Source organism: Gouania willdenowi, chromosome 1 (genome assembly GCF_900634775.1).
Source record: "Gouania willdenowi chromosome 1, fGouWil2.1, whole genome shotgun sequence".
Lineage (NCBI taxonomy): Eukaryota > Metazoa > Chordata > Actinopteri > Blenniiformes > Gobiesocidae > Gouania > Gouania willdenowi.
The window spans coordinates 40187978-40260066 of NC_041044.1; the positions used below are offsets into that span (position 1 = coordinate 40187978).

Below are 72089 nucleotides of genomic sequence, written 5' to 3' on the forward strand. Positions count from 1 at the left end.
TCACTGTTTTGGTTCTGTGTTCCATTGTCAAACAAACTGACAACAGCGCAGTGCAAGTTTGATAATTGGACCGTGTTGCCCTCTGTGCTTGAGAGTATTCTGATTTTATAAGATTACATTCAGTGAATGTTCATTGTTCCCATATTTCCTGTATGATTTTAGCTCACAAGAGGCAAATGAAACAAAAAGAAAAACTTCAGGATAGTGTTCTGTAAAACCCGGTAAAGAAATGTGCAAAACAGTGACCACAACGCTGTTCCGTTTTAATCAGGTTGCATGTGCTGAATTCATTTATATGCATCTAATCCTCTCAATTATGTGTGCGTTATGGTTATGGTAGGTCCAACCAGATTACATATTCATTCAAGGCTAGAATGTCATTTCAACAAATGGCCCACAAACGTCTGTCAAAAAAAAAAAAAAAAAAAAAAAAAAAAAAAATCTGAAATTTTTACCAATTGTTCCGTAATTATTCAATAGCGGATGGAATAATTTTTTTAAAAAAAAAAGTATTTTTCCAGATTTCAAGAGACTGTCACCCAAGAACCAATGCAAATATGTGACTAATTAGCAGTGTTGGGAACGTTACTTTACAAAAGTAATTAGTTATAGTTACTCACTACTTGTTCCAAAAAGTAACTTAGTCAGTAACTGAATTACTCTATAATAAAAGTAACTCATTACCAAGGAAAGTAACTATTTGCGTTAAAAAAAAAAAAAGTTGCTATATGTCAAATCAGATTTTTTAGATGCGTGTGTCGTGAGGTGCTTCATTAAATTTGAGTTGCTTACAACGGAAGTCGACAAAGTCTTCACTCCTGCATATAACGTACACTTCATACGCACGTTCTTAACTTTGACCACAATTAATTTAAAGTAGTGTTTGTATCGCCACCTTAAAAATGACAACTTTTCATCGGACTGCTCCACGCTCACCATCACTGCTGCTTCATCCAATCTGCAGCGTGTGTGTGTGTGTGTTGGCACATGTGTACAAACACTGGCTCTGATTGGCTACCATGAAACATGACACCGCCTTAGCCAATCATAATCGCTCACCTTGTTTTGAACCCACCTCCTCACTACAGCTGAGTAAGAAGCCGGGGATGAATTCGGATCAGTTTATTCAATCAATACATGTAACGCACCGCATTTAACGTTCAGTAACGATAACGGCGTTGTAATGGCGTAAAAAGTAATTCGTTAAATTACCCCGTTACTGAATAAAATAAAAACGCTGATACATAACAACATTATTCCAAACACTGCTAATTAGTAATTTGATATGTACATAACTCAAAGCTGATCAAATTACAGGGTGCTGAGGCATATGCTAAGTTGTTTACTGAAGGCCCAAACATGTTCCAGACCCCCAACAAACTTTTTTCCAATTTTAAGGGGCTGGCATGTCCACCAGATAGGATGTAAAGCAGATATTTTTGTATATTCTACAAGAGTAGGTGGAACTGTATTACTACACCAAATTTCAGTTTCCTATATGATGTAGTTCCTGAGATATTGGAAGCTGTAAATGGACAAAAAAAATTACACGACACACCCCCCTCACTGAAATTGTTCATATCTCAAAAAGTATTCATCCAATCAAATTAAAATGTACAGTGTTTGGACCAAAATGTGTGGGATGTCCTGAAAATTTTTTAGTATGACATGGAATGACACTGAATGAAAATATAAACAACAGTTTTGTTTTTCTCCCATTTTTCAGGAGCTGAACTCAAAAATCTAAAATATTTTCTAGAAACACAAAAGACCTATTTCTCACAAATATTGTTGACAAAACTGTGTTAGTGAGCACTTCTCCCTTGCAGAGATCATCCATCCTACCTCCCAAGTGTGGCATATCAAGATGCTGATTAGACAGCATGATTATTGCACGGGTGTGCCTCAGGCTGGCCACAATAAAAGGCCACTCAAAAAATCACACAGCACAATGCCACAGATGTCACAGGTTCTGAGGGAGCATGAAAATGGCATGCTGACTGTAGGAATGTCCACCACAGCTGTTGTCTGTGAATTAAATGTTCATGTCTCTACCATAAGCCATCTCCAAAGGCATTTCAGAGAATTTGGCAGTACATCACACCAGCCCAGGACCTCCACATCCAGCATGTCCACCTCCATAATAGTCTGAGACCAGCCACCTGGACAGCTGCTGCAACAATTGGTTTGCAAAACCAAATAATTTCTGCACAAACTGTCAGAAACCATCTCAGGGAAGCTCTTCTGCATGCTCGTCGTCCTCATCGGGGTCTCAACCTGACTGCAGTTTGTCGCCGTAACCGACTTCAGTGGGAAAATGCTCACATTGGATGGCGTCTGGCACTTTGGAGAGTTGTTCTCATCACGGATGAATTCCAGTTTTCACTGTTCAGGGCAGATGGCAGACAGCGTGTGTGGTGTTGCTGATGTCAACGTTGTGAATGGAGTGGTCCATGGTGGTGGTGGGGTTACGGTATGGACAGGTGTGTGTTATGGACAACAAACACAGGTGCATTTTATAGAGAGATCATGAGGTCCATTGTTGTGCCATTCATCCATGACCATCACCTCATGTTACAGCATGTTACAAGGATCTGTACACAACTCCTGGAAGCTGAAAACATCCCAGTTCTTTTATGGCCAGCACACTCACTGGACATGTCACCTATTGAGCATGTTTGGGATGTTCTGGATCGGCCTATACGACAGCGTGTTCCAGTTCCTGCCAATATCCAGGAACTTCACACCTCCATTGAAGAGGAGTGGACCAACAGCTCACAATCAACAGCCTGATCAACTCCTATGCCAAGGAGATGTGTTGCACTGTGTGAGGCAAATGGCACACCTGTGCAATAATCATGCTGTCTAATCAGCATGTTGATATGCCACACCTGTGAGGTGGGATGGATTATGTCTGCAAAGGAGAAGTGCTCACCAACACAGATTTAAACACATTTGTGAGAAATAGGTCTTTTGTGTTTATAGAAAATGTTTTAAATCTTTGAGTTCAGCACATGAAAAATGGGGGAAAAAAACAAATGTGTTGCATTTATGTTTTTGTTCAGTGTATTTTGGGTTTCTGGTCATTAGATCAACTGCAACATGTGTTTCTATGTTCTGTCAAGTTTGGGCATGTTTTAGGAAATCAGGCATTAGATGTTTTATTAAATGTAGATTGATATAAAAGACGAAATCCTCAACTATTTTTAAAGACAGCTTTAAGGAAGCTTCTAATTGACAATGAAAAAACTACTTATAAAGTCCGTGAGAACTGTTATTATAGAGTACAAGATTTCCTCCAATATTTGGCCTTTAGGGAACTGGAAACACTCCCAGCATCAGAGTGGAAGACAGAGAGACGTGCTGTGGTTCTTCTAGGTCTATTATACCCTTTAAATGATTTAAAACTGGATTCTAGGGTATCTTTGCCTTGATGGATACTGCAAAGTACCGCTTCACTCTGTTGGCTGTCATGGTCTTTCCTTGTCAGTGGATGTTGTTGTTGTAGCAGACTTCAGACAAAGATCATGGCCTGTGGTTTATTGGCTCTAAAGCTTCTATTTTTATTTAATCAACTGGTTGACAGAGTGCAATGGGTATGTATAAAGTCAACGTAAAAATAGAATCTTTCTGAAACTAAAAAAACGAAGCAGGTGATGTCAGTAAAAGAAAAGCTCTTTTTTAGGTTCTGAGTGTTTTTACTCAAAGGAGAGAAGAGGGTGTTCTCCTGGTGGCGAGGATGAAACCCAGCAGTGAATTATTTAAAGGGACCATCTAGTTTACTTACAAGTTTAGAAACCGTTGATTCGTTTAGAGGACAAAGTTTTGTAAAGGATGCAGTCATCGCACTCAAACTGTGTCAAACATCAACTATCAAAGGATAGCCAGTCATTGGATCAGCAGAAGAGATCCTGGGTTCCATTTACAGTGTGGAGTTTGCATGTTCTCCCCTTGCTTGCCTGGATTTTACCTTGGTACTCTAGTTTCCCCCACAATCATATTACATTGGGAAAAAATAAATCCCCAGTTTTTTGACGGTACAATATACGATAAAGTCTTCGGACAATGGTAAAATATTTGCACGTGCCACGATTGGGTTTTAATTTGATTTAGCAATGTAGGACAACTAGTACAGTTCCCCATCAGAAGTATGTATTCATGTAGTGGGAGCATAAGTAGAGTTGTCAATTACGGCCAAACGAGTATGTGTTTGAAGGTTGGATGTACAAAGAGGTGTACATACTCTGTAGTGTTATAAAGGGGTATATTTGCAGGTGCAAAGTAAAATAAAGTGTGCGATTTCCCTGGTTTAATCCTATGGAACATATGCATGATGAATTGATAAATAAAGTTTTCGAAAATGTTATAATGAAAATGATCGAAAATATCAGCGTTTATAATGCCATGTTCGTGGAGAAATGTGCACGTTTCGCTGTTCGCTTTGAGCACAGCCTCTGGCATTGCCCAGCAATAACTTCCAGGAACTATGAGTCTATTTCAAACTTCCATTGTCGCAACTTTCTCTCTAAACGGCTCTGTGTGCGCGTGCGGAATGTACATCCAGGGTGCGCATTAGGTTATAAACATGTCGGATTTGGGAAAGCTGATGAAACAGAGACAAAATGGAAAAGGGTAACGTGACGCAGAAATGAATAATTGGGGAAATTTGGCGATGGAAAATTCTAGCCTTGATTGGTTCTACCAATCGTAGCAACGCTCACTTAGATATTCTTACTATTTTGTGTATTCTGTCTGACAACATACTTCATAAGTTTAGGGACTAAATTCAGCAATGGCATGGCAAAGCAGGATATTTTTCAAGTTTTATTTTTATATACAGTATGTGAATAACCAATACAGTATTATACCATGTTCACATCTCCCTCACTGTATTTTATTAGTGCGTACACTACTTTTTTTTTTTATTATTACACGATCCAGGCGTGAGTTAATGACTGCTGTGCACTTTTGCGGGACCTAATTAGATTAACTTTATCTTGCACTGTTGCACATTGAGCTGACTTTAAAAGCCACCACTGATTGTGTTTGCATGTGTGAGTCTGTTTGTGTAACAGCAGATGTAAAGCTTCATGTTTGAATCTTTATGGAAAAGGTGGTCTGTGTGTGCGCGTGATTGTATATTGAAGAAACAATGACCTAAATTAGGATTAGTGGGTGGGATTTCAACGCCTCATTAATTTCTTAAGACTAGAGCATCAAAGATCCACCGACAGCTTCTGGGTCACCAACAATTTTTAGAGAAATAACTAAGGGTCTAGGGATGAGCGATAGACTAAAAAAAAACTACCCTGATCATTTCTAATATTTATCAAGATAACAATAAAAATTACGATAAAAACAAGTCCCAACTTAAAGTATAAACAGATTTCTTACAAACACATTAATTTGAATAAAGCAACATTAGACACATTAAAAATGCATGTTAGTCACTCTTTTAGTGTTATTGTATGCAATTCATTTATTTCCTCAGTTAAAATGAAATTGTTTTCTAAAATCAAAAAAGCACATAAAGTTGGGACGGAAAACGTTAGTTTAATGCTAACATTTGAATCGCAGAAAGTTTTTTAAACAGCAGAGGGCGCTATATATTTATCCTCTTGTTTAAAAGTGTTGGCGGCGAGCGGAATCTGCTACTACTTTCTTTCTGGCCGCCTTCTACTCTTAAACATGTTCATAAATGTATCCTTACCCCTTTAGCACCGAAAGTATATCTGTAATATTACGTGAATATCTGTAAAGGTCACGTTTTTCTATTAGCTCTGTCTGCTAGCGCATAGCATCTCTTCTTCACTGCATGGATATCTGCATGCCAACCGACCATTGGATTACCAGCGCCCTCTGCTGGTCCAAACAAATATCTGACGTAAATACAGTGCAGACTGGATTTTTTTTTTTTTTAAGTCCAATTGTTAAGGCACAAAATACATTTTCAGTTGCACTTTTAAAAATAAAAATATCTATTATGTAGTTTTGCAGTGTTTACTATAGAACCAGAATTTAAATTAATAGGCTTCTTCTTCATTTGTATTATTCCTTTATTTCATTCAAGATTTATTTTTAGTTCAATTGCATTGTTTTGAATAGTTTAATAGTTCAAGGGATTCTTTTGACAATAAAATATAAAAGAAAAATAGTGCAATATTTTCTTTCTTTTCCCCAAAAAAATAAAGGAATATTTTTCAGTCATCATTTGTCTACAGTCCCATTTTGTAAAATAAATCGTGAGAGAATCATATCATGAACCCAGTATCGTGAATCGAATCGGGAGTTGAGTGAATCGTTACAGCCCTAGTAATTCATGTACAACTATCAAAAACAAGTGGTATGTTTATCAAACTGTCAAATTACGTTTTTCAAAAAAGTTTAACTTTTGCTTCTACAACAGATTCTAATAAGTTCTTCAATTATTTAAGAAAATAAAAAAATTAAAAAAAAAAAGGGAACCACATACGACTATAAAAGTGCTCAGTATGTTTTCTGAAAATAAAGTACAATAAACTTCCATACTAAAATGCATTGAGGAGTGAGATAGTTTAGTGCAATTAAATGTGTTTTTTTTTTTTGTTAAATAAATTGATTTGGACATTTTCTGGATCGATATGATAATCGCGCAGTGAAATATTGTGATATAACGCTTAATCGATTTTTTCTTACACCCTTAGTCCCGACACGATATTGGTATCGAGTACCGGTCCCATATCAGCAAAAAGACAAGTATCGAATATATCTGCCTGCATCTACAATCCCTGATATAAGCACTCTGATACATAAATTGTTTTTATTGTGGTTATTTTTCAGGGTCTAATTGATTTTTTTTTTATTCATTTTAATTCAATTGTAGAATATTCTTAAATTTAAGGTAAATACGTGTGTAACCCATTGGTTAGTAGTAAATGGGTCAGTATTTCTCATCACTACTGTTGCTGACTAATGTTGAGTAATATTTAATCAAGTGTTTTCTAACATTCCACACTAGAAAATATGAGTAATAAAAGTATGTATAATTAGTGCTGATATTGTATCGAAGTGATATCCATCAATATATAAGGCTGCAATATTGATATCGTATCAGAAGTGGGGAAAAGTGGTTTCGAGACATCTCTGTGTGTGTGTGTGTGTGGTGTCAAACTGTGGAACACCTGCAGGGGATGAACACAAGCAATGCAGAAGTTTTCATATATTTAAATCCATGTACAAACAATTTTCTTAACGTATAGAGCTGAGGAGGACCGATAAAATCTAACATGGTTTATTGTCAAAGATTGTGTATGTATATAATATATAATTGATATATGTAAATTTGAAAATGTCAGGAACATAAGTTTTGAAAACTGAATGAAAAATGTGGGGTGGGAGATAATAAGTGCTACTTCATCCCACTCCCTATCCAGCAGTGTATTTATTTATGTTATCTACAATATGTTCATACATATGTCATTAGCCATGTAGGCAAATACAAAAATGTATGTACACATACTACTAAAGCTTTTTCTAGACTGTATGAAGTTTTCAAAACAACTGTTGATAAAACAAACTTATATTTGGTGGTTTTAGGAGGAGTTACTGACAGATGACAAGTTGTAAAAGCGCACAGCTGAGTTTGTCTTACTTTATGTCTTTTCATTTTCTTCCAAAACCACACCCCCTTTTATCTACAACTGATGGACACGTTACTAAATTACATCATCACAGAGTTAACACAGAAAAAAAATGATCAATTAATAACAATAAAGTGACAACTGATATTTTACCATTAAATGACAGTATTTTAATTGAATAAGTAAAAACTTACTTGTGAGAGAGAGGACAAAGAGCATCACTGCAGTGTTGGCGTTCATCTCCTTTAAATGGGTTTTATTTTAATCCTCCAAAAAGGAACGAATGCGCCTTGTTGGGACAGATTTACACAGCAACAACAAATGAATCGTTGTTTACTGTAATAAATAGGAGCAGATAGAACGTTTATTTGCAAAAGGAGGCATGATGATGATGATGATGATGATGGAGCTGCAGCCACACTTTGGATGTGCGCTGCTGTGCGTCGCGGCTGCAGATTATATATTTTTTTTTAAAAAAAAAAGAAAAGAAAAAACAGCCTCAGCTTCAGTGTGAGCAGCCGTGGGTGTCGTGCTAAAAGAAAAGCCAGATTCCCTCAGTAAAAGTGGATCATCTTCGTTCACCTCACATTCACCCCTCCTCTCCTCCGGCGGAGCAACAAAGTTACCAAACTGTCCCAGATGCGGCTCCGGGCGGCGCGTAAAAGCGCAAAGGATCGGATGCGCAGCTCCAAAGTCCACCAAAGAAACAGAAACTGTATCACACGCACAGGTGCTCAGTGCATGAAGAGCAAATACGATTAATGTGCGTGCGTGCGTGTGTCTGCTGCGTGGTCCCCAAGCCTCAGAAACAATCACGTCACAACCGAATTCATGCCCAACCGCCAATTTGCTATAAATGGACACTTTTTCAGCGCAGGCACGTCATTAACCTCATTTTTACGGCACTTTGGGGCAGGGCTATTCAACTACACTGTGCTGTGGGCCATAATGTCAGAACGCTATGGTTCGTGGGCCGGACATTCCTGCTACAGTTGCTCTCGTAGTGAACTGACACAAAGCACCATCACATCTTCAATATTTTTATTGAACTCTTTAAATTCTATAAACAGCACCAGATTGATTTTTTGTACACATAAAACACAAACGGCTTCAAGTTGAATTAAATAATAATGACAGCACCCGCTGGTTAAAACCAGTAAACTGAAAACGTCTGTGGCTAAAACATTCTCGCTGTTGTCATATCTGACAGAGGAATTCTTTTACCGTTTCTGCATCGGTAAATGCATCGCTTGTTCGGCCATTTTTCCTCTGATTTAATTGTACGGAATGGTCACATGACTTCCGGTAACTTCAAAGGCCACCTACGACTAACACTCGGGGTTGTCCGTATGGCTACATACTGATAGCCACTTTGAAAAATGAAACTATTAAGGCTACATATACCTAAGGTTACGGAAGCTGATTGGGGCCAATTTCGGGCAAATCGAGAAAAAAAAGTCGAAACGTTGTGATTAAAGTTGAAAAGACAAAATTAAAGTTGAAATTTCAAAAATGCAATATTGTGATAAAAGTCGAAGGTTTTAATAAAGAAATCTATGGAAGCTGGCGTGGGCCAAATCACCATATGTCAACAAACATCAGATCGTGGTTGTCTACAAAATCTCCAATGAATGCATTAAACTATACTTTAAAGTTGGGTTTAATAACAGATTATTTCTGTTTTAGCTCATAAACACAGCGTTGGAATCTCTTTGAGGACTTTGAAGAGATATCGGCCTTGAGGAGTGTTGTAGTTGCAGGAATTGATTAAAGTGAACATAACCGTTGTTGAGTAAAAAAGAAACTATAGGCTACATACCCAGAGTAGATCAGCAGTAAGAAAGAGGAAAAGTAACAAGTGGCTACAGTCATAGTCAACTATAGGCTCAATCATTAAGAACTGATTAGTAACCAATAACGTAGGACGATAGAGTTCACAATGCGATATGAAAATAACTGATTATATTTGACTAACTAGTCTGGACGAGCTTACAATACAGTAGAAATATCAGAAAAAAAAAAAAAAAAAAAAAACTGGTGAGGAGATTGTGTGCGATACTGCTTGTACCCTGATGATACATCTTGTAATATTTTAATATTGTGATATCTTGTTGCACGATATATTGTTCCACCTTTATTAATTAAAAGTTGGGCTGTCATTTTAATGCAATTAAATACGGGAAAAAATAACGCACTAAAAAAAAAAAATATTTACGCCGTTAATCGCTTCTTTTTTTTTTTTTGCACCATAAACAGCGCGGAACCATTCTCATTCTCACGTTCCCGGTATACCCATAATACTGATGCACCAGCTACAACAGTAGAATCTGAGGAGAAGTCTGCATGCTTGTTAATTTTAGTTAAAAAAAAAAAAAAAACAACAACACACTATGGAAAACTAAAGCCCAGTTGTGTGCAAATTGTGCAAGAAAGAGTTGGATCAGCGGAGCTCGTCCTTCTCCAGTGGAATTTTTCTACCTAAATGCTAACTATGTAGCAGCAAGCATGGACAGCGGTCCTTTGAATTCTACACAAGACCGAGTGGCCAGTCCACACTCGTTCTATTTGATCAGGACTTATCCTTCAACTCTCACATAAAACAAACTTCAAGAACTGCCTTCTTTCATCTCCGTAACATTGCTAAAATCAGATCTATCCTGTCTCAGGGCGACGCCGAAAAACTAGTCCATGCTTTTGTTACCTCTAGACTGGATTATTGTAATTCTCTTTTAGCAGGCTGCCCGAACAAGTCGCTTAAGACACTTCAGCTGGTTCAAAATGCTGCAGCACGTGTACTGACTAAAACTAGGAGAAGAGATCACATTACTCCTGTATTAGCCTCTCTGCATTGGCTTCCCATAAAATATAGAATAGAATTCAAGATTCTTCTTCTCACTTATAAAGCCCTAAATGGACAGGCACCAGCCTATCTCAAGGAGCTTGTAGTGCCATACAATCCCCCCAGAACACTACGCTCTCAAAATGCTGGACTACTCGTTGTTCCATTCATCTCTAAAAGTAGTATAGGAGGAAGAGCTTTCAGTTATCAGGCCCCACTTCTCTGGAACCATCTACCAACCACGGTTCGGGGGGCAGACACCCTCTCTACCTTTAAGGTTAGGCTCAAAACATTCCTCTTTGATAAAGCTTTTAGTTAGGAACCAGCTCATAGCTCATAATTAAGATGCAATAGGCATAGACTGCCGGGGGGGGGGGGGGGGGTCTGGCATGCTCGGTTGGAGAGAGGTTGGAGAGGGCGTTAAGAGAGAGGTCATTTAGGTTAGAGAGGGACCGGAGAGGGTCCCATTCCTCTTTCAAACACTCCCTCTATGTCTGCTTCTTCCCTTGTGTGTTTGCTCCTGTACTCCTTCTGGCTTTTGTCTTGCAGGTCCGTGGGATCTTCAGTGTGGAGTTACAGAGACTCAGCGGCTCTGTCTCCACCCTTTTCTCTGCACACACCCAACACAGCATAATGTGGATGGCTGTTCATCATAGGAATGGGATCCACACAAGGTTCCTGCTGCTTAACAGAAGGTTTTCCTTGCTGCCATGATGAATTCATGTTGGGTGTGGGATACATATGTATGTGTATATACGTATATATGCATATGTGTGTATCCATAAAATGAAGAGTCCGTCCTTAAGACTGCTCTACTGTAAAGTGCCTTGAGATACCATTGGTTATGATTTGGCGCTATACAAATAAAGATTGAGATTGATTGATTGACAAGATGACAGGGTTCAGAGCCAAAATGAATAAATCCATTAATGACAAATTATCAAAGTTAGTGGATAAATGATTGCAGTGATAGTCGACTACTCTCGGTGGTAGAGGATGTGGGCGGGGCTACTACTACTAGAAGTGATTACAGCACTTCATTTTGTGATGAACAATGTTATTTTTGATGTGCTAATTTACAGCACTGTGGTGGATGGGTCCATTTTATTTATTTCACATTAACTGAAGGAGAGAAAAAGCAACAAGTTTGGTGTTCAATAATTGTATTGACCATGTGTTCTTACTGTTTATGACTTGTAGCTATGCTAGCATAGCAACAAGTCTGTTAAAAACAACAAATGACTTTATAAAACCACTTTGTTACGTATACATCAATCTGATTTGCCACAATAATGTAAATGAAATGAAAATACCTTAAGTTGAGGGCGTTTCTCAGCAATTTTTAGGTGTGATTAAAAAAAGAGATTCATTAGATTAATTCATCACAGAGCATAATTAATTAATCACAAGTTTAATCTATTGACAGCACTAATTAAGTGTTAATTCTAGATCTGAACATGTAACATTTCACTGAATAACATCACTCACGTTGGATTTGTACCCTGTAAATATTGATTACAGTAAAAGTGGGACGATATGTCGCAATTTAATAAAACGACCCATGATGTCTAGGTGGTACGAGCTGTATGGCAGGGAGAGATAACTTGTCTATCTTAAATCTGGGCTGTGTAGACTGTTCTAGTTTGACGTATTCACAGGTAGGAATATTGTTTTAAAGAATGTCGTGATGACAACATGATTTGGTTTTAATGTTAGACTGACATGAATCGTCAGTTACTGCATTTTATTTGCAGGGTGGCACTTTTTGCATTTAAACTGAAAAAAAAAAAAATGTCACCAGAGTAAGTGTGTAACTAATCAAATCTATGCATGGTTATTTTTCAAACTGCATTCTTTTTCTTTTTTTTTTATCTACAAATTGTATCATAAACTGTCTACTGTCCCACCCCTAATGTAGTAAGTTTATTATAAATCATGTATGCTTTGAATCTTACAATGTGCTGCTAGAAATGCAAATTAGGTTCTAAATTGAATGATGCAAGGCATTATTTTGGATGATGTTTGGCAGAAACCAGCCAAATCAATACAGTTTTTTTCTCCATGTTATTCACTCTCAAAATGGCAACACTTTGCTATGAAATATTAGACTTTGTATCTTTGAAAGATTATTATTTTTGTTGTTTTATTTTGCCTGTAATCATCTGTGAGTTCACCCTGCGACAGACACGGTGACATTTCTAGGCTGTGCCTTAAAACCAGAGTAAACTGGGATACACTCCCCCATGACTGCAAACAGGATTATCTGCTATAGAAGGCAGACAGATATGCTGATGTAATTTGCTTGCAGCTAAATGGGATTTAAATCTGATATGAATGGCATGGAACAGATAGTTGCTGATTAATGTCCATCATTGTCCATTAGTTTAAAATATAAATAAAATGCAAGAAGCATAGAGTCCGCCTTTTGTTTCTCATTTTATTTACAACGCTGGAAAGTGGAGCCACTCAGGGTCGGACCACCAGGTTTTTGCCCTCGATCCAAATCACCGAGTCAACCCATAAAAACATGAAATATTGATATTCTCACCGAATGGTCTCTGAGTCAGAGAAACTATCGGGAAACGTCACGAGCATCAGTCTGTTTTACTGCAAAAAACAGACATTTTTATGTTGAAAACCAATGTTTGCGTAGAATGGAGACGACATGTAAGATTTGTTTGATTAAAATAAACACACATTCTGTTTGGATTCTGATGTGTTTTCTGTTCTTTTTCTATGTAAAGCACTCTTATGGAGGTGGGTGAGCTTTGATACTGGTGTGCATGATGTGGGTTCAGCTCACACACTGGGAATAATGGAGCATGAGACCAGCAGTAAGAGGGGAGTCATGTCCCAGCCTCCTCTGCTGCACAAAGCAGTAATGTGTGGATGTGAACAGGCCACTGCACCTCATATCGGACACTTCTGCTCATGGCTCATGAATAAACTAATGCTAAATCAGTGGATTTACAGTAGAAATGTATTTATTCAGCAGTGGAGGATGAATAAACTATTTTAAAAAAATGCAACATTTGTTTTTGTTTCCAGGCATAACAAGTTTTATTGGTCACACTTTAAAGTTTTATACATAAGGCTGACATTACGCTGTCATTAAGTGTACTTCATTAAATAATGACGCATTTCGCTAAATTATGACACCTTTGGAGCAATGTTGTTAATTTTTTGGCCCCGTGCGGCAAGAGTTTATCTTCTTTCGGTAAACAAGAGAGGGTTACAGTATCTTTAACTTTTCCTGATTATTTAGAGCAACCAAAAACAGCACAAGTTGGCATTTTGACCAAAAAAAAAACCTGCTAAATGATCTAAAAATCAAGTTGAATGCTTGGCTTTTTAAATGGGAAACAATGGGATGTTTACAGGCAGCGGGGTCATGTGACATCGTCAATCACATGATGTCAAGAGGGTGGAACACAGGCTCTAAAATGGTAATAGAAAGAATGAATTTGGTGCACTAATGCATCTTTTTAGGCATAGATAATCTAATAAGAACATTTCAAAGATTTAAGGCCACATTTGTAAAAACAGCACTTGGAGGATCCTTTAAAGGTTGTTTAAGGGCAGGACGGACCACAGTGTGAGGTTGCATGTGTTATATAATAACACATTGGTGTTATTGGATGGGATGTAACGGAAACCGAATTCCCCCTCAGGGATTAATAAAGTATTCTGAATAGATGTGACTCCAGCTAAACAAAGAGATGAGAAATGACTCAGCAGAGATTTGTATAATAAATCCACCCATTATTCTCTTACACGGCCCAGTGGACGCTTCAATCTGCTGCCTCACCCTACAGCATCAGTCTCCCACTGACAGGTTCAGGGCTGATAGATAAAAGTGCAGAGATCCAGGCTGTGAAAGTTGTAACTTATAGATGTCACTGTATGTGTAGCTAGGCAACAATGTGCTTAATGAAACAACATATCAGGTGAGTCTGAAAGGTTGAAAATAATTAAGTTTTATATTCACGCCTGAATGAGTGTTTGTGCTAATGTTAGTAAATGAACATTGAGGGAAATGAGCCATTTGTACCTCCAACTGATTACTGTACGCAGCACATAAACAACTCTTCACACGTTTAAATGTATTAGAAGTGCAAACAGGAAAAGGTTAACTTATGAATGGTAGTTGTAGTAGTAGGGTGAAAAGATTGACGATACTGGGCTCATGATCATGATATCGGAGAAGATTTTTGGAAAAAGAAAAAAAAAAAGCAATTTTAATTCTTGATTTGTAATAATTGCAGAGAATCTCTGTGATGTTAATCCCGTGCGAATCGTCCATGTCAGTAATTTGTAAAGAAAAAAATTCCCGTAAATGACCTACTATACGTGTTTTGCTGAACTTCGAGGTCCTGTGACGATACTGATCCAATGCGAATAGGCATCTGATTTGGACGGAAATGGGCGGCATCTGATGCATGTTTACGCGTGGTTTTGTTTCCGGTGTCTGAGTTTACCTAGTATTGGAATCGATTATGAGCATGTATGCGCATGCACACACAACCATAACCCTATCCAATAAACATTCAAAACAAAACTTTATTATATTTTTTAGCAAAAAAATTGTTTTCCGGTTGTGCGCATGCTCGTCGATCTCAGTACGAGGTAAACTCAGACCGTGACACGGTGTGTGTAGCCTTCTATTTAATACAGCTAGCGCTAGCAGTAACACCGATCTGTGGTCAAAAGCCTGCAAAGTCGTTTTAACATCAACTCATACTGTTTCACGTTTTCAGATGTTCGTAAATTTCTTTCCTCCTATTTTAAGTGGAAAAAGTGCCACTCAGCAAATAGAATAGTAAAATTAAAACCAAATCATGGCAACATGAAATTTTTCAAAAAAATATTTCAATCTGTGCATGAAGTTTATTAATACAACATTTAACTAGAACAGTCTACGCAGTCCACATTTAAGATATGAACATGCTCTTTTTCCAACAATATTAGCACATCTTTACTTTCTGGCAGCGATTGAGACCTTTGGTCATTGACTTTGTCTCCTCCATCTCATAATATCGTGATTCTAGGGCTGTGCGATTTTGCCTAAAAACTAAACATCTGATTTTGTAAAAGAAAATTTGAGTCCATTTTTTTATTTTATGCACTTAAAAATGACTGCAGATGTCAGATATATTATCAAAAGTGCAACTTTATTGCTGTGATTGTCCTAAAGAGTTAAAATGCATAAAACAATCCCTCTGTCATTCAACAATGTCAAGCTTTAACTCAGGTTTAAGAAAAAGTGCAACAGCGACTCCACAGTAGCTTCAGTTTTCTAATGAAAGAAATCAGATAACTACATAATTTATAACATTACAATTAAAACAATTATAACTCTTCCCTTGGCATCAATTAAATCAATTTTACCACTTCACAGATTTGTCTAAATGTTGGACAGCACACTTTAAACGACCTTCAACATGCTTTAGCTTTAGCAACGGACTCCTTGGTGTTGAGCGTGCATACAGACCATGGCTTATTGTTTACTTTCAAACAATCGTACCTGCTAATTCCACACTTTTCTGAAGTTCTCCACAAGTGTTTCATGGCTCTTGGACAACTCTTGGTCGGCTTATGGTGAAATTATGTTCTTCCCACTTCCAGGCCCCAACAGAAGTGCTGAGTCACCGGAACATTCAGAAATCCTTGTATAACCAATGGCATTAGTATGTTCTGCAACAATAAGGTTGCAAAGGTCTTGAGAGTTCTTTACTTTCACCCATCATGAGATGTTTCTTGTGTGACACGTTAATAATGAGTGACCTTCTTATAGGGCGTCATATAGAACTGAAGCAGCTGATATGAATTATCACTGATTTCAGCTGGTGTCTTGGTTAATTACACACAACGTCATCTATGGTTTGGTTTCTTAGTATAAAAAAAACAGAAAATAATACAGAAAGATACAAAAAAGACTCCAAATGAAAAAAAAAAACAAAAAAAAAAAACAGACAAAATGAGAAAACAATTACACAAAATAACATCAAAAACTAAAAAGTACTCATGCAAAAACTGACAAAACAACAGAAAAGACACAAAATGAGGAAAAATACACATTATTTTATTTTGTGGCCCTCAGATCAGATAATCACATTTTTGTGGCCCTCACTGTGATCAAAGTTGTCCACCTCTGTTGTCCAGTGTCTTCACATTTCTACCAGTAGATGACACTAAAGTCCTTTGATTTCTTACTCAGGCATCAATGGGCAACAGGAAAAGTACATTAAAAATGTATTTCCTCTTTAAATTGCGCTTTTTAATGTTTAATATCTATTGATATTATTCAATTCAATTTTATTTGTATAGTGCCAATTACACAAAAGTCATCTCAAAGCGCTTTCAAAATATAAAATCCGTAATAAAAAGCTGTTTGTACGTATTTTACTGTCTATAAAACTATTAGTTACTCTATCTACTGATTTAATACATTACTTTCATTTTTATACAGTAACTGCATGTAAATACCACGTGTTTGCTATTAGATGTTATATTTTGCATTACAAACACCTATTCATAGATTTAAAAACTTATTAAAATAAATATAATTTCCAATTCCTTTACTTATTATTTTAGGAAAACATGCCAACAACATTGGTCAGTTGGTATCTAATCTTGTGAATTTTGCGGGGTTTAATCCAGTGTTTATCAACCCTGGGGGCCGTGACCCCATGTGGGGGAACCTGGAATTAAAACGGGGGTCACCTGAAATGGCAAGTTATAATCAAATAAAAAATACGGAATAGTAGCTTCCCACCACTAAGTGTGGAGTTACAGAATAATGCCATGTAAAGCACTTGGAGTCACCAAAATAAGGCGCGATATAAGCCCAATGCATTATCATTATTATTATTATTACAATCTCAAACAAGTATTCTATACTTGACACAAAAAAGGTTCGGAACCATCGATCCGTCCTCCTCCACCTGTGGTATAATCGACTTTCAAAACATTTGTCACAAATCCATGAAAGTGAATTAACTTGTTTTAGAAACAATCTGTTTGTACTTTGTCATTTTTACGCTGCCAGAAAAAATAAAATAATTCTTAAATGTGAATTCACCTTTTAAACTAATAAGCCTAGACACCTAACTTTAATCATTTGGCCAGTTTTAACACAGTTGATCCTCTCTCACATATTTAATAAACAGCATAACTTCACTGCCACCATGTGGACTGAGCTGAAAACACCAGAAATATTAAGAAATAAAAATGAAATAATTGATGGAAACAGAACGACAATGCATCTTAGAAGAGGATGTTATACATTTATTATTGAACTAGCTTTTGAAATCCAAAAGAAAGGTCAAAGGATTAAAAAACAACAAAAACCAACCCATTGCACTACTTAATAAAGTATTACTAGTTATAACTCTCATACAAAATGTACAAATGTTTGTTAAAAATTTCATCACCACCATTATCATTTCCATCATCATAACAGGCCTTCAAATCATTTTGGTTACAGATATAATACATAATGAAACTGCTATGGCATAATTTCTAAGATCATTTCATAACATTTGGAAGGGGAAAAAAATAAAATAAATGTAGAAACGTGTATGGAAAGGATGAAGAGAATCAAACATTAGTTCTGCTGGTTGTAGTATCACTCTGACATAAATAAAAGGACTGAGGTAATTGCTAGTGTACCAAGCAACAAATAAAACGTCCACAAACAGTCACAAAAAAAAACAAAAAACCATACGACCCCAATGTCAAAGACGAGAAAAGGAAATATTAGAAGAGATTTTTGAAGAGTTAACAAAAATAAGCGTCTCATATTACATCAGTGCATAAATTAGTTTCCATTTGCTGGAATAATGTGGGGGAAAAAAAAATCATCTAAGACACTGCAGGTGCCTGACCAAGTTGTGTTTGACCTGTGACACACGCACGCACACACACGCACAATTTCACATCCTGAAGGCAGATTTGTGTCCGTTATGAATTATAATTCAGTAACAACATCGCACAAGCGTTTCCCGAAACAAACTAATACGCGATTCGCTCGTCTGCGTAGTTCTCGATCATGTTGGAAGTTTTGTGCATTTCAATGGATTCACATTTGATTCTGGTGAAGAGGATGGAATCGATGCTTTAGTGGTTGGAACAGAAACAAAAAAGACAAAAGTGTGTGTATGCATGTCCTAAATGTTGGTATTAAAGTGCTGAAACATGCCAGTGAAACAACAGAGTTTAAATCTCCTAAAAGGAAAACGGGAAAACTAAACAAATAGTTGTGCTTTGAAGACACTTTTTTTTCTGGAAAATAAGGAGGAATAATATGTTATGGTTGCATTTATTCAGGCAACTTTTTTCAGTAAATTATCTTTGAAAATGACTTTGAAAAAATGTCAGGAGATCAAAGTAAATATCAAAGTAAACTTCAAAGTCAATTTCCTAAAAAAGTTGTTGAATGAATGAAACCGTGACATATTATTTTAAAAAAGACAAAAAAAACTTACTGGAATTATTCAAAAAGGAGGAAACTGAAGTTTTTAACATTTTGAATAAATTCACATCTGGAAAAAAACGTCTTTGTGACGTCACATTTCAATCGACATAGATTGATAAATATTTCCGAGCATCCAGTGACCAATCCAGCTTGAAGTGGCAGGAATACAAAAGGACACGTCATCAGAGCCACGTTTTAACCGCAGCAACACTTGAGACATATTGGAACAGAATTAACTCCAATTCTTTAATTACACTTCAGATGTGTTCCCTCTTAGTGTGTTTCAACCCACTCAAAATGTTGGGTTGCCAAAGAATGCAAAAAAACAACATACAAACGGAAGTTAAACAAAGGAGAGTTTTCTTCCCTTAATCAGATATAGAACATTAAACGTAGGATTTCAATCCTCCAACTACACATTGTTTTACTGTTTTTGCGTCAAAAGTTTAAAAAAAAAAAATTCAACGTGTGTGTGTGACACTGTTTCAAAGGCCATTCATACAAAACAGAACCAGTTCACAGATGATCCGTAGAGTCCACAGAACGTCTCCACGCTGTGATGTGCCTGTTCAGTGTGTGTCAGATAAGGGCTGTTAAAGAGCACTGGTCCCAGTAAAGGTAGCGGAATATTGGAGCAGAAGAGTGTGATGATGATGAAGCAGAAGAACATCACTGATTGGTTGGCTGAACTACAGCAGTCAGGCGTGGTGGGTTTGGTTATGAAGTCATTCAGAGTCTCGTTGGACCTCAGAAGCATCGGCTCGACAGATGGGACACGTTCGGTTTGCCTGGAGGGAAACAACGGCCAATCAGTGAAAGACCAGAACTAGGAGGAGTCGGGGTTGAAACTTTACTTTTCATTGGATTACAGATTTCTGTTATTTCTTAGCAGAAACGCCGTGACTGTGTTCAAAATGTCATCCTAACGTACTCCTCGTCCTACCCGACGTACTCCTCGTCCTAACGTACTCCTCGTCCTAACGCACTACTCGTCCTAACGCACTACTCGTCCTAACGCACTACTCGTCCTAACGCACTACTCATACCAATTCTGACATCAAAATGATTATGTTGTTTATTGAAATAGGATCCCCAATAGTCTTCACCCTGGTGAAGACTATTCTTCCTGGGGTCCGCACAAAAATCACTAGAAAATTACTAAATTCACAAGAAAATTAAGAAAATTGTAGCACAATGGAGGGTCTCCAAAAACCTGCTAAATATCGGCATGAAATGTGTTTTCTGCAAGTTTTGCGGATTGTTGTACTTATTGTGTATTTCTAAATGTCCAAACAGACGGAAGCAATATGGGGAAAACTCTATGATTAAGAAAAAGAAAAGTATTTCTTCTTCCCACTCCTGTTTGAGCAAACATATTATTGCAATTATTAGTGTACATGGGTCGTATATATTATTTTGAACATCTCTGATTGTTTTTCTCTGTTGGAGTTTCCTTGTACACAAAGAGTTTTGCTGTTCCTTTTGTGTTTTTTTTGTCACTGCTCAAAAAAAACCAAAAAACAAATAAATGAAATTAATCCTCACTCACCTTCAGCCACTTGTCGACACACTTGGTGTGAAACTCGTGGTTACAAGGCAAAACTCTCAGAAGCTGACGCGACTCAAAGTCACACATGCACACCACACACCTGGAAGACAAGAGGAATAATTCAGGAGCTGGTAACACACACGCACACACACAACACGCACACGCAAACACAAACACAAACAATCCTGTGTTAGTACTGACAGCGTTTGCTCCGACTGATGGTTGTTGGGGTTGAATCTGTACGATGGAAGCTGCTCTATGTCTGCTTTAGTCAACCCTCGGGGCTTTGCTTCTCCCAGACGCTCTGCCAGGTTCAGCAGAGCCTGTGGGCGTGGCAGACAGACATTTACATTCAGAGGGAAATCTAATGTAAAGGTTCACAGAATTTGCACAACAATGAAAAGTTTCTGTATTACCATCTTTGGAGTTAAACTGTGGAACAGACTGAGTACTGTATTTATAATAATTCAGGGAATAACTCTGTTTGAATTATTTGTGCTTCTTTTTAGAGGTATGTTGATAAATAATTAGCACAGTGTGCTCGCTTGTTATTTGGAGTAAAATAATTTGCGGGATGCAGTACATTATTTGAAAAGGAGGTATGCTTAATGTAAAAAATGGTTTCTGTGTGAGAATTATATTGCCTTGATTGTTTATTCACATTATAGTTTTCAAATTAGTTAGTAAATTTGGACTTTGTTAAGGTTTAAGTTAGAAAAACTAGAAAAAAAATACAAGGGTAGGATTAGTTAAGTTTATACTTCTTCCTACTACTTTTCAGTCATTTAAACTAAGATGTGGAAGAATTTGAATTTTAACTCAATAATAAAACTAATCAGTCTAAAAGGTGTAGGTTGAAGCAAAAGCTTATACACACTTATCCCATTATAAAAACAAAACAAGGCTCTCTAGATCAGCAATTCTCAACTGGTGGGTCGGGACCCTTAAGTGGGTCGTGGACCTGTACTGGGTGGGTCGCAGACAACTGGTCAAAAATAAATAAATAATTAATGTCTCTCATGTTGGACTTGCCTTTTATTTTGAAAAAATAATATCTTTTGACAGGCATGCTTTGAAATACATGTACAGTATATGCATATAGATCTAAATATATAGATTTGTGTTTAAAAAAGCATGATGTATGTATGTTTTCAACAGCTGTTTTTGAAAAACTAAATTTGGGTGGTTGAATTCTAAAATAGGAGACTAATATCACTATTTTTACAATACATTCAATACATATTCAACACAAAGTTTTATATACACAGTTTATATATGCACATCAAACATATATACATACGTACACACATGAATACATATAATATTAATAATATACGATTTAATATCTACAGCACAAATTTCATCAATTACATTTTAAATACATTATTCTATTATGTTTTTCAAGTATTAATATGTTTTATACCATGATATATTATTGCCGTCCAAGGTAAAATTGTTGCTCTTCTTTCTTATACTTAGTAATGATATAAGATTTAAAAAGCTTTTGAAACTGGTTTTAAGATGCAAGATACTGCTTTGTTGTTATTTCTTAAAGTTAATTTATTTGATTTTAAACTGTTTTTAAGTTGTAATTTACATGATCAAAATAAATTTTAAAAAATCAACTGTTACAGTGATTACTGTACTCAAAATGATGGAATGTGGTGATCCTACCTCATAGTTTTCCACCTCTCCATCATCTACATCCAGCTCTAGGCTGATGGCCGGGGCCACGTTTGGGGGAACAGGAAGCATCGACCTAGAGGAAACAGGGTTCAAAAGGACCTTATTAGCTTTTCAGAATAAAATAAAAATAAATTAGGGAAATAATATCTTACAAGAAGTAAGGCAGGAAGCTGGGGTGGTAGGGCGATGGAGGGACAGCCTGCTGGGGGCGGTACCGTCGGCTTGTGAATCGACGTGGCATAAAATGTGGGTACGGCTGTGAACAATTATGATAAACAAAAAGAAAAGTCAGTAACTACATGAAATATAATGTCATGGATTGACATTTAGAATAGTTGTTGATTAGACTCACGAGAGTAAAGAGCTCCTGGGACAGAGGGTCGTGGTGCGACAGGAACTGAAGCGGTGTGGAAGCGGAGAGGGGGTTCGGGGGTTGATGGTGATGATGATGATGATGATGATGGGCGTAGCTGAAGCCTCCACCCACAGACAGCTGCTCTCCAAGGAGCTCCACTTCATTCTCAATCCTCTGTAAGGGCTGACGTTAACCACAAATCACAACTTAGCATTAAAATATAGTTTAACTGTTGAGAACTAACAATTACAAAATTGAACACACTGATGTCTTTATTTATTGTGTAGTGATATTCTGTAGAACAAATGGTGCCATAAAACCCAGCCAGGGGTATACAGTATATTCACTTAGAAGATGTTTTTAGGTTTCTGAGAAAGGCCATCTTTACGAGAAAAAGATTCAAGCTAAATTGAATTTCTTGTATTTTAGGACATGTCAAAAACTACCATAACACCATTTTTTCCCCAAAAAAATTATGTCTTGGTGTTTTTCTAACTAGTATTGTGAAAAAATATGTGTTCTGTTCATTTTCTTCAATTTATTACTTAATCTAGATATAAATAATATCATGATTCCATTGTAAATTTGGCAAAATTTCTTTGAAGGAAAAGAACCAAAGACAAAAACATAATGCGTACCGATCGTGGTTGCTGTGTCTGGAAAGGCAGGAACTGTCCTGGTGTGGGGATGTGGGCCGGGTGGTGGGAGATGTGAGGTGGGGGTGGAAGCAAGAATTGTGGGTCACTGGACAGCAGCGAGGGGAACGCATAGGGCACGGGCAGATGTTGCATCGAACACGCCTGTAACATCTGGAAGGAGAAGGAAAAAGAAAAATCAGATTAAATGGATGTTATATCAAAGCCACAAGGTGGCAGCGACAACAAAGTAAAGACTCACTTCCTCAAACAAGCTCAATCACACTTTGTTTTTTTTAAACACTTTCCTTGTACTCTCTTTTTTCTTTTGCTCGAGTCATGGTAAGAAGTGTACAGAACAAAGTGTACTTCTGAGCTAACGAGGTGGCCCACATAATCATAGCTAGAGGCTGTGGTTTGTATACGGCGCTCACCGGGTGGTAGTGCTGTCCAGTGCTGAAGACCACGCTGCAGGTGGGAACCTGTTGTGCTGAGGAGCAGGACGGGGGAAGATGTTGCCCGCTACACAAAGGCGCCGCTAGGCCATGAGAGGGGACCGGGGTCACAGTGTACGACACGGGTACGCTGCCCTGCTGTAGCTGGGGACCAATCACAGCACGGTTAATAAAGACCCTCACACACCATGGTTGGGCTCAATTACAATTGTTATCTCAAAATTTAATGAGTGAAAAAACACATTTGAAAGAATCCCATTGGAAATAAATGGAAATAAACTGTATTTAGTGCCTTTAGTGAATATATTTCTGTAGTTTTTATCATTTCTGGTGATCTCCCACCTGGTGTGGAACCAAGATTGACCTTTGTATTTTCAGTTTATTTTCTAATCAAGATCATTTCCATCATCATCATTATGATTATCATTTTTAATTATAAATAAACATAACACCCCATATTTTTTTATGTTTTTGTTGGTTAATGTTCCACTTTCTCTCCTTCAAGTACCCCCTGTAGTGCCATTGCGTACCCCCATTTGAGAAACACTGGCTTAATTGATAGTTTATTACAATTATGGGATAAATATAATTGTAATTGGAAAAAATATGTTGCTGTTTTGATAGTAATTGAATTGTAATTGAGTTCAGATAATTGACTTTGTAACTGGAATGAAAATTCTATAAAACAAACAGAAGGCTCACCAACTGTGATTAATTGTAATTGAAATGTAGTAATTGAGAAAAACAATAAATGTCGGGCATCGTAATTTAATTGTAATTGAACATGGATAATTAGAAACATACTTGAAAAATGTAATTGTAATTGACCCCAACCCTGGGTAAGACCAATGCTTTGTGTAAGGTTACATTCCCACATTATGAGGGTTTGAAAACTACTCATTTAGGGGATTTTCTTGCTTTTATTCTTTTTGGTTGCATTTAAAAAGTTATTGAATAATTAAATACGTAATTGTAATTGTCACACACACACGTGCAGACCAACCTGTTCATGTAGATCCATGACCATGGCGCCTTGCTGCTGCTGCGTCGTGTGGTGCTGTTGTTGTTGCTGATGATGATGATGATGATGAAGGTGGGAGGGGTGGTGATGGTGAGCAGCTGGGTGCAGTAGTCGTGACGACATGGTTGGGGGGTGAAAAGCCCGCAGATCTTCTGGAGCTGCCACTCGACCCCCCGCTGAGGGGGGCTGAGCGTAAGTGCTGGCTGTGTGCATTTGGTACGTCTGCTGTGTGTTGGCGTGGGGGGGGTGCTGGTAGTTCTCATCTTGGCGCTCCGACGTGGGGCCCTGGGTTGGGGCGTGATGAGGCAGGTGTCGGGACGGTCGGGTTAGCCTGCCCCGCTGACGCCTTGCTGGAGGGCTGTGAGGTCACAAACGGTCATTTTATTTTAATTAAAGACTTAAAAATATCAGCATCAGTATCAGCATCAAAGCAAGAGACAATGCTTCCAATTGTAGGGCAGAACTTAACTTTATTCATCTGTTTGTGGTGTAAAATTATAGAACAAACTTGATTATAATTTAAAGTCTTGTAAAAACTCAGTAATATTTAGAAAAAATAGGCCTGGGTGATATCTTGAAATTCAAGAAAAATCGAGTTTTCTATTTTGACGATACAGAAAATTACAATATCGCCTAAATCAATGTGTATATTTTTAAATGTTATTTTGTATTAAAATACTCATTTTTGTCTCAAGTAAACCCTTTGTTTGACTAAAAAGTTTTGTTTAGAAAACTATTTAAAAACAACTATAGAGTATAATGATGGAATTAATAAGTGATACATTTTGTAAATAAGTGGAAAGAAACAGTATTTAATGCAGTGGTTTCCAACCTTTTTTTGGATCGTGACCCCAATTTGATATCAAGAATTTCTGGCGACCCCAGAGAGATTTTTTTTCAAGAATTAGTTTTTGATCATGTTTTTACTGCATTTTAGTTGAAATAGATTTATATTTCACAAAGTGAAAGTACACAACTGCAGTTTAGGATTTTGTGTTGTTTTAATTTAAAAAAATATATAAATTAAAAAACTTCTCCCGATTCTAAGGTTGAAAAACACTGATTTAGTGGCTCCTGAATAGGTTAATTTCTATAGTTTTTATCATTCCAGTCATCTCACGCCTGGGTTGTGACCAAGAATGAAATTAATTAATTTTCCACTTTCTCAAGTATCCCCTGTACTGCAATCACGTACCCCCATTTGAGAAACACTGAATTAAAACGTATGTATTCAGTGTTTTGATGTTGATTCTGTCATGAAGTTTGTGACAAAGAATACAGAAAGAAAGAAAGCATTGAGACAAAGACTGTGGTTCACCTGCGTCTGTGACGGGCAGGTGTGAGGCACCTCTCCTGGTGGTGGTAGTGCGCATGGGGGTGGGGCTGTCGCCGACTCTGGGGTCCTGACTCCCAGGGCCGGATGGGAGGAGAGGGGGTGGATGGAGGTGGGGCGGCGGAGGTCAGCTGCTCCAGGGCGGACTGGCTGGATAGCCTCTGGCGCTTTGGACTTGGGCTTTCCTCACTCTGCAGAGGGAGGGGGGGTGCAGGACAGTCAGTGGAAGAGCAACACAGAGAGAGAGAGAGAGAGAGACTCTATTGTAGCTACTGACCCAGTGCGCTCGTATCAAATAAATCAATTAGCCCATGGATTACAGTCCCTCTGGCTGATGATCCGTACCACAGTGGGGACACTATGCTCCTTTGTGACTCATGGCATTTCCTGTGTGATCCAGCATGTGTGCTGGTTTTAAGTTTGTGAGCATGTGACTTTGCAACAGAGAGAGAGAGAGCACATTGCACCACTGCCAGCCAGAGGCCCTTAGGGTTCAGAGTCACTTCCTCTTGGAGTGAGGAAATGCAAACAAGACAAGCACTCACAGGCCCGTGTGTGCAATATGAGTCGGGTATGGTACACACCCTGAGACGGAAATCTCGACAAGTACTCTTCTGTTGAGTTAAAACAGAAATTGAACGATCCACTTAACGCCAACATATCTGAACACGTACTCATCCAGGTTCAGACTCACCCTGGATGTACCGTACTCACTCACAGACACCAACTTACTCATTCATGAGTCACTACTGACTCTCAACTGCCACTTGGTGAGGTAAGAATTCTGCACACCGATGTGTCAGTTCTTAGTCACCCTCTGTTACCGATATCTTTGCTGTATGGTGAAAAACCCCACACACAATCCTTACACACACACTCCCCAACAGTTGCTTTTCTGCCCATCCCAACCTCCCCTCTTTGTGGGAGAGACACGTTGTTAAAGTGTGATAAAAAAATGACTCAGCGACTGTGAGTTTTTAACACAGACACACACATGCTCAGCAACCTTGAGAGCAGTGCGATAGTTAACAGGAAACAGCTGGAGAGCAGACTGCAGAAACACAAACGCACTGAAAAAAAGCCCCCCCTCCACACACACACACACACACACACACACACACACACACACACACACACACACACACACACACACACACACACACACACACACACACACACACACACACACACACACACACACACACACACACACACACACACACACACACACACACACACACACACACACACACACACACACACACACACACACACACACACACACACACAGAGTTATGGAAACGCCTGTAGATATGCGCCAAATTCCCGTTCACACATGGGCAGCTGCCACTGTTTGAGCCTGTGAAGTACAATACCTTCTGAAGCTCTTTAGAAGCCCACTGAGCACAGAACAAACTGTATTCAGAGCCTGGATCCACAGGAACTAGTTACTTAAGCCTCACTTGTAGAACCAGAACTCCTTTAAGGTAAACAATACCATTTATAGTCTCCATGGACAATGTAGTGAAAGGGTTGGGAGGTATAAAGCACAAGAATGAATACAAATGAAGTCGATCTGGAATAATTTTCAGATAAAGAGTGAAAAGACACGCCACGACTTTACTTTGTTTACCATCAGTGTTCATTTTGTTGACTAAAGATTTTTGTCATAGCTTTTGTTGACTACATAACAAGACCAAGACTAATATTTTTTGTCAACTAATAAAAACTAAACCATAATTTCATCACGTAAGACAAAATCCTTTCAGAACTTGTGAGATCATGTGGTTTTATGCATTGATAACATCAAATCTGTTTGTGCATATTTACAAATATTATCAGGTTGATCAATATTAATTTTACATTTAAAAAAAATGCAAAAACTCTTCTGCTTTATATTTAGATTTAGTCAACTAAAATCAAAGGGTGCTTTCACACTGATGGATCCGATTGAGTTTAAAGCGTTTGCTCGGATAGTCCGCCTTGTTTGGTCGGTGTGAACAAACAAAGTCTAGAGCAGATCAAACAGGCAAATTCTAGAGTGATTATTTGTACAGGTCTTGGAGTGTTTCTAATCAAAGTCTAGAGTGATTAGGTAACCGCGCTCTGTGCAGATCAAACGCAAGAAGTATCGGAGATGATGTAAAACAAGTTGCATTATGGGTAATCAGGAGAACCGGCGAACAGAGCTTTAAAACTTGCTGCTGCTCCATTGTAGAGTGTTTCATAAGAACAAACAAGAAGGCAGAAGTTTGAGAGCTCTTATGCTGCGTTCACACCGGATACGTCACGAAATGTCCAGATTACATACAAAGTCAAAGGATATATGCAAAATCTTTCCTGTGCGGTCCAATCCGCACGTCAAGAGCGTTGGCCGTACGAGCGCGACCCCGATTTGACGCATATCCACACATCCGCAAGAGTTGAAAATATCGAACTCTTGCGACTGGTTTGCTTTCGTCATGCAAAACAGAGTCTTTTTGATGACTGTTTTATTCTCTTTGGGTAAACGAGGGTTATATCAAGATCTTTAACTTTTCCTGGTTTTTAAGAGCAACCAAAAGCAGCACGAGTTGTCATTTTGACTGGAAAAGTTGCTAAATGATTTAAAAAGCAGGCTGAATGCTTCACTCAATGGGATGTTTACAGGCAAATGGGGGTGTGTGACATCTTAAATCACGTGATTTTAAGATGGCGGAATACAGGTTCTAAAACGGTTAAGTTAATAAAAACAAATATGGTGCCAAAATAATGTGTTTTGTTAGGCATAAATATTCTAATAAGGACGCTTTAAAGGTTTTGTAAAAACAGTGGACAATGTAATTTGGTTGACTAAACCTCAACTATAACTCTAATAGTCCGAATGACTAAATTTTGACCAAAACTAAAAACTAACATTTTAGTCAAGACTAAGAAAATCTAAATTTGTTGCCAAAATTAACACTTAAAATATATATATATATATATATATATATATATATATGTTGCTGAATCACCAAACATCTGATTGTCAGCGACAAGTTAACCAGGGTTCTAGAAATCAGCAGCTGAAACACTTTTACAATAAAAAACATTATGTAAATAATACAAAACATCTACTCAAGTTTACCTATTTCCTCCTCACAGAAATCAGCATAACAAAACCAGTTGCATGTACACTGAATATCCTGTAATAACTATGAATCATACTTGTGGGTGGGACAAATTGGCAGCGAGCATCTGTGCTCAGAGTTTGTGTTTGAACATTTAAACTGGATAAGTGTGAGGATTGGAGTGAGTTTAATAAAGGATCATTCTGACAGCTGAAAGACCGGCTCGGTGCATTCAGTCGGTTGTTCCAACTCTAGCTGCTTTTTAAGGATAAAGTTCTGGACAAACGGGAGTTATTGTAAAGTTTATTTATAGTGTCAGATCTACAAGGCTTTAAAATCTTTCTTGGCAAAGTTGGAAGCCCGAGTCAGACCTGGATTGGGGCTTGAATCCTGTTCCGGATTGAAACTCATAAATAATCCTATTCAGACAGAGACGGATTAATTTGTGTCAAAGTGAACAACTTTTATAATCTCAAGGGACTCCTATTTATCTGCACTGAACAAAAGAGAAAGGCCATATTTAAGACTTTAAATACTACCGAAGACACAAAAGAGCTTCATCTATTTCTATGTAATTTATGACCCGTGGAGATATGAGTGTAGAAGGATTTTCACAAACTGGGTATTGAATCTATAAAGCCAATAAGTAAGGCACTTTGGATCGACTCTGTTCCCATTACAGTCTAGTATGTAGAGCACCCCCCACCCCCCTTCCTCTCAATCACATTAAGACTCTCTATACCAGCCTCACCCAACTCTAACCCAAAACCCTAGGGACATCTACTGTGCCCATTTTCATATCTAAAAACCAGCTACTCCCCCACCTCCTCAGCAACACCCCCCCCCCCCCCAACTCATTCCTTCCATCAGATAAACTAAACCCAGCTACAGCCCCCGATTCTTCCTGATCTCTCATTTTTGCTTTGTACATCTCGCGTTGTCCGAGACCATCACTTGAAAACTGAGAGGGGGAGTTGGTTTATTTGAAAGGACACCACACTCACAGTTGGTCGGAGCGCATGCTGACTTTTGCCCATTTGTATTAAAGTTTGATGGGCCTGTCTGCCTACATTAGAGGGAGGGGGGCCCGAGCCAGACAAAGGAGTGTGAGCATCCTCAAGCAACATACGGTACTCTCTGAGGCATTCTATCTATCTGTGTGTGTGTGTGTGTTCACAATAATTCAATACAAAGAGTAAAATATGAGGTGGAATTTATTTATTTTTTTAAATTACTAATGCAACTTTTATGTGATTAATTTAATAGTAAGTAAATCTGGTCTCCTTTGTAAAATGTAGCTAAGTATTGTCTCCTATTGTCAGAGGTGTGAGAAATCAAAATCAGAAAAAAACAAAAAAAAAAACGGCACAGATAATTTGACTTGGTAGTCAAAATAAATGGCTTTTACAACATTAAATAATCTTGTTTCATGTTTTTATTGAGCAATATTTTTATAGGGTTCCTACAGCTTTAGTCAAATTAAATGCAAGACTTTTTAAATGACATTTGAAATTAAATTTAAGACCAACTTCGCAGTAAACATAATTGGGGGGAAAAACACGCCACATCAATTACACAGAGTTAGGGTACATGTTTTCTAGTATCAAGTGCAGACTTGTGGCCTCCAAATTAAACAAACAAAAATACACAAAATGCCAGCAAAATACACCAAAAAAAAGACTAAAATTACCAAAATCACTCTAAAAACACAAGATGACAACAAAAACAGCCAGAAATCTACAAAACAACAAAAATACAATAAAATAGCTATTAAAAAAAAATCTTTGTTGAACAGGCAATTCTCGTTAAATTTACATTTTGCCATGTTTACATTTAAAAAAACAAATGTTACCATTTATTTTGAAATGTAAGACTAATTACAATCAATTGTCATACTTACTATGTGTTAAAATTTAAGACTTTTAAAACATTAATTTAAGACATTTTAATGACAATTAAGGCCTTATTTTTAGATTCATGATTGTAATGCCTTTTTAAGACTGTTTAAGGATCTGCAGGAAACCTGTATTAGTACTGTTAGTTTGTGGTAAATTAATGCAAAAAATATTGTAAAAAAAAAGAACTAGGAACATTTCCTGATTATTTTTTAATCAACTGTTAAATCTTTACATATAATGGCGGTGGGGGTGGGGTGGGAGGGGGGCAATGCGGACAAACAAACTGGTGAGTCCCGGAGAAAGCGTCAGCTGCTCTTTGGTTGAATTTCTTACCTACGCTGGGGGTTGAAAAGCACACACACACGTGCCTTCTTGTGTCCACAACCAGTGTGTGCTCAAACCGATATCGTGAAACAGAAGTACAGACACACCTAACCCAACCATGGTTTATTTCACTATGTCTACATTTGGGGGGGTGTGCTGAGCTCACATCCCAACAACCTACAACAGTAGCTCTGGCCAGCAGCTGCTTGGGCTTTGCTGTCAGTGCTGAGAACCAAAGCTAAGGCTGATCATGTGAGTATGTGCATGAGCACCATGAGCAGATATGGCCGTATACTTTATCAGATTCATTAACGCATGCTGACGAGCCCCCCACCCCTCCTATTTTCTTCCCATTAACAAGATTTCAAAGCCCATTTTGTTTCCTCGGCTGCTGTTCCTCCCTTTCTTTTTTCGCTTCTCACTCCAACCAAGTTCCACAGCTGGAGGTGAAATCATTAGCGATACCCCCTCCCTCTTTTTGGCCTTGCCACCCACCTTTACTTCACTCTCCCTTCAAACACTCTGCAACACCCTTGTCAACATCCTGCCACCCCCTTCTCCTCCTGCATTTTGCCCAAATGTGCCTGCCTTTTAACACAGGCCCACACTTGTGATTTTGTTCAATCATTTGCTCAAGTATTCTCGTACGCTACTGCTGAAATACTTCCATTTTACCTTGAAGAGAATGATAAACTGTAATTAAAAAATGAATATTGAAGGAAAAAATTAAAAGCAACATAAAGGAAGCACTGCTTTCCTTTCAAGTCAAAGACTTGCTTCAGCTACTCCAGAATTGACCAATTTCCCCTTTAATGATCGTAAATATGATTGTCTCAAGGCTATGAGTGTTAGCCTTGAGATAGAAAGATTAAGGTTACGAATTGCTGAAAACCTGATCTACGACAGACAGATGATAATTGGGGAGATTGTAAAAAAATGAACGGAAGTTCATCAATGCTTCATAGGGTAAATGGTAGACAAAGTCCCATCGACTCATCCATTTGTTCTAAAACATTCTCTGTCCCATGACTATTTTTTCCTCAGAACAAAAACAAAAGGAAAACATTTCAACACAATCAACCATTAGGAATTTACTTTGACAACAATGATGAACAGTCAGTTTATATCTATTAAAGAGCGTTCCAGCCACTTTAGACCTATACGTCCTGTATAAGCACGGAGAACAAGCAGAAATGTCCATCAAGTGCAAAATCTCCACTTTGTCAGATATCGGCAGTAATCTGAATCATTGATCCTGATATTAGGATCATTTGTACATTAAAGGCTTGGAGGGAATTTATATCCCCATCAATAACCATACAGTAGGTCCAAATGTATCAGCACCCCCATTTTTGCGCAATCCGGATCTGATCCAGATGAAAGTCGGTGGGGAAACCAACCTGAAATAGTAAATTTTTTTAAACCGATTCAAAATAGGTAAATTGATCCAGATCATGTTAATTTGTTATTTTGACGTAATCCAGCTAATAGACAAACAACCAACAATTTTGGCAGAGGAAGTTAAAGCCAACACATATAAGTCTAAAGGTTACAGTGCTATATCAATATCTTTAAATGGTGCTACGCTTGATATCACTGTTACAACAATAATAATAATAGGGCTTCTATAGCTTCAGTCAAATCAAATTTGAAACTTTTTAAGACTTTAACGCCGTTTCAAATAAAATTTAATACCAACTTTACAGTAAACAAAAATGGGAGAGAAAAAAATGCCACATTATTTACATAGAGTTTGGGTCAATTTTACCCAAATGCTTAATTCAACATAAAACATGACTTTTTGGTCAGTGAAAATCTTTCATTCTGAAAAACACTATATAAATCCAAGCACTCATTATAAGGATTTATCTAGTGTTTATTTCAAGGGGATGCAAAACACGTTACAGAAACCATTATTCATTCACAGCTGTCACATTGGTGGTGGTAAGCAACATTGTAGCCACAGCTGCCTTGGGGCATACACACAGAAGCGTGGTTGCCATTTCACTCATACGGCCCCTTGCCTTGCCAAGGACACAACGACAATTACTTGGATACAGCAGGATTCGAACCCCAAACCCTTCGCTTATTTCAAAGACCCACTCTAACACGGAAAACAGTCAAGATAAATTGGGCTACTTCAAAACCTCCCTAAATCTACAACTCCAGGGCTGAGTTCCAGCTCAGAAAAACACTGTAAGGTTATAAATACATGAACATTTTCCATGTTTTCTTACCTTATCACTCTCCTCCCCATACGTCTGCTCTGGTTGGCAGTGGAATGATCCACCAGAAGCCCCTGCAGAGATGACGGACAGGTCAGAACACTGAGGGGTTGCAGCTCGTCAATAGCTTTATACATCTCTGCTTCAGCAAACCAATAAACATACTGTATAGGTTTTGAAATGGTAATTACAAAAAAATATAAATCCTACAGTGAGGAGGCCGCCTTTCTAGCTGCATTGTAACAATAATGACTCATACGTGACAGAAGCAACAACAAATCAGTTTATGAATATGCTTTGTGCAAAGAGATAGGGCTATTATAGTCATGGTGCTGTTTATCAGAGTACAGTACATGAAATTCTCTCCTTGTTATTGTTCCAAAACAACTTGGATTTAACACAAAACAGCAAAAAAAAAACAACAATCACAACATGTTTGTGAGGATGGATGCTGACCGTGCGTATGGCTCTGAAGCGGCTGAAACACATACGGTGCGCCGTGCTCTCATATCACAGGCTGTGCACGTGGGTGCACACACGCACACACGCACACAGAGAGAGAGAGAGAGAGAGTAATAATCCTGGATTAGAGAAGCTTTCTGATGATACTGCTGCTTGCATCACAGCTAAGACTTTATTGTTTTCTTGTTTTTTTACACATCCCTTTCATCTTTTTATTACCCTTTGTTTTTCCCTTTGTTGTGGTCAGCCGTTTAGTTTGGAACGTCCTCATAACAGATGGTAGCAGTGATAAAGACAACAACAGTAAGCACACCCAAGAGCACTAGTCCAGACAGGGCTACCCTAATCGAAGGCGAGAGGAACCAAAATAGGAGGGAAAGATGCCCTGAACGGAACATTTTTCAGATACTGAGACTGTTAGTTAGATTAGTTTAAAAGCTTTAACTGACAACACGTGAAATAAGCCAACAGATGCATTGACACTGGACAGTAGAGCAAGCAAATAAAATACATATATAAAAAATATATTAAAAAGATTTGCATGTTACGATTACGATATATCCCCCATACTAAACAATACGATATATATGATGATATATTGCAATATCAGTAGTTAAAAATGTAACTTTTACAAGTACTCAATAGTATGAAATACAGTTTATTTATTTTTTTGCAAGAACAAGTAAATGGTTACTAACTGTAATCCAAGTATCAATATCAAAAACAAGTTGTGAATGTTTATTAAACTGTCAAATTACATTTTTCAAAAAAGTTTAACTTTTGCTTCTACAATAAATTATGATTCTGTTAAGTTCTTAAATTCTTTTAAAAAAATTATATAAATATATATAAAAGTAATCACATAAATCTATAAAGGTGCCCAGTATGTTTTCTGAAAATAAGCTAAAATTCGTTGAGGAGCGAGGTCGTTTAACAAGGTCTTTTTTTTTTTTAAATCGGGTTTTTTGTTGAAAAACATGAATGAAGACTATTTGTTTGCTCGATACAATAAATAATGTCATTTTTTTTTTTCTTACACCCTTAGTGAAAACCTGCTGAAAGGCTATTCCTGTCCCACTGCCTTTCTGTCTGGCTGTAGAGCGCTGCTCTGTGCAGCATTCACTTACTGATCATAAAACGTAGAAAAGATGCAGCTTCCTTCCTAAATAGGATCTGCTAAAGTGTCACAATTCAGTAAAATGACTCAGAGACGAGTCATTCAGAGTCCCACCGTAGAGGCAGCAGAGCAGGTTTGAAACGTGGAACATGAAGAAGTTTAAAACTCAAAGACACGTCACAGTTAAACAACCGGAACAAAACAAAGAGTCGTGCCTAACCCGAGCTTTATGTAATGTGTCTCGCATAAATTGCAGACAACTCATTGTTATCTTGGGGTGCAGCTTTAAAGCAGTGAAGAACTAGAACAGGTCTGTCTGCATTGGTGAACATGCACCATTGAGAGGATGTCACTGCTTATATAATTGTACCCAGTGTGCTGAGGCCATTTATCCAAAGAATAAATGTAATATATAAATAAATATTTAGGAAAAAGGAATTGGAGTATTTCAAAAAAACTTGATAACCATGCTGATCATTCAGGTCTCCATCAACATGATGAAGGTCATGCTAAATCATCATGAGCATGGTTAGCACTGGCTAGAGACAACATTTAGAACATTTTAAACTATTACACAATTACTATATAGACCAAAAAATACCTGAATGTGAGAGGGCATTAAAATATCACTTTGGCAAATGCAAACAGTCAGATTTATTTGGTTTAGGATCAAATTTAGGTCTAGGACATCATTTGTAGTCTAACTTTAGTCTTTTTAAGAAAATTGACAATTTACAACAGAATAACATAACTGTCATGTTGGTTAAAAAAAACTCCACTGTAAGCATACCTTTACTATGTAAAAAAAAAAAAAAATCAAACATTATGTTGCTCACTCACTTTTCATTAAGTTCTTGTTTATTTGTTTGTATATTTGAACAAATGACTCACAACCTATAAAAATAAAGTTATGTTACGATCATTAATTGGTTAAAAATGAAAACGATCAAAGCATTGAGAATAATTGTAATCCAGATCATCCGGCCGAAAGATTTTGTATTAATTCTTGCTGTCAGTACCACTGAAATTTCCGTTCTCGTCGTTGACGAAAGGTTTGTTTTAGTCGACAAAATTACCAGCGAGACAAATAATGAGGGGATCAATATATTTCTTCTAAAAGGAAACCTGCAAATGAATCCAAAGATGAAACATTACTTATCTTTTAAAGATGTTCTTTCTCCACTGTGCACTAAAATTAATCCCAAACACTATTGACTGACAGATCGCAGCCATCCGTTTGTCCCTGACATACAGTATTCTACACCCAATATCACAATCTAACACACATCTACAGAAACAGACAGCTCAGAGGTTAGTATTACATCTTCAACTTAACTAGACGGTTGTGTGTTTGATTCCACTAAGAGATGATTTTCACTATAGGCTCTATGGTTTCCTCTAGAGATGTCGGGATGCAACTTTTTTTACTTCCGATATGATACCAATATTGCAGCCTTGCATATCGGCCGATACCATTATTGATCTGATACGATACCAGCACAAACCATACATACTTATTTTGTAGTGTGTAAAGTTAGAAAAGGCTTGATCGAGTGATGTTACTCAAACAGAGAACAATGGTCAGCAACAGTAGGTGATTGTTAGAGTGTGAACCACAGTCACTTATGGATAAAAGTGCTGGAGCGGAACATTTTATTGGAGAGCTTATATCGGTGATTTTAAATGCAGTCCGATAAAATCAGATATTAATTTTCTGGCTGATATCGGACACATATCCGATTTCAATATCGGATCGGGACACATCTAGTTTCCTCCCATGGTACAAACATGTAGATTAGGTTAATTGGAGTCTAAATTAACCTTAAGAGGGAAAAAATGAGAATGCATTGTTCTCTCTCTCTGAGTGAGTGTGTGCGCGTGTGTGCGTGCGTGCGTGCACCCCGTCTGAGCTGCGCTCTGCATTAACCAAATGGATTTATGAATAAATGGAAATGAAAAAAAAAAAAAATCTACTCTCCAGTAGCTCAATAATAACTGAAAGAGTTCAGATGTCAATTATTAAATGCTGAACATTTGTATGACGTACAACATTTCCAAAATGAAACAATCACCATGTTTAAAGAAACAAAAGTATATTTTCACCACATTTAAAACCTAACTCTCTCTATTAGAGTTCTGTGCATTTATAATAAAGTTCCAGGCTCAAATAAAAGCATGATTCAATTTCAGATATTAAATATATATATTATTTTTTTAAGGGATAAAAATCTAATATTAAGGGATTGTTTTTTAGTGATTGTATTTTTTCTTTCCGCCAAATTCTAAGAAAATGTAAAATTTGCCAACATAGAGCAGACTTAACCAAATAAAATGAAATTCTTAATCCAAAGAAAATGTTCCAGCAATTGCTTCCATTTAGCTCTTCAATGCACACCCACTAAATACACAGACTGTATTTTCAAACTTTATCACACATTCTCAATGGACACAGCGGATCACCATTCAATTTACTTGTTTTCTCTGGCAAACCAGTAAGGATTGATGGTGGAGTGACCATGAAAGCAGAAGCTCTAACTCAGTGAACCCATGAAAGAGAATAGAAAACATGGAAAAAAGGATGAGAGCATAAAGAGGGAAAGTGAGATGGGAATAGATAGAGATCGGAGGAAAAACATGGGGAAGCCGAATGAGGGGAGAGAGTGCATCGGAGAGGGGGAGAGAGAGCCGGAGCAGGGTGGGGGTTGTAGCTTCCCCTCTTGACTGCTATTGATTTTCTGTAAGCCTCAGAGTGCATCAGCTATTTCTATCCATTTCCTTCACCTCTCTCTCTCTCTCTCCCACCCCCCTCTGCACTCAGCACAGACACCCTTCTTAAATCCTCCTCCTCTTCCTCCTCGCACTCTCCATCACTTCCTCACCATCCCTTCCTGCCACCAATCCATTTCCCTATCTGTCGCCTGTCTCACACCGTTCCCTTTGCTTTATCACACAGCCTCCACACCCTGTTTCATGCCCTATCGCACCATCTCTGTCCATGATCTCCATCACATGTGCTTCCCCCTTTAATAAACTCTCTTCCATACTATTGTTAAAACATAATCACACAGAGTAACATGGTTGAGTAGATAGAAAACACAGTGTTTGGATGGATTGGATGATGGTGAAGTGGCAGGCCTTCTTAATGAATCATCTGCTCTGCAGTTAACAATAGCAAAAAAAATTTAAAAATTAAAAACATACACCAATGACATCTTAAGACCAATGAACATATGCGCAACGCAAACACGCGCACCTCACATCAACCCGCCTCCTGAACACGTCGCAGCACGCTTCACACCCCGGTGCAAAGCAGTCAAGTATCAAGCTGATATCAGGGCTTAAAATAGGCGGACATGTAATGCTCGCCTTGCCATTACCTGCTTCACACAAGCCAGAACGTGAGAGAACGGAGGCGCGTGTACATCGAGAAGTTTGGATGATGTGATGGTGACACTATCCTCCCACACTTAAATTAAAAATTTTAATATTCTTGTTCTGCCAACAATCGTTTTGTTGTTCTTCCATCCAACACTGGGTGGGGGATCGAAATCAAAGCATAGGGGCCTTCTATGCTCAACTGTGCTGGCGAGTAGTAAAATATTATGCCAACATATGACCATTCACGTCAGATATTATAAACTCCCAAAGTTCCCTTATTATATAATCATTTCGACTAAAATGTTGTTTGACCATGCCACACAAAACAACATGTATTATTATTAAACTATCAAAAAAAATGTTATTACATGGACTCCAAATCGAAAAAAAGGACATTGCTTTGACTTGAAATAAAGATATTTATTTTTTTATATTTATTTTTTTTTAAATTCTGCCAAAAAGACTAAAAAAAACTTGGAAAATCCCAGAACATAACTTCATCCCCTCCGTGTTGGTGGCCAACACCTATAAACTGTACATGGGCATTGCCCATTGTTGCCAGCAACTCATAATTTGCAGGCCAATAACTTTTGAAATGTAATCAAAAAAGAAAGAACATCCCCTCAATTAGTAGTTTTCAAACCCTAATAACGTAGGGTTGTAACCTTACACAAAGCAATAGTCTTACCTTGCCATCAATCCGCACAGAAATGTTATTGGAACATTTCCACAAGAAGTTCTTGGACTACTTTTAGGCAACTTGCCATATGTCGGAGATTTTCAACTTTAATCTGACTGAGTCTTCCAAGAAAAGCAACTAAAAATCTCCTTTTTATTTAATTCAATTTTAAATTAAATCTTAACTTTTTTCTCCAGTTTGCTTTGCTTTATTAATGTTTAAACAAGTAGACATTAAAAACATATGGGACTAGGGTCAAATAGCGCTGCTCTATGCTATAGCACTACAATGGCCCGGAGTCAACAAACCTATTCCTACAATGTGATTTATAACCAAAATGTTGCTCCAGTGCTTTTACTTTTGTTAGACTTCTCCTTACTGCACAGAAACATTATTTTCTAACAGTGCATGGATGCATTTCTGTCAGTGCCAGTCCTGTTCACAGCTCACCTCGGCATCAAGTAAATACTATGGTGTACGTGCACATGCATACTAAGTCAGGAGAAAAGTTTATAAAGACAAAGAAACTGCACACAGTTCACGGCTTCTCCTTCTTTGTGCTTTGTCACTTCTCCCGTCTTCATAACTTTAACTTTCCATTTAAAACTGGATTGTGAATATCCAATATTGCTAAGGTGGCACTACCTGTAACATGCTGAGCGCTTCATATTTTTCCATGAGTGCTCACTGAATAACTTTGCTGACTGTCTAGACACATTTTACAACATTAACTATAAAAGTTCATCAATTTAACATTTTAGTGTTTAATAAGGGTGTAAGAAAAAAAATCGATTTGGCGATGCATCGCGATATTTCACTGAGCGATTATCGTACTGATCCAAAAAATGTCCAAATTCATATTTTAATCATGTTTTGTTAAAAAAAAAAAATTGTGCCAACATATTCATAGCACGTAAATGCCCGGTCTCTAGGTATCGGTAAACCATTTAAAACCTTGTAAACTACCTCACTCCTCAACGCATTTTAGCTTGGAAGTTATTTGCACTACAGATGTATGTGGTTCCGCTTTTTTAAGAACTTAACAGAATCAGAATCTGTTGTAGAAGCAAAAGTTAAACTTTTTTAGAAAAATGTAATTTGACAATTTGACAAACATATCATTTGTTTTTGATATTGGTACTTAAATTACAGATAGTTACCATTTACTTTGTCTCGCAAGCTTAAAAAAAATTAAATAAATTGTATTTCATACCATTTTGTACTTGCAAAAGTAATTTATTATTGATATCACGATATACTGTATATCATATTGTATCTTGACACGCAAATTGTGAATTGTATCATATCATCAGTTTCATGGCAATGCACACCCCTAGTGTTTCATAAACACCATTAATCAGTCTGATTTTGATGTCATTCATTTGAAAACCTTTCTATACCTTAAAGCATGAACATGTTTCAGATTTACCAATATATATATATATATATATATATATATATATATATACACTAAACCTGGAGAAAAACAGGCCATATTTTTAATAGTTTCATTCTCTATTCCCAAAACAACGCGATACCAACAGAAATAAGGAGCATAAATTCTCCCATTACACTGGGTGGAGATACATCAGTAAATTAGGAAAGAAGGAAGCAGAATACAATGAGGAAGCTCCCCAAACAATACTTCCTCAAATTAGTAATATTGTACCTTTTTTACAGATTTAGGTAATACCTGCCAAAACACTGACACAAAAATCCTACGAAAGAAACTTTTAAATTTTATCTACAAAGAATAAATTGCCAAATGGACAGAAGCCAATTCTTAGAGGGTGTGGTTAAAGGTGTTCCTGTAAAATCAGAGGCCCGAGAGAGTCTTAGATTTAATGCAAATATGCGGAAACGTGAGCTAAAGAACACACACTGTGTGAAACCTATCCTTTAAGCATTCATGGCTTTTTAAAAATAAGAATTGCTTTAATCACCATGAAGCACGTCATAAGGAAAACAACGACAATCAGCCAGGAATTCACGAATCACCATCAACATTAGCAGGGATCCACAGCCTGAATCAATTGTGGAAAACACTCGGTCGATCGATAAATAGGCTCAGAGCTGTGGAAGGACTTAAGGAAAATATCCTCCCTACTGCCTCTCCTTTGGCTCCCAGTTTTGTAAGAGCTGAGATTGACAATAACAGAGGAGATGCAAAAAGAAAGAGTCTGACAAAAGGTTTAGCCTCTTCCTCAAAAAATGTATGACCATTGCATTAAATCAAGATTAACTCATTAACTCAGATTTCATGACACAAACAAGAATATACGGTACCTTAAAGCTGCTGTAGACAATATTTTTTTGACAGATAAATAGTGTAGGTCTTATAGATAAATAAATCAAAGATAACTTACTGACAATTGAAAAAGTGCAACATCATATGCATTATGGTATTGTATATATAAAATAAAGATGCACTGAAATCAAAATTCTTGGCCAAAACCAAAAACCAATGTCGAAAAACCAAAACACCAAAAGTATCATTGCATTTATGGTTATAAGTGTGTACTAACTTCACTAAAACATTGCATTTGTATAAATTTGTATTAATGCTTCAAAGAATAAATACAAAAAAAAGGAAAATATTTATTTAGCACTGATATTTAAACAATGCACAATATAAAATAAAATTAAACAATAAAATGTTTAACCAGACCCCACTTATGTATACATTAATATAAAAATAATATAATATGGTACAGGTCTATAACTGACTACTAAAGAGTCAAATTAAATATGTTCTTTCATTAAAACACAAAGTGCATTTAAGTTATTGATGAAGAACAGCTTCTCTGCTTTATTCCAGTGCATCATTTCTTTAATAAGTAAACAACTGTGTCCATGCCCTGCACATTCCACTAAACCCTTGCTGTTTGTGTTTTTGTCCTCACCAGCTTCAGGTGCCCGACCTTCATAGACTGAACTTCCACTCAGCACTTCTTAAAGTCAAACCAACAACATCTTGTGAAATGGGCTATTTCCCTCTAAGTGCCATGTTTGTCTTCACACACTAACCTCTTTAAATGTTTTCAGTGACCTTTCACAATGCATCTTCTTTTCATCTTTGATATATTCTGTTAAACCTAATTAGACTCTTCACTATTTCACATATCCTTAACTGCTGACCAAATGTATCATTTGTTAGAAGTCACGGAGTAGTTGGAAGCCCCTGCTTTTTTGGCTTTTTCTGTCAAACCCAGTTAAAGAGTTTCTCTTCAAACTACAAGTGGTTGTCAGGGTGACAAGACAAAGCAAAGTATTAAATTAAAAAAAAAAGCAGCGCATGTTTCTAGTTCTGTGCAGATAGGAGGATAAAGAGGACAGCAGTAGAGAGTAGAGGGAGCAATAGTGTGGCAGCGATGTCTGCCTCTCGGCTGCTTTAGGCAATCCATTAAAACGATCCTTCCATTAGACAAATGTGCGGGAGGAGGCAAAAGAAAATGGACCAGAGGGGCACAAAAAGGGTTGACTTATCTAGAGGGGAGGGTTGAATGTGATTGAGAAAGAACACACAGAGATCAGGGTGGGATATGAACATCCACACAGGATGTTTTGTACACTTGACTAGTTTACCTACAAGGTAAGGTTTGCGTTTGTGAGTCGTGTTCAAGTTTGTTTTTTTCTGTTTAACCAAATCTTCACAAAATACACAGGTTTGGTTCTCTTTTGGTCCAATTCATAAACAATACAACAAATTGAAATACACATAAAAACGTAGGACTGAATCTGTTCGCAAACAGAAATAAAAAGAGCAAGTAACTGACTGAAGATTGCAGGATATCATTGGCCACGTTTACATGGGAGCTTTAATTCCTCTTTAATTCAGAATAAAAGTTAAATCCTCTTTAAACTGACCTTGTACACACTTAATTCAGAGAGCAAAATTAATTCTGAATTAAACCAAATTAAGTGGCTGTTTTATTCTGGATTAAATAATTCCCCGGTCTTGTAAACGTTTAATTCCACTTTAAGTTAATTCCGGTCATTCTGCGCATGCTCGACCAGTCGCGATTATGCGCGGTGATGACATAATCCAAGATGGCCACACCGGACTAGAGTTGAGACCATTTATTTAATAAGAGCCTTAGAAGACATGGATATAATGAAAAGAGTGGATGGACAGAAGCAGAAACATGCGGACATTCACACGGACTTAATACACACACAAATGGACACCGGGACAGGCTATATCGGACGAGTGATAGTAAAACCCGGAGACGGAGTAAATGTGTCCCCATACTGCTGCACAGGCTGTAATATCACCAAGTGTATCATTGTACCAGTTGTTAAAGCTACTATCTTTAGCAGGGAGCAAATATTTATTCCTGGTTATTGTTTTCCTGAGTTTTCCTGGCCTTTTTTTACCGGTGATTAATTCTTATCTCCTTCTGATGCGCGGACCAAAGTGAAACAGTATGTTATTATGCAGTTGCTGTATTCAAAACTACAATCAAAATAAAAGTGAAAAAAGGTCTTATGTGGTCTTCTATGTTGTAGCCAACAATTAAAGGTTTGTTGTGTGTACATCGCGTTCACCCCCTGTCCAATCAGAGCTCTTACCAACCCCTAGACGTAAAGCTGAATTCAATAAAGCCAAATAAACCTGTTTTTCATGTAAACATCTATTCCGAATTACTATTTCAATGTAAACACGTAGCAGAACACTTTGATTCCGAATAATTTAATCCGGAATAACTAATTCCGAATTAAAAAACATCATGTAACCATGTCTTTCATGCCCAATGAAGATGTCTCGCATGGGAAGAGTGGATGAAGCATCCCTCCCTTCCTCCCAATGAAGAAGGCACTTCCAGAATCAGAAGCTTCAATATTTATTAGGCATGAAGGAGGCTTGAGAAGAGGTGCACACAGAGGTCTGACTAACAAGCTGCGTCACTCTTTTTTATAAAGCCAATATTCAACTATCAGGAAAGAGTTTAATTAATAAACCCCTCGAAAAAAGATAAAATCATTTTGAGTTTAAAAAAAAACATTTTTCTGGATGGCTGATTTCTTATGTGCAGTGTGTCTGCAATTTAATTAGATTTAGTGGAATTTTACAATACAAGTACAATGGGTGAAAAAAGTTTCAGACTCTGAAATTCAGATTAGGGCGTGAAATATCACTTGAGGCTCCAAGAATAGCAAGAACACTACACAGATTGTTTAAGAAACCCTAAAATCAATTGGTTCCACAAAAAACGGCCTACAGCAAAATATCAGGGGTTAATTTTGGTACCACGGATCCTAATGATTTATGATCAACTCATTCCTACACATTAACAATACTAAAGTATTAAAAAAAAACTATTATTTGGGTGGTGTTTAGCTCAGTGGGTAGAGCACCCGCCCCATGTACAGAGGCTATAGTTCCTCACCTGCAGCGGGTCCAGGTTCGATTCCCGGCCTGGGACCCTTTCCTGCGTGTCATTCCCTGCTCTCTCTGACCCCTTTCCTGTCAAGCAACTGTCATATAAAGGCCACTAGAGCCAAAAAAATCCTTTAAAAAAAAAAAAAAAAAAACTATTATTTGCATTTGGCAGTGATGATCTGAAATGTTTCACCATCATCATTTAGAACAGCAAAGCTTTATGGGTTAAACTTCTGTCCACAAATGGGAACTTTCAGAGTTTCTGGCCAGTCTTGCCCAACTCAATAAAGCAGACTGATATTAATGAGCTTACATGAGTTATTTTGACAGACTGAACATAGATTACAATGGCTCAATACCCAATAACATGAGCTACTGATAATAGCTGCACGACAACGTGGAGTACTTATTTCATTTAGATTAGGGCTGGGATAAACGGTTATTTTTTAAACGATTAATCTAACGATTATTTTTTTTGATGCATCGATTAATCTGACGATTCATTTTTCCAGTTCGATTCGATTCAATTATTTCCCCAAAAATTGACTAACAGTAATTTATATATGTTGATTTTCATATCTAAAATGAAAAAAAAAAAAAACACATTCCCCTTTTTTGTCCAAACAGGTAATGCTCAGTTTGTGTATAGTTAGGCATGCAAACACCTTTAGCTCTAAGCCGTCTGTACAGTATTTAAATGTAATAGCTAGCTACTGAATCAGTTTGCTGATCAGGGTAGGAAAAGTACAGGTTTTATTTTACTGAAAATTATCTCCTATTATCTGAATACTTGATTAATATAACAGTAAAAAAAAATTCAAACCAAAAAAAAGGCTATCAACATTGTTACTTTGCAGGACATTAGTTTCCATTTGTTTGTGTGTGTGTTTGTGTGTGTGTGTGTGTGTGTGTGTGTGTGTGTGTGTGTGTGTGTGTGTGTGTGTGTGTGTGTGTGTGTGTGTGTGTGTGTGTGAGACACAGGTAACAAAGAATCTATTTAAATCGATGTAACAATCCAATTTTCAAAGTAAACCATTTTTTCTTATACAAATACAACTGGATTAATCTTCTGGACAATACTGCCCCAATTTCACACCCCCGAAGTGAGTGCATTTATTTCAATTGGGGAAAACCTTCCTACAGCCTTAAAAAGTGCAGTGAACAGATGGTGAAAGCCACGTTACCCCATTACCCATTAGTAAGGCTCCCCATTCTGAGCGAGATCTTGCAACTGTAAACAGAACTGAAGAATCCTCCTGGACGAGAGGTGAGACTTCTCACAGCAAGTCTTACTTTGACAGAGCTACTATAATTAACACGAGCAGGACAAATGAGAACCTTTACAGACAACTGTTAACCAGGCCACTATTGTCCTGGTAATAATGTAACACACTGTTTTGTTAAGTTAATGAGTGTTATTTCCTTTGCTCCACCGAACATGACAATGTGTGGTGGTGGTGTTGTTGTGTTCTCTCATATATTTGTAAGTGGGAAGAACAGCACAGTAATAAAATATAGCATATAAACATAGCCTTCGCATCAAATAATTTATATGCATGCAATACATTGGTAGCTCACAAACTCAAATTTAAATGTTTATGGAGGATTTTTTGTTCATTTTTCTCTCCAAGTTGCAAAAAAGGCAAGGAATTTGATTAGAGTATGTTCTCATTCAATTTGTTGTAAATGGCAAACATTACCCATACAGTCAGTCAAAGCAGGTGAATTTTTCATTGTATCGTTTAAATTTTTCTATTATTTTATTTTGATTCACTTCTCTGATTGACTGCCTAAGTGAAGGATGCTAATCTGCTGCTAACCTGAGATTGTCAAAATGTTAGAGGTGACAATTAAGTGTGTATAAATTTAGCTGTCTCTTTTACACTATGTACAACTACTGGTGTGAAATATGTAATGGAAATACCAGATTATAAAATTTGTCAGTTAGTTGCTAATTAAAACATATGGCAATGAAATATTTATGTCAACAGTTTTAACTAAAAATCTAACAACATAAATTATCGCTGCAACAATTTCTCGAGGTCCTCTAATACCTCGAGCAGCAAAGCAATCGATAATTTTTTCTTTGCCTTGTTTATCTACGAAAAATATATATATATATAGTTTTTTTTCTGTTTTGTTTTTTTTTAACATACCTGCACATGACACATGACATGTTTTGGCTGGAATTAATAACTGATCAGTCTTATTTTCTGTTGTATATTAAAATTGTAGCTTCAATTAAGCAAGAATGTATATTTTATCCATAATCAATGGAATAATTGATACTCTTCCCAAAATATTGGATAGCTGCACTACTAGAGTAAACAGTCACTTTGAGTTATGTTCCAACAATATTTGTGCATCTGAGTAAAAGTAGACATGGTTGACTAACACACAACAGTTGCACTCAACACCGCAGACAGATTGCTGTTGTTCATTACCTACTGTATGTGCTGCTGCACATCCACATTTAGAGCTCAGTGGCAAGCGCATAAAAACAGCCCCAACTAATTAAAATACATCAGATGTGTTCATGCATGCACAGTCATGTGAATGTGAACCCTTTGGCGATACCTCTGCTGTTTTTTCTCTTTTTAAAGGTTCCAAAACACTTCTCTCTATTCAAAAGTAGAGATGGAAAAAACTTCAAAGTAAAACAAATGTGCGGCTTTTTGTCTGCTCCACTTTAACCCACACACAGTGTAACACACACACACACTCATACATACACACGCACACACTCAGTGGGGATGACAAGTGGCAACGTTTACCTGCAGTTGGGATACAGCGCGTTTCAGGAACGGAGGACAGCCGCTGGATGCGGGGGGCGGTGGTGCCTCCTGGGGCTCTTTGCTGGTTCTCCGAGAGGCTGATGTGAGCTCCGAGCGGTGTGCACCCGGCACCGTGCTGCTGCTGCTGTGGGTGTAGATGTTGTTGCTGCTGCTGCTGCTGGTGATGGTTAGAAACCATAACTCCACTGCTGATTATTCCATTTCCATTCCCTATACCATAATGTTGGTAATATCCAGACCGAGAGCGAGATCGAGTCCTTGGGGGCTCCATGGCCATTTGGCTGTGGTGGTGGTGATAGTGGGGGTGGAATGGATGGAGCAGGAAAGAGGAGGACGCTGCTGGGGACTGCGGCGGAGAGCTGTTGGTGGATCCGGGCTGTACAAAGCCCCTTGCACCACTCGGGGTGTAACTAAAGCCCCCTGGTCCTCTGCCCCCCTCTGTGTCCCTGTACTCTGTGCGCTCTGCCGACTCCGCCGCCCCCGCCTCCTCAAATAAATCAGCCCCTTTGGGGACAGGCTCCGGGGTGGAGGGCAGCCGGGGGCAAACTCTGGGCTCCTGAATCGTTGGCTGTCCAGCGGCTGCGATTGGCATTTCCTTTTGGGACGGGAAGGGGGGGTAGCTTCCTTAGGTTCTTTTTTTTTTTCTTTTTCTTCTTTGCGTTTGTCCTGGTTTCCTCTACCAGTGGATTGTTTTTACGACTGTTTCAAAATGCAAAGTAAATAGGTTATTACAGTGTTAATATCAAAGTATCCACTTTACACAATTGCTGTACTGCTTTTATAATTTATAAGATTATTAGATAAAACTTTCCTTTAGTAAACCAACTTAATGTATAGATCCATACATGTTTTTTTTAAGTTTGTTTTAAAGATGTTTATCCTTTTGCCCAAAAAGAATTCACTTCTTTACACAAGTCTAGTCACTCTACCATTTAACACCTACATGAAACCTTCACAAAGTAAAATAAAACTTTAACTTTTGTTAAACCAACTTGCATAGACCCATATATGGTTGTTTTTTTAAAGATGTTTACCCTTTTGACCAAAAGGTTTTCACTTCTACATATAAGTCCAGTCGTTTTACCATTTATCATATTTGCATAAAACCTTGACAAAGTGAACTAAACCTTTAACTTTTGTAAAACAAACTTATTTTGGTAAACCAACTTCACTTCATATATAGATCCATACATTTATTTATTTTTTTAAGGTATTTTCCCCAAAAGATTTTCACTTCTTCACACAAGTCAAGTCACTTTACTATTCATTATACTTAAATGAAACCTTCACAAAGTGAAATTTCTCTCTATTTTAAACGTTTTCCGTCCTCTTGTGTGTTAAACTGGTTTGCCTCGGGGCTCACTTCACAACAACCAGCTATAGTTCCCTTTGCTTACGGTAAGCTAACACTACTGAGCACCCAACCCATGAGCAAAGACCACTTACGCTGTTGTTTCAAACCGAAAAACACGTGTTGTCCCTTCGATTACAAAAAAAATTAAAAAAAATTGTGGTTAAGTTTGGCTCGTACGAGTGGGTTTGAAGCGACTTTAAGCCTTATTTAAACTTGTTTAACCAGTCTGCGTAACGCCGCTCGCTAGCTTGACGAGCCCAAACCAACCCCTCCTCCTTCTTCTTCTCCTTCTTCTTCTCCTTCAGGGGGAAAAAAAAAGCCTCCCACGCTACGAATCTTTTTAAAACCTCTTCACTGAGAGTCAGAACATAAATATCCTTAATGGAAAAACTTATTTCGTGTGATTTCAGTCAGCCGAGAAGAGCCATTCGCACAACCAACGAAGAAGAACGCAGTTGAGCCAACTAAAAAGTGTGGAAATTACAAAGAAACCTCCTCCATTGGTGAGATTAACGAAAACAAATCAGTCAACCGTTGAATTCTGGGTTAGTACTCTACCTTAAAAGCTTTAACGTACCTTGAGAGAGCTATCCGAGTGTGTACTGCTGCTTGGGGTCTGTCGACGGTATTGTGAGTGTGTGTGAAGCTTAGCTCCGTGTCAGCGTGAAATGTGACAGACCATCAGCGATCCAGGCAGACCAGCCAGACCTCACTAATCAATCCCAGAAATCAACATATGTCTGTAGCCGCTTCTCACGCTCATTAATCTTCATCCACTTAGCTTAATCAAAAAACAAAAAAACAAAAGACAAGTAATAGATTTATCTTGACGTAACTTTTTCAATAATGTGTTTACATTGGCCCGGAAAAAAACCTTTCTAACTCGGGGATTGACTACTTTAGTTTGGGAAATCAGAACCCGTGGAGGCAGGCTAAAAGGGGGCTTTAAATTATTTATTTACAAATGCCAAGCCTCCCATTGCAGCTCTTTCATCTGAAGCCAAAACTTCACTTTCAAAACAAGCGCCACGTTTGAAAAAGTTCATCTTAAAATGACAAAAGAATAAAAGAAAATATGTAAAATAAATAATTAATTTAAATCCTGCTTTATTATTTCACATGTGTACGAATAAAGAAACAAAATACAGTTCCCCTACTTATTATTATTAACCTGTTGCAGCAAATATAAAGAACATAAATGTGCACAAGTCATTTTGGTCTTCAATCTAGATAAAAATGTAGGTTCAATTTGGTTGAATTTGGAAGAACTAAAATTCAGTGATCTCATCTCATAATGTGAACATGAATAAAACAGTTCCTGGGTGTAAAATTAATTGAGTTTAATGTTATTTTCATGATCAAGAAAGAAACAATTAAAACGAAAGCTTGTCTCATTTTAGTTTTTTGTGTTTTTTGTGTAAACAAACAAAGGCAAAACATCCGAAATATTTTATAAAAATGTAAACATGGTAAACATGTGTGATAAATATCCCACAACTAAAAAAATGTATGCGTAATGTATACTACAATATATCCCTACACTATAATCCAAAAATAAAATACAATCAACAATTTTAGTAATGTCTTTTAAAAATGAAAAGAAATGCACAGTGTTCTTCTCCATTTTTACTGATATTCTTCAAATTAGAAAAACACATTCCTTCAAAAGGGCCGTATTTAAACAAAATGTTAATAACATTGATAAAATGCTAAACACTATACATTTTTATCTGAAAAATAGTGTTAAATCTAAAATTTGAACATTAATTTTAAGAGGCAACATATTTCAATAATTTTCTGTTAAATAACTGTATTTTTCAGAATGAGAAAAAAAAAACATCGGAAGTAATTGCTGCAAATAATGTGTAAAATTGAAGCTTTTCAAGTGTGTGTAGGTGTGAGGGTGCAATGGTGTGAATGATGGCATGGGTGTATGAGAGAATCGGTTTGTGATTTCTGTCCATCCTCACCACACACACACACACACACACACACACACACACACACACACACACACACACACACACACACACACACACACACACACACACACACACACACACACACACAGATATCCTCAGCCTGTCTTGCCAAACACTATTCCCTTGGTCTTATCCTCTCATTTCACACACGCTCAAAGGCAACTCATCAACACACACATATCCAATATACAAACCACACACACACACACACAAACACACACACACACTCCCCTTCCCTACTTTGATGATATGCAAATATCCCTCCCTCCCTCTCTCTCATAAGCAGCAAGGTTCCACAGTACACACACAAACACACACACACACACACACACACATACATACAGAGACGCACTACACATGCACACGCATCACACACACAGGCTAATGCTCTGTGGCAGCGTCCACAGACAGGCGGGGAGGATCAATTTTTCACCCAGTGTGCTACCGATATTTATAAGATAAGGCCACAGAAGATAGATAGGAAAAGAAGGAAGAAGCTGAGAGGAGAAGAGGTATCAGGAGAGATGGAGATGAGGGTGTAATGAAGAAGAAGAAGAAGAAGAAGAAAGGATGACCAAAAGAAAAGGTGTGAGAGGAGAGATTGAGGCACATAGAGAAGAACCATGGAGCTCTTACGGGTATGAGGGAGGATGAGCATGGGTGAGAAAGTAAAGAGGGTGGGGAGGTCTCATGGGTGTGTGGGAGGGAGGGTGGAGGCAGGATGAGTAAGTGGGTTAGGGGTGGTAGAAAAAAGGGGGGATGGGGTGGAGAGAGGGCTCTGGGGGATGGGATTGGGAATGGATCGGGTGGTGAGGGGAACCGTGGATGGTGTGTGAGCACTAAAGATGGGGGGGGGTTATATTGCTGATGTGCTTTCTTATTGGTTTGTTCAAAAGCTGGGGGAGGGGCAGCCACAAACCATCCTCTCACCAGCTGTAGGGAACAGCAGAGAAACAAAGAGAGGGGCTGATATGTGTTTTAATGTTGACGTTGGGCTCTAATTGGATTCCTGCTCGAGTGGCGGAATGAATGGAAAACTTCACATGGAAATGAAGACAGTTGCAGATTAGACAGGCTTTGTTTGAATTGCAGAAATCGGTAAAACTCAAGGGGTTCTCCATTCCTATTTGACTCACCATGAGAAGTAAACTGCAAGTGCTTTTTCTTAAACGAGGGCTCCTACGTTAAAGTCGAGGTTTCGTTCATTCAGACAAGATTTTTTAAGAAATGTTCATCCCCCGACATGTTTCGATGATCAACTGCCAGTCTTTGTCAGAGGAGTTCTGTTGATCGCCTTTGATGGTTCCTTTGAAGTTTCACTTGACTTCCACGTAATAGTTCTAGCGAGATTCAATTTGTCTTCTTTTTGAACAGTATGTTAAATTAGGGTTTTGTTTAGTCAGACAAGGTTTTTCAGGACATTTTTGTCTCCCAACATGTTTCAACTGTTCAACTGCCAGTCTTTGTCAGAGGGCTCTAACACTCGATTTCCACTGGATGCGTAACGACTCCGTTCTGTCTCTGATGCATAATCTGCAGTTCGTCAATCCCCACGGCCTTCATCTGTGATGCATAACCTTTGCGGCAAGGACGTGAATTACGAGATCTCGCTAACTCATGGGTATTTGTGCAATATAGTAAGTTTTAGTCAGTACAAAGAGAAACATACGGGCAGTTTGCGTATGTTGACTCTAGTGGTCAACAGTTTTCATAACAGTATTCCCAAATTAATTTGTATTTTTTTTTATATATATAAAACAGTTTTCTGCTGCTTTGATTCTACCATATTACTGTTAGTTAGATCTTTTTTTTTTTTTTTTGTTTTTTTTACCTCAGGTGTGTAGTATAAGTGGTCCCAAACTTTTGAGGCTTTAGGTTGGTTCTTCTTCTTTTGCAATTCGTCTTCACAATGTAAATGGTGAAGCGACACTGCGCCCAGCAGTTCATAAATGGTACTGCAGCAAAAATGAAGCAGAAAGCGGACATTTTATCATGAATTTACTATATTAAACAACGCGTCCACACAAAATTTTATGTAGTCAACATTATCAACTATGTTGCTAATCCTTTTTGGATTATTGTATATGTTACACATATTGTAGTTGGTGCAAATCTCAAGATGGCCTATGAATTAAATTCTACTTTTTGTTTTGCCTCCCGCTGGCAAGAATCTCATCCTCCGCCTATGCATACAAACAGCTCATTTTATCCTTCTAGAGGAGCAGAAGGATATCAAAGTGGTCCTGTCCTGTAAATCTTTCGCTTTTGTGGATATTATTGTGATTCAAATATGGATAAGTGCAATGTTTATTTGTGAAATACGATCCACTGCCGCCCTGTCCAGGATGTAGCCCCACCTAGCGCATGAAGAAAGCTGGAGATAGGCACCAAGAGACCCCCTCCACCCTGAAAAAGAGCAAGCGGGTGGGAGAATGGATGGAAATATGACCCGCCTTGAATGCAGAGTATTTTAAAATAAACTGGATATTTTATTCTGTGTCTGCGCACTACTTCTTGTCCCGCACAGGCTTATCTTTGCTGAATTTATGCAGCTTTGCTCCGGCGTCCGGCAAAAATCGAATGTCTGCGGTGGCAATTGGCGCATTGACTTTAATGGAAACCTATCAGCTTCGTTGCTGGAAGGTTGAAAGAAGATTTGCAAAACAGTTGCGCGTCCATCCAATTGGGTATAACCCCCAATTTCCACTGGAAATGAACATTTCTGTTGAGTTCTACTTCCATGACTCATCATCTTTTTGGTATATATCTTCAGTGCCAGCATTGAATAATGTTTCTATATCATAATAACAACAACTGAGGAAGCCTTTTACTCTTCAAACAAAGGAGCCATTGCAAAATGTAGGCGAGTGAGGTAATCATAAACGAGTCCTTATGCATTCAAAGAAACGTTAAATAGAAAGATTTTCCCGCATTAGAGGAGGAATACCATTCCAACACACACAAGACGGCAGACTGGATGCCATGTGTTTGTGGAGCCCAGCTGAACCCTGCTTGCTAAACCAGTCCGCTGACGGTGACAGACTGTCAGGCTGGGAAATAGAGAGTGTGGTGTGTGTGTGTGTGTGTGTGTGTGTGTGTGTGTGTGTGTGTGTGTGTGTGTGTGTGTGTGTGTGTGTGTGCGTGTGCAAGCAAGTGTGGGTTTCTATGTATGTGTATGTAGAGAACAAGACAAGAAAGAAAGGAAAATGAGACAAAGAGGCAGGCTGACCATCAAAGACGACCACAGAAAGAAGTAAAAGAGAGGAGACGGGGTAGAGGGAAACACAGAAGAAGAAGGAGATGAGTGTATGCTGGAGTCGTGCAAGGAGAATGAGAGAAAGGGCGAGAGCTCAAGCTTTCTGTGGCTAAGCCAGACTGGAGCGGTGGGACTTGGCTGGCTGTGGCCCCTTTGGCTTCGCTATTAAAGCAAGGGAGGAAAAAAAAAAAAATCACAGTCAAAAAATGAGAAGGGCAACAAGCTATGCCAAGAATGCACAGGCAAGAAGCAACACATTGGGTTTGTTCCTTCTGCCTCATGCCTTTCTGTTTCCCAAGCAGAGCTTAACAATAGGTGGGACTAAGCCTGAGAACCAATAACTAAAACTGTTAGACATATGTTCCCCTGATGCAAGCTGATTATATTAAATTCATAATAATCACACCATTGAATCTAGAATATATATAATCATTTCTTGTGCTCCTATTTTTTTACCTTCCCACAACTGAAAAGTCAATGGATTTGCTTCTATAGTAATTTCTCAGTGTAAAGACTTATCAACCACGCAAACAGATTTATTAGCAACTTGGTTTTTATTTAGTGTCCTTCGATTAAATCTCATTGCAGGAGGCTGTTTATAGTCAATATTTTCATGATGATATGCTCTCTGTAACCATGTTATTACACAATTGTATTGATTTAAGAGCTTTAATGCAAAATACGAGCTACGTTATGTATAATCAGTTGCTATAGAGGATAGACTCATGCAAGCAAGACAAAGTCTACTTGGTTTTCCTATTGGTCATTGTTTAAATTCAAGATCTGGTAAACAAGAAAGAGAATTGTGATTAGGCATTAGCTATTCAGTTGTTTTTTCCTAAGAAAAAAAAAAAAACCTTGACTTCCTGAAAAACACTATCAAAAGCAAGAATTTTAACGTTACGTTATGCAGTCTGCTGTTCAGCTGAAAAGTATCACCATCAGCTTCCAGTTCTCACCGCCTTAGACCTTTAATTGGTCTCTGAACTGCCTTTCCTCTCCAACCCATGTATTTTTCAGGATACTGGGAAATTTCCTCTGAGATTTTGGTTCTCCTTGGCCTGAAGGTGACCCCCGATTCCTTTGGACTTATTGACTGCATATCTATATGGCAATCTTCCATGTATCCACATCACAGAGTGCTTCTAGTGAATGGCAATCTGGTGACTTGATGCTGTTTGAGTACAGTGTATTCATTGTCATGAAGCCATCTTCATTTTATTCAAGCTGTAGGACTTATTGGGTTAATGAAGAGGAAATGCCCTATTGTATAAGGTTTACAAATATACTGTTAACTCAATAATTTTAGGAATTGAATTTCTAACATGACAAAATGTGATTAATTAGTTTTATAAAAATGCATATGCAACAATTTAGGAGACGATCAGTGCCCCATCCTCTACGTCAGTGTTTCTCGATGGCACTACAGGTGGTACTTGAAAGAAAGAAAGTGTCAAATTAACAAACAAAAACATTTTTTATTTTTATTTTTAGTTAAAAATGATAATCATAATAATGATCATGAAATTATCTTGACAAGAACATGAACTGAAAAAACAAGGGTCAGGCTTGGTCCCGTAGCAGGTGTGAGATGACCAGAAATGATAAAAAATATGAAAATATATTCATTCAAGAGGCACTAGAATACTGTTTCATTCTACTTATTGACACTGGGATACTTTCAAATGTGTGTTAACACTTATTTATTCTATCATTATGCTCTATAGTTTTTTTTTTCTTCATAGAATTTTGAGCAAAATGTTGAAGTTGGACAAATGGGGTACTAAAAAGTTTAAGAACCATTGCTCTATGACATATGGACATGCCACTATATGATACAAAGAAACTCCAAAACTAGGATTTCAGCTGTTGTTGAAGTAGCTCAAAGTTCTGAGTGAGTTTCATTTAAGATTTTTGCTTTAGTGAAGCTGTCTACAACCTGCTTTTTTTCAGTGAATCTGCAACATTTGGTGATGCTGTACATCTGATATCATGACATCTCCGCCTTCTCTAGAATTTCTCTCACGTTGGTTAAACTAACTTCTTTTTTTAATGCAGGATTGATACATAATAATTGTTAACCTTTTAATACAATCTTCTAACCTTGATCTCCACGCTGCAAAATCATCTGGAAAGGCAACTAGAGAATGACTTTTCACAATCCTTTAGTTGTGAGGCTTCCCGTTCCAACAAGCAGGGAGGGACATGGCTTAAGGCTGAATACCTTGTGTGCTCAGAGATTATATTCTTCATATCTTGGTTTTCATTGCATTTAGTTGAGTTCAGGCTATTTACTGGACATTGTCCTCAAGACTTATTCCGTCAAACAGGCATGTTCAGCTGCAGGAACACTGGAATTTTCTTGATATTATTTTGGAGATGGTGGTGCATGGAAGTTCCAGCAGACCAGCTGTGTCTAAAACAGTTTTGACTGCTATGTATTGAAAAGAATTTGAACCGTCTTTCTGACCCACTTACAGAGATTCTTATCTGCCTTCAACAGACCATATCTGCCTAGTTCAGTCTGCAGATAACTCATTTGTGGTAAAGAGCAATTGAACAACTACTCAATGTTGTGACTGTTCATACTGCAGTTAGATCAGAACAATTGGGGCCTACTTTAATTTACCCAAGTCAGTGTAGGACTCCGACGAGTCAGACTTCCACACGTTTCAGTTTAGAGACAAACATTTTGCTACAATACATGTTTTTGCAAGATGGCTGTAACAAGATTAAATTCACAAATGCTCAGGGAGTCCATATAAATATCACTCAGAAAGGCCTGGTGTGATTTGAATCCAAGTCTTTGCTTTTTCGTAATTTATACATAAGGCTGACATTAGTGTCATTATCTGTCGTTAGCATGAATAAGATGTCATGAAGGCTGTCATTAGGTGTTGTTTGCTAAATTAGGACACCTTTTGCTAAATGATGACACCTTTGGACCTATGTTGGCATTTTTGGGGTTAGATGTATGGATCTAGTGGGATTAGGTAGGGTTAGGGTTAGGGTTAGGGTTAGGTAGGGTTAGGGGTTAGGTAGGGTTAGGGTTAGGGTTTAGTATAGGGGTTAGGGGTTAGGGTAACAAAAGGTTAGGGTTAGGGTAACGAACGACACTTAATGACAGCTTTTATGACACCTTATTCATGCTAATGACAGGTGTCATATCATAATAATGATAGCGTAATGTAAACCTTGATGTATAAAACTTCAAGTAAAGAGTTACCCAGAGCTCCAACAGAGTTCAACAGTCTTACAGTCCTCCTGAGGGGAGGGGAATAAAGTGTTGGTGCTCCAGGTGAGGTCATCACTTCGGTGGAAAACCAAGAACTTGAAGCAAGGGATCACTTCCTAAAGCCAACGACCCTCTCCTTGGTCCTCTTTGTGTTGATGCAAAGGTTATTCGCATTGCACCAATGTGTTCCACCTCCTTCTTGTAGAGGTGTCATTCACAAACTTCCCAATATGATTGCTAGGTAGGGTTAGGATTAGGGTTTGTGTTGCAGGGTAAACAGGAAGGGGTTCAGCACACAGCCCTGATGATGGGGATGGAGGAGACGTGGATCCTCACAGACTAAAGCCTGTCTGATCGAAAGTCCAGGTTACTTGTGGAGAGCTCAGTGTGGAGAGTTTGTTGATTAGTTCCTCTAGTGTGCATACTGATGTGAGTTCACAGTAACATCGATGGTTTCCTTGTTGAAAGACATGACTAGTCACTATTCTACATATCTTGGTTTTCATTGTATTTAGCTGAGTTCAGGCTATTTTACTGGACGTTGTCCTCAAGACTTCTTTCCTCAAACAGCTATGACTCGTCTCTCAAAACACTCCATGACTATCGGGGTGGGGGCCACTGGCCGATCGTCATTCAGGTTAGTCACTGTGGAGCTTTTGGGGACAGAGATGATGGTGGGGACAGCTGCTTGTGGGAGGGAGGTGTTAAAAATGTTCATCATCACCTCAGAGAGCAGGTGTGCACAGTCTCTCAGCACACGCCTGGGGGTGTTGTTAGTAAGTCTGCTGGTGGGGGAGGTCTGGGGGTTCTGAAAACAGCAAAGCGACCAATGTTTAGGCATTTACTTGTTTTGTGTAGTAATTTCCTTCGTGTAGTTCTTTGCAGTAGTTATTAATTAATCTAGATATGCCTTTTGCCACTTTGAGCTGTTTGGTCTTCAGATTTTCCACAATGACTGAATTAACATCTTGTGTGTTTGTCTTTGTGATTTTCAGCAATGTGTCTTTAAAGTATGCACAATCTTCATCTTTTGTTTTTGTCTTTATATTTTATTTACCCCTGACTTAAAAAATGCAGTCACTCTTAAGGCTTCCTAACCACAGAACTCACATTAAAAAAAAAAAAAAAAAAACTGTACCTGTATGACATCCAAAAGTCGTGAAAAAAAAATTATTTATGACTCCATCATAACCAAATTGGTAGTTGACAGATGGTCATGTAACAAAATTATCACTTCAATTTTGGCCATATTTGGGTGTTTTCATAGGAGTCTCAACATTAACACCGATCGACTGTGGAGGGACACGTCTATAGTGCCGCCATCTTGGAACAGTGCTGTTTGAGGCAGCAGTGAATGGATACGTGAGGAATAACATATGGTTAGCAGGTTGTTATAACTATAGTGATATAAACGTCGACAAGATGGACAGAACCACTAATGTTATGACTCTAGCGTTCCTAGCAACAGGCTGTTACACAGTAGAAAACTGTGAAATTACTACAGTAATTGATGGGCTGGAAAGAATACAGCATCTATTAGAGCTAATAATAGCCTTAATTAATAATGGAATTATTTTTTGTTTTAAACAATTTTTAATGTCTGGCTACATTGCTCACATGTTTAAGGTTTCCCAAAGACAGCAGTTTAAGGAGACAATGGGAACTGGCAGTGATCATTCTTCTGTAGATGAAATGCACTGTAGGGCCAATTGCCACCGTTCCAAGATGGCGGCCCTGTAGACGCACTGCTCTAGTGGGCTGCAGCAGTCGATGCGGCAACTACGTATATAATGTCTATGGCTTTGTCAACAACTTTTAATCCGTGATAACACCAGAAAGGTCACTTTGGAGGTGTTTTTGTCATCAGTAGTGAATGAGCTACTTTTTAAACTACTTTTCAAGGAAATGCAGGTACAGTTTTTGAAATATGATTTATGTGGTTAAGCAGCTTTAGGCTCTCATGAACCCACTGAATTAAATAGTCCACTAGCTTTTCTGTATAGAACAAAGAAAACAGCAGAATAATTCTTAACCAAACATGCATGGATACTAATCATGTAGTTGCCTAATAGTTGCCATGATACAATAATAATATCACTGCATTGAGGAATGAAGGGATTTATGGGCTTAACTAGATTAATAGTGAAAAACAAGGGCTTATTTTTCAGACTTTTCCATCCACGGATACTTAAAGTACAGGATTATAGAGTTTCGATCGCCTAATTCCAGGAAGGCCATCACAGCAGGGAATATTTGTGAAAAACACACCCTAGAAAATGATTGATATACATCACAGAACAGAAGCTATTAGGTTATCTAACTGTGCCAAAAAAAGAAAGAAAACACCATATCAAGGATTAAAGTCTTAACTTGGGTTTGTTTTGAATGGTACAAAGTATTTAGCTTTCTATAACACTGTAGTCCAATCTGTGAAGACAGGAAATATTATGTTTCTATGTCCCAAGTCCTTATTCATGGAGGGAATTTAAAAAACGATATCTTCAGGTAAGTGACTCTATGCTTCTTTCTAGCGCCATTATTTTAGACATTCTTTGAAATTCTGCTAGATGTTTTTTTTATCCCACCTTGAGATTTGCATGCAGCTGAGATGCAAACCTAAAGGCCTGTCATTTTCTGGGCTTGGAGTGAGAAGGCGAATGCCAAGAGCTGAAACGTGACAAGTAGTGGGTGTGTGAGAGCGAAAGGGGGGAAATTAGTCTCCCAAAGGTTCTGTTTGCAGTGTGTGTGTGAGAGGAGTACATGTGATTAGTAGTATGTGTATGTGTGGAAATAAAACATTCTATCAGTTGTTTTCTTTCCTCAGCCTCTTCCTGTGTTCCTCTCGATTCCTCGATGCTCAAATCTTCCATCCATAGGTTCGGCCTCGGCCAGATCCAACCCATCTGGAGTGTTTTATCCGTCGCTTTCCAACATGCGCTGAAAGTGACCATAAATCATTGAGCTCTTGCACACACAAACACATCCCACTTCTCATCAAGTGTGTATTGGTGTTTCTCGTCGCACTTGGCAGAAGTGTAGCATGGCATGCTTACATACATGCTGGTTTGGGATGTGTCTGTTAAGAGTTTTGGCAGTTTTTGCGACAAAGCTTTTCCAAAAGATCCACTGGGGAGTGTGGGTTTCTAAGTCCCATCTCTGTCTCTGTTTTCTTGTCTGTTTTCTGTCTCCTTTTTATAATTATACCACATTTCGTGTTTCTTCATATCCTGTTTTTCTTCTAAACACAATACATTTCCTATAGCTTACTTTCATTTTGCTCCAATTCACCTGTGGATTTCTCTTCCATCCTTTATTGAAAAATCTTTGCGTAAATCTAGTACCAGCCAGAAAACTGTCTCTGCTTTTTATGCTCATGAGCATCTTTTTGTGCCTAAATCATTATTTGCATCAAAATAGAATACGTCCATCGAAGCACTGTTCACACACATTGAATGCTGATAAACAGATACTGTACGATTGGTTATTCTGTGGTAAGGAAAACAGCTATTTGGAAATCAATTTCTCTGCACAACATTACACAGCGGAGAGAGACGCTGGCAAACATGCATATGAATAAATATTTCACTCTTTTTAGAAAGTAATAATGATAGGTTAAAAAAAAGCTAAACAACAACCTGGTAAATCATATTTTAAAATGATAAATCTATGCTTGTTTATCCTGTTTAAGGTCATGGAATGGTCTCACAGAGAACATGCAAACTCTTGCAGATTCAAGGCAGAGCCCTCCAACCCATTAGGCAACAACAATATATTTTCCATTTTGACATTGATCATTTGTGTGTTGATTAGTAGGGTTTAACACTTGTGGTGATTTGATTTCCCATGATAATGCAGAATTGTGTATGTTAGGTAATTCAGAGTAGAAGCAAATTGGTGGGAAAACGAAGTAAAGAAAATGGAAGAAGATAATAATAAAAAAAAAGGACCAAAGCACATTGATAAAAAAAAAAAAAAACCTTGGACAGATTACCTGCAGTCGATTATAAATTCCTCGAGAGACTCCATTTAACTAAATAGAAGTATTTTCTTTGGAAAAGAGTTGTGTGTGAGCTGCTCCTCAAACTATTCATAGTGTCTGACCACCAAGGCATGAACCAATGACCTCCTACATTTGATTGTTAAGTGGGTGATAATTCATCTTTGGTAAATGGACTTGATTGATTTATATAACTCTTTATAACCACCAAGGTAGTCCAAATGTGCTTCACTTAATCAGCTCATTCATCCACTCACACTCACATTCAAACACCAGTGGGACTGAGCTGCCATGCAAGGCACTAGTCTGCCATTAGGAGCAATTTAGGGTTCAGTGTCTTGCCCAAGGACACTTCGACTGGTATAAACTGGGATCAATCCCCCAACCTTGGTTTTAGATGATGACCCCTATACCATCTGAGCCTTGGTCACCCTATTTTTATTGTATTCCCAAATTAATTTGAAAAAAATATTTTTTTGTGAAATAGTTTTCTGCTGCTTTATTTCTAACATGTGACTGTTAGTTTAATGTCACAGATGTTAGTTCTACCTCAGGTGTGTAGTATAAGTTGTCAGTGAAATAGTCCAAAACCTTTGAGACTTTAGGTTGATTCTTCTTCTGTTGTGCAATTCTTCTTTACAATGTAAATGGTGAAGCTACACTATGTCCAGCAGTTCATGTATGGTACTGCAGCAAATTTTTTAACAAAATGCAGTCGCTGGCCCGATTTTATCATGAATTTACACCATTAAAGCTGCAGTTACAGCTCTCACACAGAGGTGGCTGCACTGATCCCAGCTCAGAGCGGCCTGATGACCATCACTACGCATCCACACTGCAAAATGAATTCACCTTGAATAAGCTTCTCTTAGGTTTACACGCGATTTATCCCGTCTGTTCTCACTCTTCCTCTGACACCAGTGTGTGTGTGCGCGACGGACCCTCCACGGTCACGGGGATCCATGAGGACGCAAAGCTGTCCGTTCCTCCCGAGTATGTTTGTGGCTTTAAGTGGTTGCTTCTCCACCTCAGTCTGCCTTTTTCCACTTGATTTGCCATGTAACTGTATTTGGTGCGTGGACATCGGTCATTTCACTTTTTCTACTGATGGTACCTGACTGCGCCTGACTTCAGTCGAGCAGCCAATAGTAATGTCAAAAACAGCTCATGGAGCACACACGTTTGTAGAAAGATCTCTGGCTGACATCCAGATTATAGGAGTGTCCATCCATCCATTTTCATACCCGCTTATTCCCGTTTAACAGGGTCGCGGGGGTCTGACGGTGCCAATCTCCGGCTCTCATAGGGCGCTGGGCGGGGGTACACCCTGGACAGGGCACCAGTCCATCACAACGCAACACAGACACAGACAACCATTCACTCTCATTCACTCCCATGGGCAATGTTTTTTGGATTGTGGGAGGAAGCCGGAGGACCCGGAGGAAACCCATGCAGCAAACATGCAAACTCCACACAGAAAGGACCCAAGTCCACCCCAGGGCTTGAACCCAGGACCTTCTTGCTGTGGGGCGGAGGTGCTAACCACTAAGCCACCGTGCGCCCTATAGGAGTGTCATTCTCCTGTATTTATAAATGTCACTTTGAAGGGCCAGGAGAAGGAGATGAGATTCACTGTCCACTCAGAACACTTTGGAATACAATATGCTCAAAGATGATCATATATATATATATATATATATACTGTATATACATATATATATCTCGAGACAGTCTATATATCTGCAAAAATCTCAAACTCCGCCTATGGCCACTGGACTACCTAAGCCTGTTTATCTGAACACTTCTTCCACAGCTCTTTTTTTTCCTTCTGCTCTTCCAAACAGTCCTAAGCCTGTTTCAGCCGTGCACAGAGCCAGTGACAGCGACGGAGATCCGAGCACACAAACATGTCCCTGTCCTCTGTGGCGACTTTTCTCCGTACTGTGAAGTTCACCAGAGTTCATCTTCTTTGTCTCTGCTGAGCCGAGCCTTTCCTACTGTCTCCATCCTCATCTCATTCGTCTCTCCTCACCCCAGGCCTGCTTCCATCACCTTCCCCGAGGGAATAACCGCCCTCCGCCCCCACCTACCCAGCCTCTCCCTTCACTCTACTGTAAAGTAGGGTTTTTTTGTGTGTGAGGTATGTGTGAGTCAGTGAACAGTAGGTGAGCATGTGCAACGTGAGTAAGTGACACAGAGAGAGAAAGAGAGAGAGGAAGGAGGGGGCAACAGAAAGTAGGAAAGAAAGGCATAAGTATCTGGTTTCTTTTTTCAATTCAGAGGCTCCACTCCTTCTTTTTAATCTAGAAAAGAGGCTGAAATGAGCAGAAGAGAGCTGGGTAGCTGTGAATTTGAGCTGTTGACAGCTGTTTTTTTGTCTTTTCTCTCCTCGCCCTAGTTTTGTCTCCTTTTACTTTGCCAGAACTGAAAACGCAAAGCTTTTATGTGAAAACATAAACCAGAAAATAACTTTTCAAAGCACTTCTTCAATGATCACATAGGGGAGAAATGAGTATCTGATTATTGTCCAATTCTTGAAATTTTACTCAAAGTTTAAATTTTGACAGCATTCCATGATTTAAACCCAGCTATTATAATACACTTTCACTATTGGTTGATCATGGTAGTTTGTGACATTTTGGTGGCTTCTTACTTCACAAACCCCCACTGTTAGCCCCGCCCCTCCTCTGAAAACTAGCACGAGTAAGTTCGATTGAGAGACTTGTGAATAGAAAGGAATTGTGGGTATTGAGTAGGTAGTTATTAGTTTGTTCTTATGGGTGTTCCGTGGGTGTCTCTTAACTGCTCCAGGATCTCTGCCCAAAGTCAATGCATTTTTTTCTGGTTTCTTTTTTCAATTCAGAGGCTCCACTCCTTGTTTTTAATCTAGAAAAGAGGCTGAAATGAGCAGAAGAGAGCTGGTAACTGTGAATTTGAGCTGTTGACAGCTGTTTTTTTTGTCTTTTCTCTCCTCGCCCTAGTTTTGTCTCCTTTTACTTTGCCAGAGCCTGTTACACAAAGCATTTATATGAACACATGAACCACAAAATAACTATTCAAGGTCTTTTTTTCTATGATCATGTAGAAGGGAAGTGGGTATCGATGCTGCCACTCTGTTTTTGTCTAGCATTTATTTCTCAAATCAAATATTCGACTCTCTTCCTGTGATGCCATTCTCACCACATCCTGGATTCAAGGTTGTCATGTCTGCAGCGTGACGGCTTTCCTGTCGATGGAAGCAGATGAGCTTCTAAAGCAAAGATCTGTCCACACACATTACTCTCTATGATAAATAATATACCATCATGGTCGGCTACTGTCCTATCTGTGGAAAACCAGTCTACTTTGGTGAGTGACCTCTTCAATATTTTACTCCGTACGTCTGACTCACTCTGTCTGTCTCGATTCTCTCTTTACTCTTTCTCACTCTTTTCCTGTAGATTAATCTTTAATATTTTGTTAATGAGAAGGTTAAACATAAATAGTACTATTAATGCTTGTGTTCTTAGAGTTTATTTTACATTTTAAAACACAAAGGCCTAAAGTATTTCAGAAATGCTTGAACGCTTTGTTTGTACATTTAGATTTTAAAGACATAAAATAAAACACCACAGAGAATCTCAAACAGTTATAGGGCGGCGATTGTAAAGTTGTGTATGCTAAAACAAACAGCCGCTTTTTTAGCAACAAATTTAGCCACAAACAACGTTTTAAAAACATATGTACATTTTTTTTATATTACTTTTGACAAGATTTAGAGCAATATTTGTTAAATTTTTGATAATTTTTCTCTTAAAAATATAAAGTCATTGTTAGATCTAAATGTTGAATATAAATTTAAATATACAGTAAATGTTAATTGTAAATGTAAATGTTAAATCTAACTCTAAATGTTACTGAATATTTAGCTTATAGGCAAATTCACCGGAAGCACCAAAATAAAAGCTCATTGATGAACAAGCGCTATCCGCAAGAGATTAAACACTTAAGATTCAGATTTAACATTTAGATTTAGATTTAACATTTAACATTTAGATTTAACATTTAACATTTAGATTTAACATTTAGGTATTAACATTTAAGCATTAACATTTAATCATTAACATTTAAGATTTAGATTTAACATTTAGATTTAATATATAGATTTAAGATTTAGATTTAATATTTAAGATTTAGATTTAAGATTTAGATTTAAGATTTAGATTTAAGATTTAGATTTATATTTAACATTTAGATTTAACATTGACCTTGTATTATTACGAGAAAGAAATGTCACTCATTTCACAAATATTGTTGTAAATCTGATCAAAACTAACTTAAAAAAATTCACGTGTTTTTTTAAACATGATTTGTTACTAAATGTTGCAAAAAGTTGCTGTTCATTTTAGAATGCCCAACCTTACAATCTGCGCCCCATTAACAACTGTATTCTATACTTTCACTTTCTAAGATCTAGTTAAAATAAAACACATTATAAACATATCTGTGCACTAATCCTGGCTACTCTGTGTTTGTAACACAGTTTAATAAACGTGCAAAAACTGCTTCTAGAGGAAAAAATGTCTCTGAGGTCATGAACCAAAAAAGGTTGGGAACCACTGCTTTAACATGAGAGGTAATGTCACGCTTAGATTTGGGACTCCACAGATTTTTTACGTGTTTAAAAAGAGCATAAAAGAGGTTCTAAGTAGCTCTGTTTTTTGTGCTTTTTGCTGACGTTCATATCCAACATAACAACAGGATGTGGGTCTCAGCAAGAAAACCTCCAGCTGCTTTCTGTGTTTCCTCTCAACCTTTTCTTTCTCTTAATATATTTATTTATTTATTGTCCTATTATTCTCTCAAACATCAAGCAGCTTGTAATTATCATTGATGTGATTTGGCTGGAGAGGCCTCAGACGGGAGGAAATTTGGGACATAATCACACTGTTTTCAATGCTTTTTTTTGGGTGGGGGGGGGTATGCAGGTGAGAAAAAGAGGTCCTTAGGGCGAGACTACCACCCGCTGTGTCTCAAGTGTCAGATCTGCAACAGACAACTTACAGCTGGACAACATGCTGAGGTACATGAGGAATGAGAATAAAATGTTATATACAGTGGAAAATAAAAACATCAGGTCCATTCCTCTGCTGTAAAATGGGACTGAGTGAGTTTCTGATTTCCCTTTAGTATGATGAGAAGCCGTATTGCTCCTACTGCTACCTGAGGACGTTTGGCCCGAGGAGTGGATACGGTGCAGCCTTTCACACACACAGACACACACACAGACACACACACACACACACACACACACACACACACACACACACACACACACACACACACACACACACACACACCCCTATGTTCCCTGACAAATACTGTATACACAACCTGCTAAGGTTGTTTGTTGTTAATGATTTCTGTTTTCTCAGCAGGTAACAGAGGACTTCTATCCACTTCAAAGAAAGCAAGTGGATCCAAATAAAAGCTCAAGGACTTTTTTTTATAAGCAACAAAATAAAGGAATCAATTCTCTGTAAAAAAAAAAAAACCAAAAGAATCAGACTTTTTACTTTGCCTCATTTTTTTTGAGTATGGAAAGCCGTTTGAGCTCTACTAGTGCTCAGATTTGAAGCACATGCACAAAATTTTGGTTTGCTCTTCCCCAAGTACAGTGAAGTAATAAGTGTCAGCAGTACAACAAATAAGCCTTATAAGCTAATAAGGGCACAGGGAAAAGCTCATTCAGTCTGGCCATTGGCTTTCGAAAACATTCTAACCAATCAGGGAGCTTGATTTGGTTCCAATCCCTCCAACTTTGCATTTGTTCTCCTATTTCTAGTGCTACTAAAAACAGTCTACTAGTTCTACCAGTAATATTTTGAGTGTACTAGTACACAATAACTTTGTCCTAAAAGTAAAAGTTTTTGACGCAAAAGTGCACAGGTAGACTTTACTAGTAAACAAAATCATCTTGTAGTAGACATTTTCTTTGGTAGTACTAGTAAAGGTTTGAGTTTCAACTAATAATATATGTCATGTCTACTAGTACTATATTAGTAACACAAACTTGTCAAGAGAAGACAATTTTGCTGTATTAGTGATTTCTACTCATGCACTAGTAGTGTGTCAAAAACCTAGTTTACTAGTACTTGAACACTCAAAATCTTACTAGTAGTACTAGTAGATTGTTTTTAGTTTACAACTGGCACAAGTGAAATATTAATATTCCCTAGAAGCACGAGTAGACATAATGGATTATAACCAAATCCAGCTCCCTGATTGGTTTTAATATTTTCAAAAGCCAATAACAAGTCTGAATTTGGTTTCCACGCCCCCCTTGCTTGCATATAAGGCTTACATTTTGTAGCCTATTAGTGATACTTCACTGGCAATAATAATAATAATAAGAAGAAGAAGAAGAAGAAGAAGAAGAAGAGAAGAAGAAGAAGAAGAAGAAGAAGAAGAAGAAGAAGAAGAAGAAGAAGAAGAAAAAGAAGAAGAAAAAGAATAATAAGGCATTGGAGTTTATATAGCTCTTTTTCATAGACACCCAAATCCCTTTACATTAATGTGCATTATTCTTTCACTCCACACACAGTGGTGGCAAGCTACTATTGTAGCCACAGCTGCCCAGGAGCAGACTGACAGAAGCGAGGCTGCCATAGTGAACCCCTCAGTCCCTCTGACTACCACCAACACTCACTCACACACCACATTCATGCTAGGTAATGTGGGTGAAGTGTCTTGCCCAAGGACACAACAATAATGACTTGGAAAGAGGCGGGATTCGAGCCCCCAATCCTTTAGTTATTGGATGATCCACTCTACCACTGGGTAAAGTATACTCATGCACTAATAAACCAAAAATTTTGAGTTTTACTCTATGCTGAGACGGCTTTCCATAATTGAGTTCATGTACACATTGAATGTCGAGGATCTTAATCTGTCTATCCTTCAGTTGATATGAATCAAAAGTGAAATGCTTCCTTGACTACCTAAACTCATGCATCCGTGGTGGCAACCACAGACTTCTTTTTTATTCAAAAACTGACATGCTACAATATTATTAGGGCATTCCTAACACAGAGAGAGACTTTTCCTTGATAAGACGTGTGTACACAAGTGAATATGCTGTTGTGCTATAAGGCTATAGGCTCTATCCTCTGCTCTCGTCAAGCAGCCAGAGGATAGAGAAGAGAAGACGCTGGAATGGATAGGGTTGGTTGATGTTGGCAGCGTAAACCACAGCTTCTGCCAACAGAATCTGCTGGATTGGGTGCTGTGGAACGCACACACACACTGAGGCAGTGCAGTGTGTCTGCAGTGCTGCAGGGGCTTGTCACCCTGTGGTGGGTGAAGTGCATGATTTTGACACACACTCACACACACACACGTGCACACACACAAGGACAGCGACACATGCACACGTGCTGATGTGCGTTTCCTGTTAAGTGTCATGTGTCGCACGCTGACATTTCAGGTGTGTGCCATTGGCTTGAGGCTGGTCATTGAAATGAAGGAGGTGAAAGAATCAGAGAAAGAGACCTACAGCCATAGGCGGAGTTTGAGATTCTGTGTGTAACATATATAATAATAAAAAAAAAGATTAATGACATAATAGATAATGTTGAATACAAAAAATTTGCGTTGATGGGTCATTTAATGTTGTAAATTCATGATAAAATCATGCTGGGTGCAGTGTCACTTCACCATTTACATTGTAAAGAAGAAGAACCAACCTAAAGTCTCAAAGGTTTGGGACCATTTCACTGAAAACTTATAGTAAAACAAATGCATTAAACAATTAACAAATTAATTCATAGATATTTTGCACCGTCACTGTGTTTGATGGCACTTAAAATATTTGAATATATGTTGTTGAAATGACTCGAGGTCATTTCTCCTCTGAGCCAATAGATGGGTAGAATGAGCAGTAGCAGAATGTCAGATCTTAATACATTGTTCAATGTACCAGTTTATACATCATGTCCTATGCCTTAAATGGCTTCTTAGACTTTTACTAAAAATATACTAACTGAGATCTATTGATGGATATACCGTTGAATATGATCAATGACATAGAACTGAGGTTTTTAAGTCACAGAGACTGTATCTGATCATCAAAGATACAAGAACAATATATGAGCATGTTCAAAGAACCAACCTAAAGTCTCAAAAGTTTGGGAGCATTTCACTAAAAACTTATACTAAAAGAAATACATTAAACAATCTATAACAAATTAATTCATATATAGTTTGTACAGTCACTGTGTTTTATGGCACTTTAAATATTTGTATATTATGTACATTATATTAAGAATAGCATTTGTTCAGTTTGCAGTCTTTCAGTTTTTGTGTTTTTGTGGTCATTATGTGTGTTTTTGTTATTTTTTGTGTTCTTGTTGTAATTCTGTGCATTTTTCTGTCATTTTCTGCATTTACGTTATGTCTGTTCATTTTTGGGGTCACTTTCTGTATTCCTGTCATTTTGTGTAATTTTGTAGACAATTGGTGTGTCTTTGGAGCTATTTTGCCATGTATTTTTTTGTGTGGGTGTGTTTTATGAGTCATTTTGTTAATTTTTGGAATTGTTGTGTGTTTTTGTTTGTGCATTTTGCTGTGGATTTGTATGATTTACGAGTTATTTTGTGTATCATGTTGGGCTTTATATTCCTTCCAAAATGCGGGTCACGAGTTGTCTGCTATAGTCTCCCTAGATTTATGTATATATATATATATATATATATATATATATATAAATAGTCTACCCATGCATGTATGCATGTATGCATATATAGGTGTGTACATGTATAACCTGACAGATATGTGTGTGTAGGCTATATGGATATATGTCAAATTCTATACGTAACCTTTTCCCCTTTTATAACACTAATAACTTCATTGTAAATGTTGTTCAACATACAGTAAAACCCTTTTCTTATTTTATTTTATTCTATTTTACTGTTTTGCACAACACAAATGTTGCCACTTTTAATATTTATTATTTTTGTGTACATTGCTCTATGTCACACTTGCATTGGCAATATAAACTTAATTGTTTCTCCTGTCAATAAAGCTGTTTTGAATTGAATTGACAGAGAAACGAACAGATGAGAGTTAAAGAACAAGAGAGAAATGGTGGGATTATGAAATTACATCGGAAAGAGAAGCTTGTGTTCTTTTGTCTTTCAACCTGTCCATCTTCCTCTGATCTCATCCAAGCCATCCCTCATTTATACCCCAGCCCACCTTCCATCCTTCCTCCTCCCTCTGCCCCTTCTTTCTCCTTCACCCCCATAACCCCGTACCTTGATAGATCACATGACTGCTGTGATACCAGCTGGCTGCATGCTCATTTGCATGTGTATTAGCTGCACTCCCTTATTAGAGACAGTGGTGGAGGCTGTAATTGGAGAAGGACTGGGTTTGATGGAGAGATGCTGAGGGGTGAGGGACTAGTGGGCATGGTAATATGAAGACAACTGAGTGATGAAGAAGGTCTCCCTCAGAGGAAAGAGTCATTGGGAGAAGACGAGAAACAGAATGTGATTATTATTGTCATTCTAACCCAGGGGTGCCAAACTCATTTTAGTTCAGGGGCCAAATATGGACCAGGTTGAGCTTAAAGGAGCACATAGCAGGTTGTGTGAAACAATAAACATTCATTTCAAGTCTTTTAATGCTAATGGGTGATGAAGCGTTCAAAACTAAAAACAATGAGCCCAGACACATTTAACAGACTGTGTGATACATTTTGTTCTACAATTCCAATCCCGAATTTCCCACGTTGTTCTGCAGACGTGATGTCAAATGATGCTGGTACGCGTTCTTGATTGGCTTGGAGAGGCGTCCCACTCTGCAGGAAATAAAGAAGTAGAAGAAGAAGACGGTTTGGAGGCTGAAAGAAGACAAGCACAGTGGGACAAACTACTGTTTGGTTCCACGGATAAATGCGGAAAGTTCTAGCAGTAAACGGTCACGTGAAGGGTGAGTAAATAAACCACAGGTTCTAAATATCTGTCTGAACCCACCTTGATGAGTACCGTTGAGTACGTCAGGCTTCGGTCGGTTATCCTTTATCTAGTCCGGGGGTGTCAAACTTGGGCCAAATACGGACCAATTTGATCTCAAGTGGGCCACAGATTTTTGGTGGCCTAGTTTTCAATGTCAGTTCATTTCACCTCAAAAATTCTTGATTTTGTTTTCAATTTTTGTGTAATTTAGACTAAATTTTTGGAATTGTTTGTGAGAAATTGCAAGATTTGTGGCAAAATTCAGAGTTCTTTCCACAATTTGCAAATAAATATGACTGCATTCATGTGATATAAACAAATACTGAGGAGTTTCATTAAATTGGTGAATTTAAGACATTATTATTCGGCAATTTACACAATAATAATTTTTTCCTCTGTCATTTTTACTTTCTCCTGTGGGCCTAATTCGATGCTCTAAAGGGCCGGATTTGGCCCCCGGGCCTTGAGTTTGACACATGTTCTAGTCACAGTATCAGCTGCGTTCCTAAAGAGTTCATGCATGCTCCGTTGCCGGCTTGGCTGATGACTGCAGTTACCTAGACGTCATTAAGGAATCTGATTTATTGTTCATGCCCTATGCTCCTTTAAGTGGAACATAGATTTTTGGTGAGAAAAAGAACAACCTCATCATTCATGTAACCTTGTTTAAACTTCCACGTATTAATGACATGAGTATATCAGTCCCTACAGAATCTTCACTTAAATTTACCTGATTTTGGGAATTTTCCTGGAATAATTTGGAGGAAAATTTGCAAGATTTTTTGAAAAATTGAAAATTTTTTCAACAATTTCAGATTAAAAATGACTGCCATCATGTGATATACGAACTGGAAAATTAAGCTGCAAATATTGTGGATTTTAGTTGAATTTGTGTATTTGGAGGAACTGAGATATCTACAACTGAATTAGTGATGATTTACAAAAT

At 37.9% G+C, this 72089-nt stretch overlaps 3 protein-coding genes across 6 annotated transcripts in view; 1 reads left to right on the top strand and 2 right to left on the bottom strand.

Moving 5' to 3' along the window:
• LOC114459493 (neuronal acetylcholine receptor subunit beta-2-like) overlaps positions 1 to 7945 on the bottom strand; it is an 18710-nt gene extending 10765 nt beyond the window's left edge. Inside the window, exon 1 of the mRNA XM_028441747.1 lies at positions 7814 to 7945. Within this exon, the coding sequence (XP_028297548.1) occupies positions 7814 to 7859 (46 nt within the window). The 5' untranslated portion in view covers positions 7860 to 7945. The remainder of the gene's footprint in view (positions 1 to 7813) is intronic.
• An 11107-nt stretch (positions 7946 to 19052) lies between these two features.
• rnf38 (ring finger protein 38) lies at positions 19053 to 49384 on the bottom strand. 2 transcript variants are annotated; one of them, XM_028462005.1, is made up of 13 exons: positions 49253 to 49384; positions 47301 to 48020; positions 33520 to 33581; positions 25954 to 26159; positions 24618 to 24993; positions 23594 to 23758; positions 23163 to 23333; positions 22522 to 22707; positions 22322 to 22425; positions 22158 to 22242; positions 20685 to 20806; positions 20484 to 20583; positions 19053 to 19722 (listed from the first exon to the last, which is right to left on the bottom strand). In XM_028462005.1, the coding sequence occupies exons 2-13, from the start codon at positions 47911 to 47913 to the stop codon at positions 19660 to 19662; spliced, it is 2253 nt and encodes a 750-aa protein (XP_028317806.1). In that variant the 5' UTR covers positions 47914 to 48020; positions 49253 to 49384; the 3' UTR covers positions 19053 to 19659. The 2 variants fall into 2 exon arrangements, with proteins under 2 accessions (XP_028317806.1, XP_028317825.1); XM_028462024.1 differs by lacking the exon at positions 49253 to 49384 and adding an exon at positions 48768 to 48908.
• Positions 49385 to 64060: 14676 nt separating this feature from the next.
• Positions 64061 to 66692, top strand: LOC114472909 (cysteine-rich protein 1). Of its 3 annotated transcripts, none has more exons than XM_028462254.1 (4): positions 64061 to 64493; positions 66113 to 66207; positions 66315 to 66378; positions 66560 to 66692. In XM_028462254.1, the coding sequence occupies exons 1-4, from the start codon at positions 64451 to 64453 to the stop codon at positions 66610 to 66612; spliced, it is 255 nt and encodes an 84-aa protein (XP_028318055.1). In that variant the 5' UTR covers positions 64061 to 64450; the 3' UTR covers positions 66613 to 66692. The 3 variants fall into 3 exon arrangements, with proteins under 3 accessions (XP_028318055.1, XP_028318207.1, XP_028318126.1); XM_028462406.1 differs by having other exon boundaries at positions 64068 to 64493; positions 66315 to 66369; positions 66563 to 66692; XM_028462325.1 differs by having other exon boundaries at positions 64072 to 64493; positions 66563 to 66692.
• The last annotated feature ends 5397 nt before the right edge of the window (positions 66693 to 72089 follow it).

Excerpts from the sequence above, each read along its gene's own strand:
- rnf38 (XM_028462005.1), bottom strand. The coding sequence starts at position 47,913 with ATGCCAATCGCAGCCGCTGGACAGCCAACGATTCAGGAGCCCAGAGTT. Across the intron at positions 33,582-47,300 it reads GCGCTGTATCCCAACTGCAG|GGGCTTCTGGTGGATCATTC; the intron begins GTAAACGTTGCC and ends TCATCTCTGCAG. Across the intron at positions 20,584-20,684 it reads CATCAGTCGGAGCAAACGCT|GTGTGTGGTGTGCATGTGTG; the intron begins GTCAGTACTAAC and ends CTTGTCTTCCAG.
- LOC114472909 (XM_028462254.1), top strand. The coding sequence starts at position 64,451 with ATGGTCGGCTACTGTCCTATCTGTGGAAAACCAGTCTACTTTG. Across the intron at positions 64,494-66,112 it reads TGGAAAACCAGTCTACTTTG|GTGAGAAAAAGAGGTCCTTA; the intron begins GTGAGTGACCTC and ends GGGGGTATGCAG. Across the intron at positions 66,208-66,314 it reads CAGCTGGACAACATGCTGAG|TATGATGAGAAGCCGTATTG; the intron begins GTACATGAGGAA and ends ATTTCCCTTTAG.